Source organism: Bidens hawaiensis, unplaced genomic scaffold, assembly GCF_021521415.1.
Source record: "Bidens hawaiensis isolate Kalapana, Puna unplaced genomic scaffold, B.hawaiensis_p1.1 tig00053805_1, whole genome shotgun sequence".
NCBI lineage: Eukaryota > Viridiplantae > Streptophyta > Magnoliopsida > Asterales > Asteraceae > Bidens > Bidens hawaiensis.
In genome coordinates, this window is record NW_027499663.1 from 38,396 (window position 1) to 103,062 (window position 64,667).

At 34.2% G+C, this 64,667-nt stretch overlaps 4 protein-coding genes and 3 pseudogenes across 8 annotated transcripts; 1 reads left to right on the forward strand and 6 right to left on the reverse strand.

The window, feature by feature from the left end:
* Nucleotides 1–6,643: 6,643 nt before the first annotated feature.
* On the reverse strand, nucleotides 6,644–7,270 carry LOC143600213 (uncharacterized). The gene has a single exon (XM_077077963.1). The coding sequence runs from the start codon at nucleotides 7,268–7,270 to the stop codon at nucleotides 6,644–6,646; it is 627 nt and encodes a 208-aa protein (XP_076934078.1).
* A 4,297-nt stretch (nucleotides 7,271–11,567) lies between these two features.
* LOC143600214 (homeobox protein knotted-1-like 6 pseudogene) lies at nucleotides 11,568–13,061 on the reverse strand (annotated as a pseudogene). The gene is made up of 3 exons (XR_013147434.1): nucleotides 12,726–13,061; nucleotides 12,059–12,184; nucleotides 11,568–11,741 (listed from the first exon to the last, which is right to left on the reverse strand). The product of XR_013147434.1 is annotated as a homeobox protein knotted-1-like 6 pseudogene (transcript).
* A 7,126-nt stretch (nucleotides 13,062–20,187) lies between these two features.
* Nucleotides 20,188–23,611, reverse strand: LOC143600217 (protein trichome birefringence-like 2; annotated as a pseudogene). Its single transcript, XR_013147435.1, has 5 exons — nucleotides 22,724–23,611; nucleotides 21,687–21,879; nucleotides 21,344–21,534; nucleotides 20,874–21,032; nucleotides 20,188–20,704 (listed from the first exon to the last, which is right to left on the reverse strand). The product of XR_013147435.1 is annotated as a protein trichome birefringence-like 2 (transcript).
* Nucleotides 23,612–26,207: 2,596 nt separating this feature from the next.
* LOC143600216 (protein NSP-INTERACTING KINASE 3-like) lies at nucleotides 26,208–34,317 on the reverse strand. Of its 2 annotated transcripts, none has more exons than XM_077077966.1 (11): nucleotides 34,010–34,317; nucleotides 32,161–32,293; nucleotides 32,020–32,091; nucleotides 31,789–31,932; nucleotides 31,290–31,361; nucleotides 31,146–31,205; nucleotides 30,955–31,043; nucleotides 30,312–30,455; nucleotides 28,266–28,607; nucleotides 27,380–27,774; nucleotides 26,208–26,570 (listed from the first exon to the last, which is right to left on the reverse strand). In XM_077077966.1, exons 1-11 carry the CDS (start codon nucleotides 34,113–34,115, stop codon nucleotides 26,253–26,255), a joined length of 1,875 nt encoding a protein of 624 aa, XP_076934081.1. In that variant the 5' UTR covers nucleotides 34,116–34,317; the 3' UTR covers nucleotides 26,208–26,252. The 2 variants fall into 2 exon arrangements, with proteins under 2 accessions (XP_076934081.1, XP_076934080.1); XM_077077965.1 differs by having other exon boundaries at nucleotides 30,312–30,458.
* An 8,071-nt stretch (nucleotides 34,318–42,388) lies between these two features.
* Nucleotides 42,389–45,748, forward strand: LOC143600215 (uncharacterized; annotated as a pseudogene).
* Nucleotides 45,749–45,925: 177 nt separating this feature from the next.
* On the reverse strand, nucleotides 45,926–52,925 carry LOC143600218 (ATP-citrate synthase alpha chain protein 1). 2 transcript variants are annotated; one of them, XM_077077968.1, is made up of 13 exons: nucleotides 52,865–52,925; nucleotides 52,653–52,758; nucleotides 51,304–51,480; nucleotides 50,444–50,605; nucleotides 49,871–49,951; nucleotides 49,722–49,773; nucleotides 49,493–49,607; nucleotides 49,047–49,128; nucleotides 48,815–48,910; nucleotides 48,060–48,161; nucleotides 47,826–47,942; nucleotides 46,941–47,057; nucleotides 45,926–46,197 (listed from the first exon to the last, which is right to left on the reverse strand). In XM_077077968.1, the coding sequence occupies exons 2-13, from the start codon at nucleotides 52,749–52,751 to the stop codon at nucleotides 46,126–46,128; spliced, it is 1,272 nt and encodes a 423-aa protein (XP_076934083.1). In that variant the 5' UTR covers nucleotides 52,752–52,758; nucleotides 52,865–52,925; the 3' UTR covers nucleotides 45,926–46,125. The 2 variants fall into 2 exon arrangements, with proteins under 2 accessions (XP_076934083.1, XP_076934082.1); XM_077077967.1 differs by having other exon boundaries at nucleotides 52,653–52,777; nucleotides 52,865–52,895.
* Nucleotides 52,926–56,846: 3,921 nt separating this feature from the next.
* On the reverse strand, nucleotides 56,847–60,328 carry LOC143600212 (uncharacterized). Its single transcript, XM_077077962.1, has 8 exons — nucleotides 59,932–60,328; nucleotides 59,122–59,155; nucleotides 58,796–59,020; nucleotides 58,276–58,365; nucleotides 58,124–58,189; nucleotides 57,822–57,913; nucleotides 57,562–57,609; nucleotides 56,847–57,003 (listed from the first exon to the last, which is right to left on the reverse strand). The coding sequence occupies exons 1-8, from the start codon at nucleotides 60,255–60,257 to the stop codon at nucleotides 56,910–56,912; spliced, it is 975 nt and encodes a 324-aa protein (XP_076934077.1). The 5' UTR covers nucleotides 60,258–60,328; the 3' UTR covers nucleotides 56,847–56,909.
* Nucleotides 60,329–64,667: the final 4,339 nt, after the last annotated feature.

Consider the following 64,667-nt stretch of genomic DNA (forward strand, 5'->3'; position numbering starts at 1 on the left):
TCATGACCGAAAATATGGTCATTTTCGGAGAATAGCCCCATACTCAGTTTTTTTGGGATGACGGTGAACATACCTCTTTGGCCGTAGCAGCAAAATTTCGAACGGGCCACGAGAAAGCTATAGAGACATCAAATTGATCCGATTCTTTCGTAGGGTCATAAAATATTCGATGCAGGTCTTCAAGACCGAAAATATGATCATTTTCGATGAATAGCCCCATACTCAGTTTTTTCGGGCTGACGGTGAACATACCCCTTTGGCCGTAGCAGCAGAATTTTGAACGGCCCACAGAAAAGCTTTAGGGACATCAAATTGATCCGATTCTTTCGTAGGGTTATAAAATATTCGATGCAGGTCTTTATGACCGAAAATATGGTCATTTTCGGTGAATAGCCCCATACTTAGTTTCCTCTGGCTGACGGTGAACATACCTCTTTGGCCGTAACTGCCACGGGAAAGCTCTGGGGACGGCAAATTAATCGAACACTTTCGTAGGCTCATAAAATATTCGATGCAGGTCTCCAGGACCTAAAATATGGTCGTTTTCGTTGAATAGCTCCATACTCAGTTTTTTCGGGCTGACGGTGAACATACCCCTTTGGCCGTAGCAACAAAAATTCGAACGGGCCACGGTAAAGCTCTAGGGACATCAAATTGATCCGATTCGTTCGTAGGCTCATAAAATATTCGATGAAGGTCTTCAGGACCGAAAATATGGTCGTTTTCGGTGAATAGCCCCATACTAATTTTTTCTGGCTGACGGTGATCTTACACCTTTGGCCGTAACAGCAAAATTTTGAATGGGCCACGGGAAAGCTTTAGGGACATCAAATTGATCCGATTCTTTCGCAGGGTAATAAAATATTCGATGCAGGTCTTCAGGAACGAAAATATGGTAATTCATGGTGAATAGCCACATACTCAGTTTTTTCGGGCTGACGGTGAACATACCCTTTGGCCGTAGCACCAAAATTTCGAACGGGCCACGGCAAAGCTCTAGAGACATCAAATTGATCCGAATCTTTCGTAGGGTCATAAAATATTCGATACAGATCTTCATGACCGAAAATATGGTCATTTTCGGAGAATAGCCCCAAACTCAGTTTTTTTGGGATGACGGTGAACATACCTCTTTGGCCGTAGCAGCAAAATTTCGAACGGGCCACGAGAAAGCTATAGAGACATCAAATTGATCCGATTCTTTCGTAGGGTCATAAAATATTCGATGCAGGTCTTCAGGACCGAAAATATGATCATTTTCGATGAATAGCCCCATACTCAGTTTTTTCGGGCTGATGGTGAACATACCCCTTTGGCCGTAGCAGCAGAATTTTGAACGGCCCACAGAAAAGCTTTAGGGACATCAAATTGATCCGATTCTTTCGTAGGGTTATAAAATATTCGATGCAGGTCTTTTTGACCGAAAATATGGTCATTTTCGGTGAATAGCCCCATACTTAGTTTCCTCTGGCTGACGGTGAACATACCTCTTTGGCCGTAACTGCCACGGGAAAGCTCTGGGGACGGCAAATTAATCGAACACTTTCGTAGGCTCATAAAATATTCGATGCAGGTCTCCAGGACCTAAAATATGGTCGTTTTCGGTGAATAGCTCCATACTCAGTTTTTTCGGGCTGACGGTGAACATACCACTTTGGCCGTAGCTAGAAAAATTCGAACGGGCTACAGGAAAGCTCTAGGGACATCAAATTGATCCGATTCTTTCGTAGGGTCATAAAATATTTGATGCAGGTCTCCAGGACCGAAAATATTGTCATTTTCGGTGAATAGCCCCATACTCAGTTTTTTCGGGCTAACGGTGAACATACACCTTTGGCCGTAGCCGCAGAATTTTGAACGGGCCACGGGAAAGCTTTAGGGACATCAAATTGATCTGATTCTTTCGCAGGGTAATAAAATATTCGATGCAGGTCTTCAGGAACGAAAATATGGTAATTCATGGTGAATAGCCCCATACTCAGTTTTTTCGGGCTAACGGTGAACGTACCCCTTTGGCAGTAGCAGCAAAATTTCGAACGGGCCACGGCAAAGCTCTAGATACATTAAATTAATCTGATTCTTTCTTAGGGCCATAAAATATTCGATGCAGGTCTGCAGAACCGAAAATATGGTCCTTTTTGGTGAATAGCCCCATACTCAGTTTTTTCGGGCTGACGGTGAACATACCCCTTTGGCCGTAGAAGAAAAATATCGAACGGGCCACGGGAAAGCTCTAGAGATATCAAATCGATCTGATTCTTTCGCAGGGTCATAAAATATTCGATGCAGGTCTTCAGGAACGAAAATACGGTCCTTTTCGGTGAATAGCCTCATACTCAGTTTTTCGGGCTGACGGTGAACATACCCCTTTGGCCATAGTAGATAAATTTCGAACGGGCCACAGGAAAGCTCTAGAGACATCAAATTGATCCGATTCTTTCGCAGGGTCATAAAATATTCGATGCAGGTCTTCAGGAACGAAACTATGATCATTTTCGGTGAATAGCCCTATACTCTGTTTTTTCGGGCTGACAGTGAACATACCCCTATGGCCGTAGCATGAAAAATTCAAAAGGGCTACAGGAATGCTCTAGGGACATCAAATTGATCTGATTCTTACGTAGGGTTATAAAATAGTCGATGCAGGTCTCCAGGACCGAAAATATTGTCATTTTCGGTTAATAGCCCCATACTCAGTTTTTTCGGGCTGGCGGTGAACCTACCCTATTGGCCGTAGCAGCAGAATTTTGAACGGGCCACGGGAAAGATTTAAGGACATAAAGATGATCAGATTCTTTCGTAGGGTCATAAAATATTCGATGTAAGTATCCAGGACCGAAAATATGGTCAGATTCTGTGAATACCCACATACTCAGTTTTTTCGGGATAACGGTGAACATTCCCCTTTGGCCGTAGCAGCAAAATTTCAAACGAGCTACAGGAAAACTCTAGGTACATAAAATTGATCCGATTCTTTCGTAGGGTCATAAAATATTTGATGCAGGTCTTCAGGACCGGAAATATGGTCATTTTCGGAGAATAGCTCCATACTCAGTTTTCTCGGGCTGACGGTGAACATACCCCTTTGGCCGTAGCAGCAAAATTTTGAACGGTCTAGAGTAAAGCTTTAGGGACATAAAATTGATCCGACTCTTTCGTTGGGTCATAAAATATTCAATACAGGTCACTAGGACCGAAAATATGGTCATTTTCGGTAAATAGCTCCATACTCAGTTTTTTTGGGCTAACGGTGAACATACCCCTTTGTGCGTAGTAGCAAAATTATGAACGGGCCACGGGAAAGCTTTAGGGATATAAAAATGATCCGATTCTTTCGTATGGTCATAAAATATTCGATGTAAGGATCCACGACCGAAAATATGGTCAGATTCTGTGAATAGCCCCATACTCAGTTTTTTCGGGCTGACGGTGAACATACCCCTTTGGCCGTAGCAGCAAAATTTCGAACGGGCCGCGGCAAAGCTCTTGAGACATCAAATTGATCTGATTCTTTCGTAGGGTCATAAAATATTCGATGCAGGTCTTCAGGACCGAAAATATGGTCAATTTCGGTGAATAGCCCCACACTCAGTTTTTTCTGGCTGACGGTAAACATACCCCTTTGGCCGTAGCAGCAGAATTTTGAACGGGCCACGGGAAAGATATAAGGACATAAAGATGATCAGATTCTTTCGTAGGGTCATAAAATATCCGATGTAAGGATCCAGGACCGAAAATATGGTCAGATTCTGTGAATAGCCACATACTCAGTTTTTCGGGCTGACGGTGAACATACCCCTTTGGCCGTAGCAGCAAAATTTCGAACGGGCCACGGTAAAGCTCTAGGGACGTCAAATTGATCTGATTCTTTCGTAGGGTCATAAAATATTCGATGCAGGTCTTTAGGACCGAAAATATGGTCATTTTCGGTGAATAGCCCCATACTTAGTTTTTTCTGGCTGACGGTGAACATACCCCTTTGGCCGTAGCAGCAAAATTTTGAACGGGACACGGGAAAGCTTTTAGGGACATCAAATTGATCCGATTTTTCGTAGGCTCACAAAATATTCAATGTAGGTCTCCAGGACCTAAAATAAGGTTGTTTTCGGTGAATAGCCCCATACTCAGTTTTTTCGGGCTGACACCCTTTGGCCGTTGCAAGAAAAATTCGAAAGGGCTACAGGAAAGCTCTAGGGACATTAAATTGATCCGATTCTTTCGTAGGGTTATAAAATAGTCGATGCAGCTCTCCAGGACCAAAAATATTGTCATTTTCGGTTAATAGCCCCATACTCAGTTTCTTCGGGCTGACGGTGAATATACCCCTTTGGCCGTAGCAGCAGAATTTTGAGCGGGCCACGGGAAAGCTTTAGGGAAATCAAATTGATCCGATTCTTTCGTAGGGTCATAAAATATTTGATGGAACTCTTCAGGACCGAAAATATGGTCAGATTCGGTGAATAGCCCCTTACTTAGTTTTTTCTGGCTGACGGTGAACATACCCCTTTGGCCGTAGCAGCAAAATTTTGAAAGGGCCACGGGAAAATTTTAGGGACATCAAATTGATCCGACTCTTTTGTAGGTCATTAAATATTCGATGCATGTTTCCAGGACCGACTATATGGTCATTTTCGGTGAATAGCCCCATACTCAGTTTTTTCGGGCTGACGGGGAACATACCCCTTTGGCCATAGCAGCAAAATTTCGAACGGGCCACGGGAAAGCTCTAGGGACATCAAATTGATCCGATTCATTCGTAGGCTCATAAAATATTCGATGAAGGTCTTCAGGACAGAAAATATGGTCGTTTTCGGTGAATATCTCCATACTCAGTTTTTACGGGCTGACGGTGAACATACCCCTTTGACCATAGCAGTAAAATTTCAAACGGGCCACGGCAATGCTCTAGGGACATCAAATTGATCCAATTCTTTCGTAGGGTCATAAAATATTCGATGCAGGTCTCCAGCACCGAAAATATGGTCATTTTCGGTAAATAACCCCATACTCAGTTTTTTCTGGCTGACGGTGAACAAACCATTTTGGCCGTAGCAGCAAAATTTCGAAAGGGCCACGGGAAAGCTCTTGGGACATCAAATTGATCCGATTCTTTCGTAGGGTCTAAAAATAGTCGATGCAGGTCTTCAGGACCGAAAATATGGTCATTTTCGGTGAATAGCCCCATACTCAATTTTTTCAGGCTGACGGTGAACATACCCATTTGGCCGTAGCAGCAAAATATTGTATGGAAGTCTCCAAGACCGAATTTATGATCCGATTAAGTGGTTTGACCCATACTTAGTTTTTTCGTCGAATCGTGAACATACCCCTTGGGTAATACAGGTAAAACTTCGAACGGGCAACGGGGTTGCGACAGGGAATTTTTATTGATCTGATTATTTCGTAGGGTCATAAAGTATTGTATGGAAGTCTTCATGACCGAATTTATGATCCGATTCAGTGGTGTGACCCATACTAAGTTTTTTCGCCGGGTCGTTAACATACCCCTTGGGCAATACTCGCAAAATTTCAAACAGGCCACGGGGTTGCGCCAGGGCATTTTTATTGATCCGATTCTTTCTTAGGGTCATAAAATATTGTATAGAAGTCTCCAAGACCGAATTAATGATCCGATTCAGTGGTTCGACCCATACTCAGTTTTTCGCCGGGTCGTGAACATACCCCTTGGGCAATATTGACAAAATTTCGAACATGTCACGGGGTTGTGCCAGGGAATTTTTATTCTTCTGATTCTTTAGTAGGGTCATAAAATATTATATGGAAGTCTCTAAGACCGAATTTATGATCCGATTCAGTGGTTGTTCGACCCATACTCAGTTTTTTCGTCGGGTCGTGAACATACCTCTTGGGTAATACTGGCAATATTTCGAAAAGACCACGGGGTCGCTCCAGGGCATTTTTATTGATCTGATTCTTTTTTATGGTCGTAAAATATTGTATGGAAGTCTTCAATACCGAATTTATGATCTAATTCAGTGGTTCGACCCAACTCAGTTTTTTCGTCGGGTCGTAAACATACCCCTTGGTCAATATTGGCAAAACTTCGAACAGGCCACGGGGTTGCGTCAGGGCATTTTTATTGTATGGAACATTACCTTTACCTTTGATTTCGATCTCGGATCCATCAACAAACTTCACTTGACCCGAAACTCCTTCATCCAAGGTAGTAAAAAAACTCTTTCTTTCCTGACATATGATGACTTGCACCATTATCTAAGTACCACGTACCTTCATTCTTTTCATCGTTTTCAAACACACCAGGGATAACCCTTTCTTCATTCAAACTTACCTTCTTTATTGAACCAACTGCCATGAACAAAGAAGGATCAACATCATCTTCTTTCTTTGTCAAATTCACTTCATCATTCCCTTTGCTTGGTTCTTTACATTCATTCGAGTAGTGCCCAATCTTATCACAGTTGTAGCACGTTACATACTTCCTTCTATCTTCTCATTCTTCAGGGTTCCTTTTCCGGTATTCACCCCGTTCATCATTCTTACGTTCACTATTCCATCTTGGATTCCCTCTTCCTCGTCCGTTGTATCTTCCATGGCCTCTACCACGTCCTCGGTAGTTTTCAACTTTCTTTTCGGTTTTGGTGAACATGAGCTGACTTTGGGATTAACTTCCATTCACAATCTTGAACTTGTTTCTTTCTTCATATGCCTTTAAACGCCCAACCACATCTTCAAACGCCATTGTTTCGATGTCTGCGAGTAGTTCCATCGAAGAAACAACAGGTAAATATTTATCCGGCAAAGAGTTCAAGAACTTTCTTACCAAAACCTCTTCTTCAAGTACCGCTCCCAAGCTCTTGTACTTTGACTGTACTCCACCCAGCTTCGCCGCATAATCATCAATACTTTTTGCCTCTCCCATCTTCAATCCATCTAACTCGGTTCTTAGCATTTGAACACGAGTTTTTTGATTTCTTTCTGCACCAAGATAACGAACTCTTAACGCTTCCCAAACATCTTTCGGTTCTGAATACTTGGCCATCCGAAGCATCACGTCTTCAGGTAGGGTTTGAAAGATAACACCCAATGCCATAAACTTCTTTCTTTCTTCAATTCCTGCACCCTTTTCTTTATCAATCGCATCGTTCAAACCGTTTGCACCCAAAATAATTTTCACCATAACCGACCATGACGCGTAGTTGGTCGAAGTTAACTTCGGTGCTTGTAACACAAAACCACTTATCGATTCTTTCATAGTTCCTAAGCTTCCTACCTCTTTATCACCAGCCATGACTCGATGATATAAAACAAAACAAAACAATCAATTGTTGGTCGGGTTGACTTTGTGTATCACACAAGACAACAATATATATACTGTTCCTCTTTGTGAATAAGACAAAAAAGAACCAATTGCACTTCTTATAATATATGGTGACTGGAATGGGTAAACAAATCTCCAGCGGTGGTAGTAATTTTTTATCTCAAGAAAAGAAACACAAATAATACAATTCGTGGTGACGCACTAATGCCTTCCAACTTGACTAGAGAAAATATGAACTAATTCCTCCTTGCAAACGGTGTCAAAAATCGACCGAAAAAAAAACAACTAGACACGACAATTCGAACCAACCGAGAATTAAACGAGCCAAAGCTTTGATACCAATTGTTGGCCCAGACGGATCAAACAATCAAATCAAACGAACTTATCAAACAAACTAACACGATATATTGGGTAACAACCCTCGACTCTTTTCATATAATCAAACGAACATAATAAACGAACTTCACGACTTATCAAACGTACATGGAGATGAGACACATTGACTCTCTCTCAACTCTCACCTCATAAAACTAATAATCTAGACCCTATATATAGACCTACTTAACTTGCTCTTCAAGACATACCTTTCCTAATCCTATTACAATTCAAATAACTAAATTATAACTTAACAAAGTAAACCTTTAACTTTACTAATAATTCAAGATTAATCCTTCAATATATATATATATATAACTACACTATATGATTTACAAAGTTTTATATATGTTAACTTTTCCCTATGGTTCATATACTAAGACTTCATATTTTGATAGCATGTAAGTATCCATGTATAATATACTGTTAAAAAAATGTGAAGACTAAAGTGTGAAGCCAATCAAGGTTTTAATAGGTGTGTTTAAATCAGTGTAGCATAAATAAGCCCAAATGAGCATGATAAAATCTAAAATAAGGCCATGCGATGCACTAGCGTGAAGACCACCGCCCCATTCGCCATTCTAATTAACACGGTGAAAATGGTCCACGCCACGCAGCCATTTACCTTCACCGTTCTCCTTTAGCTGGGAAAAGTCAAAGTAATATATATATAACTTGTATTAAAATATATTAAAGGGGGGGGGGGGGAGAATGACGGGTATAACATAGGTTGAACTAGGGGTGAGCAATAACCGAATCGGTAACCGAAACCGAACCGAAAACCGACGAAACCGAACCGATATAACCGAAAACCAAATTAACCGAAATTAACCGAACCGAACCGAACTCTTCATTTTTTAATATTTTCAAGCATTTTTTCCTCTATTTCATGTATTATATATATTAATAGTTTAACACTATCATTTTCATGTATTTATATCTCCATTTCATGTTCTAATATCTCAATTTTATACATTTATATCTTCATTTCATGTAGTTATGCATTCATTTCATGTAGTTTTAAGCAAAATTTTAGCCCAAATTTGATACCGGTTATTAACCGAAATTAACCGAACCGAACCGAACCGATAACCGATCGGTTAGGTTGGGTTAATGCTAATAACCGAACCGAACAGTGCACACCCCTAGGTTGAACAGTGATGGTAAATGGCGTGAGAGTTGCCAAGGTGGCAAATGACGGAGAATGGTATATATGGCCTGATTGTAAAATAAATTACTAAAACACAGTATATGTGGAACTAAGAATCTACTGCCTGATAAACAGATAAAAAAACCATTGTGACACTAAAAGCAAATTTAGGAATGAAGAAGCTACTGCATGCATGATAAACAAATTGAAATCATGCATTTGCTTTATCGGTTTATTAATGTTTAATTTATGAACTCGAAGTTAAACGAATAAGCTCAAGCACACTCAAAACAGCTTATTGTTTATCATTTCATTAATTGTAAAGTGCCAAAAGAGTTTTGATAGCAAGCAAAAGAACACTATAAAAGTGACATCAAAGCAATATGTGCATGTGATCAAATGGATTGAATGCGAAAACTTGTGTCCAACAAGCAACTAAAGTGCAATAAAAGAAGACAAGGCACACGAGGCCAGCAAGCAATAATCTTCACATAACTGAAAGCTGTTAAATTGTACTTTGAAGATAATAATAATTATAATAATAATAATAATAATAATAATAATAATAATAATAATAATTACTAATCTGAGATTCTGAGTGTTTAAACAAGTCTTTAATTTGTGTAAATCAGAATCACTTTCCTTATTATAATGACTTCAAGCATCAAAGGCTGCTTAAAAAGTTAAACCTTGCATGATCACCACCATTAATTAAGCCACTATAGAACACAAAAGGCAAAGTTAAGTTTAAAATAGTCAATGTACTAGCTTTAATTTACTATTAGGCCATCCGTAATGGGGCGATAAATCGTCCATTTTGGGGCGATAGATCTTTGGCACGCCGCCACCCCACGCAACAAAGGGGCGAAATGTGTGTGGGGGGGGGGGGATGAATTCTGTCACCGTGCTTCCTTGTGTTTTATTATTACTTTAATTGTTTGTGTGTGGTATATATGTGTGTGTGTGTGTATTGAGCTACAATAATATCATTGCACCCTTAAAACAAAAATCCATCATATGCTGACTGGACGTCACATGATGCAAAACGTCCCAAAACGTCCCATTTTGTAGCCCTTCCACTACACATAGCCTTAGTTACCATTTAATAAGATCAATAGAATCAGTATCAACAAAGAGACAACAACTAGTGCATAAAACCTTAAAATGGTCTTCTTTTGGAATGTTTACTAAATGATTCACAAACAGGACCACATGAAACTAGAATCAACTTAGAATGAAGTACCTTGAGATTAGATTATTTGTGATTTGTACTTCTCAGGTTAGTTTTTCATTCATGAACTTTTTCTATAAATTATTCAAGTTATACTACTCTATTCACAAGGCAACTTTGTTCTTTAATATGACTAAAAAGTGTTACTTTAACCTAAACAAACACACTTAGACAATTTCCAATGCATATTTATGCCCACGTGCATTATGTTTCCAATAAAATCAATTGGAACATGTGAGGTATGTTGGCCATTGCTTATTAAAATTGATTATTTTTTTACTCTTTTTTAAACTAAAGAGTTTGGAAAAAGCAGTTTTAGAATAACCAGCTTCAAACTAAAAATTCAAAAACAGTTTTTTTCACTTGGACAAATATAAGTAAACAATTTAATAACTTCCCAATAATATATATTTATATATTAAGCCCTAGTTTTAATATATGCATGCCCTCTTGGAATACTTTTGCAGCTTTGTAATAAGCTAGGTAGATTAATCATTAATGTTTGCACATTAAATTCAAACATCACATTACATATTAGATTTTGTTCCTTGAAAACAAGAAAACAAAAACACAGACTAGCACATTGCATGTACTTGCAAACATATGAACTTCTTACTAATCAAGAACTAAGCGAACATTAGCATGCCTCTTTAGAAGGCCATATTACTTTTAGCACATCCTAGGCTTACTTATCACACTAACATACTCGAAATCCATTAAAGGTACTTATTATAATACTTACTTTCTTATCGCTACAAAAATACTTATAACAACCTTATGAAACTATTGAAAATGAAGAACTGCATAACACAACCGTCAAGACCACTTTACACATGAAGAGTCATGTTGGTCCCTTGCGAAGCTACTGGGGTCTCATGCATACCGTATATGAAATCCTTGAATGTATGATAATTAATACAATATCTGTATCACTGTTTTTAAAATGTCAACCGGAAATGGAAAGGAAAACCAAAATCCAAAAGAAAAATACATCACACATGACATACTACCACAGTACCACCAAAACTGTAAAAAGAATTTAAATGGTGTTGAAAAGTCTATGATTGTATATGCCTCTCTTGAATTTTATTTTCTTATATTTTTTGGTCATGAATTACAAATCACTATTAACATAAAGTCACATACACACGCGCACGCACGCACACATACATATATGACACATTCTCAAGGCTTCAATGTATGTGCACTACCGATATAGTAAAATCCGAAGCACATTTAAATTAGGCAAATAAAAAGTTTCAGAAAAGATATAAAAAGAACAGGTAAGACACAGATAGAAGAGTTCAAGTCGCATTCCATTCTTCATCTTTATCTATATATTTTAACTAAAAAAAATCACTTCTCGCTAAATTTTGTATACATTTTAAAAACATCTTAAGTTACATTCTATGTTTGACCTATTTTCCTCGCAAACACTTACTACATTACTTTTTCTCTTTCCTACCCACTCACATAAATATTACTCTCTAGTGTATATTTTAGAGCGGTTATCAGAATACGAAGCTGAAGCTAATTAATTGAAAAACTAAACACAACAAAAGGACGAACGTACCTTTACATAGATTGCTAAGCTGTGTTTCAATATTGTTGAGGAAAACAGTCGCCTCGTCAAAAGGCCTTGCGAGATCGGACTTATATTTCACTAACACCTGGATGTAGGTCTCCTACACAGTATAATACCGAAACTATGATATCTAGTAACCAAAACATAATTATATACCAGAACCTACCATCCCGTAGGTTCGATACTATAACTCTAAATACTATCCACATCAAGCAGCTTGTGGATTTTTAACACTTTTAGACCTACACGTCAAGAACTTAGATCTAAGACTAGTTTTATTATTGTACTTTATTTTATGCTTTTTTTTATTGTTTTCCAGTAGTCCAAGCGTCTGATTTTCTACCGCGCTGACTGCGACTATAGTATTTAAAGTTATCGTTTCGAGCCCATGGAGAAAGTGAGAGGTATTCGAGTTACCATGAACTCGTCGAGCTTGGGATCTGCTCCTAAGCAATTAGTTGAAACGTCGACGTTTCGCATACAACTGCCGTTTTCTCGACGGATTTCCTCTAGAAAACATGCTATTTCTGATGGCGCTCCCAACTGTAATAACAGAATATTAACATTCAGATTTAACAACCGTTTGTTATGGCTATTTGGTAGCCTATTAATGATTACCTAGCTAATCTCTAAAAGTTACCTCTTAACCATTTAGAAAAATATTATTCAGCTTTTACAACCGTTTGTTACCCGCTAATATAAGGTTACCTCTTGACCGCTAAAAAAAATATTATTTAGATTTAACAAATTGTTTGGTAACCTTTCAATGTTAAGAGGTAACCTTTCAATGTTAAGAGGTAATCTAAGGTTGGTTCATAGGCATGGTAAGAGGCTATGAACCGAATGAACCGAACCATTAGCATCGGTTCATAGCCTCTTACGCCATGTTAAGGGGTAACCTTAGGTGGTTAAGAAGAAGTAATCTAAGGTTACCTCTTAACCAGAGGCTACCAAACAGACGTTCAACGCATAATTATGCGTACCAAACAGTCGTTCAACGCATAATTATGCGTTGATAACCGTTGAAAAAAACACAAAAAAATTCTAACATTGAGGAGAAATGGATTATGAATAAATTAATAACCTTTTGGCAATCGATATAAGCATCAAGCAGCTTCGGATACAACGGATGAGAAGCGATTCTCGCTTTAATTATATCATTATTAAAATTATAATCATGATCATCTTCATTGACGTCATCGTTTTTATTACGTCACAGAAGACGAATCTGATCGGTTGTGGCTGCAACGGAAACAGCTTCGGTTGTTACAGAAGCAGCAGCTGACGGAAACAGATTATTATTATTGGATCCGTAAAACGACGATGTTCGGTAATATTCATCCGGGAGTGAGATAAGGTTTGTTGTTTGGCTAGAGGAAGTGTAATCGGAGATGGAGTGGAAGCCGTATATATCCTCCATGATAGATTTAAGCAAATTGTTAAGTATAGTGTGTGAGTGAATAATGAATGATGATGGTGGTTAGTGTTTGTTGTTGCGTGTAATATTATTGTAGAATTAACAACAGTTTTAGGGTTCTGATATGCTTTTGGGATTTAGTGGAGAGAGAAAGAGAGAGAGATGATTAATGTGAAAAAGTTGTGGAGGAAGAAAAGGTTTGTGTAGTAAAATCATGGAATTTTATTCCAGAGTTATTATTATTATATTGAAAAATACACTTGAAATAGAGAAATACAAGATGTTAATAAGCTATATGAGATCGGATTGATTACATACTTGAGATATTTCAAACACTGTCGAGACGAGCTTGAGCTCTCGACCTCTTGTGCGTAAGTCATCATGAATCGATCAGACGAGTCGAGCTTGGAATGGCTTGCTTACACCCCTACTAGCTATTTTATGTGTAAAAGTTTTTTCTTCTTATTTGATTTAGAAATACAATAACTCAAACACTCATCTAATTTACTTTTACATGACTTCATAGTGTCTTACACGTCATTTTATGCAACCGTGATTATCGTTTCATCATGCCATGTATTTGTATCTTTAATCTGTTAAGAGTTATAGTTAGAGTTGTGTGATTAGACCACATGGTTTAGGCTTTAAAGAGGCCGTCAAGGGGTCGTATGGGGGTGGAACACCGTGACGAAACAGTAAGGAGTTGGGCCTATATCCAGACGAAGGGCGGTATGGAGGCATGTGATGGGGCCATGGGATGTTTTCCACACACTCTCTCTATCTCTCTCATACACACACACATATCATATATTCATATATATATATATATATATATATATATATATATATATATGTGTGTGTGTGTGTGTAACAATGAAACTTTATGAATGACGCGGAAGGGGTGGGGAGGGCGGTAAAAGCCTTCACAGCGTATAGTCTTAATAATTTAGAAACCTATAAATAGATTATATTCTAAAGTGTATTAGATTAAAGATGAGCAAACACTATTATATTAGTTACGATACATTTTGTTACGACCTTATCACTTTTGGAGTAGTGGTTGGCGGGTGCAACGACATAGTGTCGCTAAATGTTTTATATGCCCACGAGATCTTGCCTATTGTGTCGGCTCGTCATTATAGGTTTGACATATCAGGCAAATTTTCTTGTAGTGTTATATTATTGTCATGCTAAGGAATACTAAGAACTATTTTTCACATTTAGAAATCATTTTCGTAAGAAAATATTAATATTAAGAATGTAAATCTTCTAAGTTAAGGGTATATTGAACAAAAGGATGGTTAGGGGGTGTTTGGGATTCTTTATTTTACCTTATTATAGGTTATATATAAGTTATAACTTTGTAACTTATGACTTATATAAGTCACAAGGAGAAAAAAAAAGTAAGGATTAATCCCAAACAGTCCCTTAATATAGATGCGCTAATGAAGATGTGCATATGATCCTTAATATCTAATGTTATCATTTGCATATTTGCTATTTCATTAATGTGGAGTTTATAATATTAATGTGGAGTTAAATGTTAATACTCGTGTAACGTCAGTTCTATGTTTTCATGATATCAACAGCCGTACGTACACGTGAATGACATGAGTGTATCATATAAGGTCTTATATATAATGAATGTAGACATAATTTATAATGAACATATGTATAGCATATTAGTTAGAAGATGAATTGTTTTATAATTTTATTTCACAAGGAATCATAAACTTAAAAGTTAAAAGCCATTATCATTTATCAGTGCGTATTCAAAGGAGATTGAAAATAATTTAAAAAAGTTATCAGATTTAATAGGAAATTAAGAGTAAGTGACTTTATGAATCTATGTTTTTCTTTAATGTAGCAATGCATATGTTCGATGAAGGAAAAACTTTTGTGGACTATACTACTATAGCCTTTTAAAAGATAAAATTTTAAAAAACCACTTCAAACATCTTAGTGCTTTTTGTTTTTTGGATATAAAGTTTTGAGTTTTTCGTTGAAGAGTGTTTGTTTAATATAGTGCGTTACTGCGTTAGGGATGGATAAAAGATTAATTGGTTTGGCGTGGATGATGATTAAATGAAGGGTTGTCGAATGCAAGCGTGTATTTTGTGCGCGTATACTGTGTAATGTATGCACAAATATTTGAATGTGTGTGCTTGAAAATATTCAAGTTATTAACAAACAAATCTTACTAATCAGATTATTGTAAAAATTATGGGATTATGTAGCTTTCTATATAATATATACTATATAGTGGACCGACACCGTGGGAGAGACTTGGACACAATTTTCTCCTAAATATCAATTCTCATTAATTGGGCTGTTAAAAAATAATTAGGCCCAAATGAGACTCCAAGAGTCCAATGACACCATATAAGCCCATCGTTTTCAAGGAGAGTAGAGGTGCACAAAAAACCCGAACCCGAAACTGGACCAGAAAAACCCGGAGCCGGTTTTCTTAAACCCGGGTTTTAATATCTGAACCCGAACCTGACCCTAGGGTACGGATAAGGCATGACTTTCAATGTTGAAACCCGAACCCGTACCCGATCTAAACCCTATAATACCCGAAACCCGGTTCTAGGTCCGAAACCCGGTTTATGTTATACCCGAAACCCGGTTCTAGTTATACCCGAAACCCGTGTTTTTTGCATACCCGGATATTAGTGTTTGTGCACTTGTGGCTGTGTGGATGCCCACATATTTATAGTCGTTCTCCAACGAATCTTTTTGAAGCATGCATATGATATAAATACTTGTTTAGAGCAACACTTTTTGATAGACCAAACAACAATTGAAAACACATAAAATATATGTTTTTTTATATAATTGTTTAGTTGTTTATATATGTTTTAATGAACTTTGAAGTTTGCATACAAAAAAATGGAGTTAGGATAAAAAAACAAGCAGACCTGTTGACAGAAGAAAGTTGTAGAAAAAATGTTTTTAATACCCGAAAATAGGGTGTTCAAAACCCAGAAAACGGGTTTTTTCAATACGCGGAAATAGGGTATTCAAACACCCGGGTATTGAAGATCTGGTTCAATACCCGACCTAGACCCGGTACATAGGTATGGTTTTTCAAACCAATACCCGAACCCGATTATTGTTAATATCCGATTTTCCAATACCCGATCATACCCTAACCCGGATTTTTCTAATGTGCACCACTAATGGAGAGTAGTAGTCTAGCAGTCTCAAATTCTCATAATTATAAAAAGAAGGTTATATTTAACAATTTATTTTTATTCATTTGTTAGTTTTATTTATTATTGTAAGTTACTTGAACCATGATTTTCACAAGCTAAACCAGGGTGAAGTTTGAACTCGATTTATGAACCGATACGAGCCACCTGTTCACAACTGAGTTGATCTCTAACGAGCCATTTTTGAGCTTTTCCGAGTTAGTTTTAAGTCTTGTTCCACCAGTTAATATTTATTTGTGAAAAGACATTCTACAATATCAAAAAAATAACTAGAAACTTTAATACATAAAAATAGCATAAGCATGATCAACATTTCAAGATCAAAATAAATTTACTACCAAATGTATAACATAATTAAACAAAGATTTAAATAAGGTTCAATATAATACAAATAGATATGTTGCCAAGCCAAATTAGTAGAATAACTGAAAAAAATATACGATAGAAAGTATTAAAAATTGGTTTAACTTAAATGAGCCGAACTGAGCCAAGCCAGGGTCAAGCTTGAACTTGGAGTTTCTACAAACTGAGCCAAGTCAACTTGTTTAAACCGATGCTCAATTTGACCTGTTTCACATGTGAAGATGAGGGATGTAGATTCAAAGAAGGTACTATTGAGATGTGGTGGAATAAAACATGGAGTAGTGGATGTTCTTTTGCTATAATAATTAGTAAAGCTAAAGAAAAGATAACAAACAGAAAAAGATGGCATAAGTGGTCTAAGTGTTTCCATTGGGTGCATTTCTAAGGTGGAGATCACTCCATTTAGTTATGTCATCTTGACATATCAAAATCTAGTATATTCTTATATTCATTATTGTAGGTGTCAACTCTTTTAAATATAAAATGTCTCAACTTTTGTGAAAATGATAAGGGTAGTTTCTTCATCAAAATCCCAAGTAATTCCATTTTAGAATCACTCATTTTTATTTTTCTTGGTATTTAATTGTCTTGTAGTTATTGAAGGATGAGTACACTACACAACCCTATACACAGAGCCGCTAGATCACATAAGCGCGTGCAACTTGTGCAAGTCAAATACAGTGACAGGGAATTAGAGACGGTTTTATGGTTGCATAACCATATTGTGTATCATTGTTTTACAATAAGTACAGTGGTTATCTGATTATCTCAATTAATTTTCTATAAGTTGATTTGTATTGAACACTCATCTGGTTATAAAATTAAAATCCTATAAAACCACACACACATGATCGATTAATTGTGAATCGAAGTTATTATTTGAAACTTTGATTTACAAATTTGTACATATAGGATTTGGATAGATTAAAAGTATAACTTTGTACAGTAGTTTTTTCATCCTAATATGACATTAGCCTAAAAATTTATGGGAAATAAAGTGTTCTTAGATGAGTTATGCTTTAGTGGAATCACACTATTACATACCTAAGAGCATTCTTATCCCACCCTCTATCTCTAAACCAAAAATTACACTAAAACTCACTACATTTTCTCTCTCTATTTCAATTAAATAATACTTTTTATATCTTTTATATTACATTTTCTCTTTCCTTCACTCACAACCACTCTCAAAATATATTAAAAAATTATAGGGGATGAATAGTAACTTTTCAAATATACAGAAAAATCACTACTTTCTCTAAAATATAAAAACTCTTCACTCACAACACCCTGAATCACTCTCTAAATTATAAAAACACCCCTCACATAAAATGAGGGGTGGGATGAGAATGCTCTAAGAGATGACAAGGCACCATTAGTTATCAAGTTTTGTCTATTGACTAAAATAGCCTTCTAATCTCATCACAACACAACCATGGCCTTACATTTGTAAACATTTAAAAATGAACATTAAATATGTCTGTTTTATCAAAGTAATCAGAGATGAATGAGTTAATAATAATGGTATCCAAAGAAAATGTATTGAAACATTAGAAGTTAAGTTGGTATGATTGACAAATTTACAATTAGTCCAACAATTGTGCCTCATTTCATGAGATAAGGTCAAGGGTAAAACAGTAATTTACAAAATAATTTAAGCTAACGTCATGAACATATACTTGGCATATCATAGACCTTTAATATTTCAAACCAAAAAAGCAAAAGCCAAGTTTGTCTTTGGATAATTGATGCAATTATTTATATAATATAAAAATAAAATGTAAGTTGTAAACAAATTGGAATTATAAAATCCAGAACAATACACAACTTCCATTGCATAAAAAATGTCATTAATGCATGATTGGTCTAAATTTGACCAAATTTAATTAGTTGTGGCAAAAAGATTGAATCACATTGAGAAAGTCTAAAATACCCTTTTCTCATTTCTTGACTCTATATAAGAGCAACAAACAAAGAGCCTAAAAACTCCCACTTGAGCTTTTCTATGCTAAAACCTTTGAGAATATGCATTGGCATGCATGGATCTTGATAAGTAGGGCAAATATGGAGGTATAGAAGATGAGTTACTCTTTGTTAGGCCATCTCTTCTCCTCTATATACCTTTCAATAAGTTTGATTTTGGCATCAACTGTTTTCGGATGATGTCAAAACAAACCGGCAAGTCACACAACGGCAAAGGATACTTCTTCGTGTCTTACATATATATGTATATGGCTATATGCAATAAAGAGTGCTATTATATCAGTACTAATGTATCGTGTCTATTTTATATGATTGGTGTTGTTTATATGAGAAAATGCAGTAAAACAACCAATATATATCAAGTTAGTGATGTAAAGTATTGTATCGTATCGTACTCTTATTTGTAAAATGTGTCTCCTTATCTTATGTCAAAGTTTTTTAAAAGATAACATAAATGCTATTGATTCAAAGATTATATTATGCAAGTCAAATTTGTGGGCTTGTACACTCATTACCTAGAGAACAAAGTTATATTTTTGAATTGCATATTGACATATGAACATACTAACATGTGGCAAGGAGAAAAAAAGAAGAAAATAGTTGACGCAACATGTTTGCATGTTCTTTTTAGTTATTTGAATGTCTTCATACAATTTATTTCACTTAAATTTACATAGGATTAAATGACTTTCTTAAACTAGTAGGTATGTAATGTAAACTCGTATGAATTAGTGTAATTCTAGATACACGTATCGCAAAGTGTTGTATACATGGCATATGCCAACAAAATATCTAGTGTTCCTACCCAAACAAATAGTTATCTCACGTCAAAGTAAGTGGTTCTATGTCAACGCCACGTCAGTTTATAAGATGACCATATTTGATAAATTTGGCTAGGTTCTTATCAAAGATGGTTGGGTTCTTTATAATCACATGTGATTAGAATTTAGTATAAATTCACATATAAACTAACATTTATTTCACATATGAATTTGCATTATAAATCCAAAGAGTTACCAAAACTATCTAAACCTTAACAACTAAATTATAAATCAATGTTTGGATTGCTATGCCTTAATATAAAAAAATTGCGGTTTTCGTCCCCGTGATTTGTCAAAATATGCGGTTTTAGTCCAATAGTTTCAAATTTGCGATTTCCGTCCATGTGGTTTCATTTTACTTGCAATTAAACCCGACCCCACTAAGTCTGGTCGTTAATTCATCAGTGTGTCATGCACGTGAGGGCAGTGTTGTCCTTTTTTTTTCCAAATACACCACAGCCCCTCACATGAGAGGGCTTACGAATAAGAATTAAGGTTTATTTGGGGAGAAAAAGGACAAAACTGCCCCTCACGTGAGGGGCATACTGATGGTTTTAACAACCAGACTTAGCGGGATTAGTGGAGTCGGGTTTAATTGCAAGTGAAATGAAACCACAAGGACGAAAATCGCAAATTTGAAACTATTAGACGAAAACTGTAAATTTGAACAAACCACATGGACGAAAACTGCAGTTTACTATATTAAAAAAATGGTAGGTTTTAATGTAGTTTTCATGTTCTTAACTTCTGATTTCCAAAGAATGCACATAACTCACTCAAAAGTCAAAATATCTATATAGCTACTTATATAAAGCAAAATAGTAAAAGTCAACTACAACTCCATAACTCACAAGTGATCAACATAATTCTTTTAACTAAACAAATGTCAAACCTTTATGCAAATCTTGATTCTTCTTTCCATTATATTTTCCAAGACCCTCTTCCCACTTTCAATAAAGATGCATATAGCAACTCATTCCATGTATCAGGCACACCTGGCAAGCACCAATGGCTGCAATCTTGGGACCGTACGCCTGCGATTTGTTCTTCAACCGATTTGTATTCCATCCTATAAATCGATGGATGCCCGTCTTTTCTATAATCTGTTAGTCTACTAATATTTAGATATATAACAGGAGTCTTCATTACTTTGAGCACGTTGTCGAAAGCCCTCATCTTTGAAGGATATTTTGTTAGGTGACTCGTGTTGAATATTGGCTCGGTTTCTTTGTGACATTTCCCCCCCGAGTTCCATTGGCCTCCTCTGTAACAAAGTCAAAGATATTAGTGAGGTTCTCAAAATTTTGTTAGAAAATATAAAAAAAAATTAAATTATGATGTTCTACGGGTTTGACCAGAAAAGTCAAAACAAAGACTACTATAAAGTTAAGAGCAAAGTGAGATGTGAAACATAAAATAAGAGTTAAACTTACTTAAAATGAGTTACCGAGTAGCCTCTGAAGATAACCTGTGTTTTATTGATGTCGAAGTTCTCATCCACCCATCGGGCCCACGTCAAAAGCGCCCTTCTGTATGCATCAAGAACCTTGAGCCTCGAGTACACATGATCACCTTCCTGGTAATAATCTTCTCTGCAAATTTACAGAAAAAACACAAATTGTAATGTTAAATGGGTAGAATCGTCTTTTAACGGGATTCTATTTTATCTCTAATGGGCCAAATGTGTGTCGCTCAAGGTGTACTTTTAGTGCATAGAATATCCTAATTCATTTTTTTTTTGAAATGTCAAATTATTATTGGAATATTATAATTTTGTGTAATCATATATGATACACTAATTGTTTATTAAAGGTTTAAACTTTTAAACAAAAAGTGTTTCGAGTCAGCCCAACACGACTAGCATAAAAAGGTACATGTTCTTAAGAAAAGATATTGTTCTCACCCTCGCGAGGTTTTCTCATGGGTCCACCAATGTCCCGTGTTGAATACCAAAACATCAGCATCATGGTACATTGAGGTTGTTTTGTCCATCAAATCTAATCTTAACGTCTCAAGTGTACCATTTTTGCCTTTGTAAGACGTTTCTCGAACAAGAAACGGAGAACTCACAAAATCAACCGTACAGTTGTAGTCCTACACAAACAGAATCATTTACACAACTTATTAGACAAATCCAAGTTAAAAAAAAATATTCAAATAACATATTACATTATATTAATTTTTTTCACAATATTATCTTTTAAATAAGTAGTAATTTGTAAAAATAACAAGTTTGGAAAGCTTGCCTCAAATCGGAAAGCGTAAAATCCTTTTTTCTTGAACTCGTGCCTTCCGGATATCTCATAAACTCTCTTTTTGTTTTTGATAGAATCTCTTAGTATGCAAACCAAAGACTCCCACATGTTGCGGTTTAACGAGTCCCCTACAAAAACCAACTTCTTCCCTCTAAGCCTCTCCAAAAAATCAGTTGCATTTAAACTGAAATTCACATTAAACACGATATGAATAAATTAAGATTATTGTTATATAATCAATTTGTCACAAGTTTAAGTAACTAGCCATTATAGAATGATATGGACCGGTTATGGGCGGGTCAAAAGAGTAATTTTTAGTATGAGTCGGGCCGGGCCAACAAGACACTTTTTGTCTTTACCTTTTCTTGAACTTTATCAATAATTTATTTTTTATAATATGATTTTTTTTTTAAAAAAACTATATGGTTACAATGATGATCTGCTTTTTGAAATAAAATGATTTTGGAGGTATTTCAACTAATATATTGCCACCTCTATACTCTAATGTGTATATAAGCATCAAAAGCAAGTATCTAAAAGAATGAATATGTCTAAAGATGTACTTAATATCCAACTAGTCCCAAAAGTTAACCTAAGCAAGATCATATACTAAATAATAAATATGCATAGTCAAACAAAGAACAGTGTGAACACTTCAATCTAATAAACAATAATAAGGAAATCTAGCAAACTTATACTCAAATGTTTGTTTAAGCTATTGACCATTCAAGATTATGCAATTGCAAAAAAAACTGATATAATAATATTATATTCAAATCAAACAATTCCTTAGTTATGTGTAGTGGATGGCTACAAAATGGGGAGGATTTTCGACACGTGGCGCCACGTCAGCAGAAGGGCTATATTCATTTCAGGGGTGTAGCGGTTTGTAGCCCAAAAATCCCCCCCCCCCCCTAAAAAAAAGGCCGAATATCGCCCGAGGGTTGGCCAAAATCCATCCAACTTATTGCTCACTACGCATGGCCTAAGTCATAACTCATAACATAATTTATAATCAATCATATTACCTGGGGATGTCACATCCAAATGGCTGCCACTTCCACTTCACATATCCCTCATCTGGCCTCTTATTAAGATGACAATCGAAATCCCGATCAATATGCGGGCACGACCCGGCCCGATAATACGGTTTTGTATCATCCCTAACCCATCTCCCATTAAAAATATCACACTCTTCATATGAACCACTACCAATTCTTAAACCGAAACCGGAATTCGCAGAAATCCCATCAAAGCTTCCATTTTTCACATCACTTGTCAAATTACTCAAATCTTTCTCACTTTCAGAATCAAAGCTTCCATTTTTCACATTATTTGTAAAATTACTCAAAAGGGTATCATCAAGATCAGATTTTTTCTCAAAATCTGAATCAAAGCTTCCATTTTTCAGATTATTTTTCATATTATTAGTGAAATTACTCAAAAGGGTATCATCAAGATTAGATTTTTTTTCAATATTTGAATCAAAGCTTCCATTTTTCACATTATTAGTCAAATTACTCAAATGGGTACCCTCCAAATCCAAATCTTTTTCAGAAAAATTACCAAAACTACCCTTAGGATTTTGAACAAAAGGGGATTTACTATTATTATTATTATTATTATTATTATTATTATTATTATTATTATTATTATTATTATTAAATCCTTGGAACACAGAGTTATTAAAATGGGATTCTTGAAAGATACATTAAAGAACACAAAACATAAAAAAATAAAAAAAGACACAAGGCCAAAACCAAATCCAGAAACTACCTTTTTTTTGAGATGTTGAAAATATGGAAACTGATCTGATATTGAAACAAGTTTCTTCAAGTTCATGGTTATAGACTTATGGATGTAATAAGTAATAACACCATTACACACAGTGGAGGTGTTTGTGTGTGTGTGAAAATAAAATAAAATGAAAAGTGAAAAAAAAAGGGTGAAAATTGTTTTGGAGATTACTAGGAAGGGTGTGTGTGAATAAGGTTGTTTTACAAGGTTTTGAAAGATTAATGTTTGGAAGATATGAAATCTAACAACATAGATTTGTGTTGTGTGATGTGTTTAGTGTGTGAAGTGGTTTTTTTGTTTGGAAGACAAGAACAAGATAGACCGGCTGCAGAGAACAGTGTGTGAAATTACGGAAATACCCTTTGGAAGTGAATGTGTACTACCGACAAAAGATGTAAAAGAAATTTAAAAGATGTAAATGATAATTAGCATGATTAGTGGTTAGTCAACTTTGGTAATAAATGAAGTCAACGAAAGAACATGATTTCTAGCAAACTAGTTGCTTTAAAGAAACTAGGAATGTTTTAAAAATCGGTATTTTATTTGTATCAAATTTAGTTTTTATTTGTATCAGATTTAGTTTGAAAATTATACAACCGGTTAAATCGAAATTTACTTGGAGTTTGAATTGGGTTGAATAATTTGTATTTTAATTCCATATATATACAACTTTAACTCAAAAAATGTCCATAAAATACATTAATAAACACCAAACATGCTGATATATTGACATGAACAATGATCGAGTCAAATATAAAGTTTGCTCTTTGAATACGAAATTAATTAATTACAAAATATGTAAAGAAACCAACCTTGGATTTGTGGGATACAAAAACTGGTTGAATGACGAATTGTTGTTTACTCGTTTCAATTTCATCCATTATGTTAAAAGTCAATTTTTGAAAAAATGGGCCGCAAAAAATATCAAAAATCTTTTGGGCTTAAACCGGTTTGTCAGTTAAAGTTGTATTTTTTAAAAACCAACGGTACGATGTTCTAACATGCCAGCCAAAAATATCGGGCTCTAAATAATGGTTGCCTGATCGAAATCCAGTATAACTGGTTCAACCGGCCGGTATGTACCGTTTTTAAAGCATTGGAAGTGTGCTTCGTCAGTTCATTTTATTACGGGATCAGTTGGCACCATATTAAAAACTTGTAAGGTTGTTTGTGTAGCTTGATAATATGATGATTGCCATATTAATAAGTTATATGGGGTGTCATATGTAAATAGATGTGTGATGTACCATTTGTATAACTAAATAAAACTTGTGGATGCAATACGTAAAGAGATGGCCACATCAACCATGTGGGGGCATTAAAGCGAGCACGCGGATGTCAAGGATGGGCGCCAAACCTCCGATCGTCGTAGCTTTAACGGAGGTGATGAGTGTGAGAGGTGGGGTTCATTTTTAATAAACTAGTATCATAATAGCAATATAATATAAGTATTATGTCCTCATCTTATCGTATAACCCGTTTTTCAGTGTTTTTGCGCAACAAGTAGATATCTCATTTACTAAAAAGCTTTATAATTAGCAATATAATACAAGTATTGACAAAATTTTGAGAATTGAACTCTTTGAGATCCATAAACAAAAGCTATATGGTAAATGACACACATGACTATATACGTAGTAAGGTTATTGTTTAGGTAAGAATAATTATACCAAGAAGAGTTGGTTGAGTTTTTATCTAGTATATAAAGGCCCGAATCGAATTAAACACGAGAATATACTTAGCACAACTCACCAATTTTATTAATCAAGAAAATAACTCAAAACTTGATCAATTCTCTCTTAACCCTTACATGAATTCTTTGGGGTTATATAGAGGCTCGATTACAATTAGAGTAAAACACAAACTCCTAATTATCTATTAAATAAAATTTCATCTCTATCTAATAAATAAAATAGATAATTATCTCTAACTGCAATAATTAAATAATTAATGAGATCGATCACCCCACCTTCCCGACCCATAACTCGGTTCGGGAATTAACTCCAACAGTATATGCATAATGCTTGAGTGATAGATAAAAAAAAGGTATGAAGTAGGTTCATGGATGCCAAGTGGAGTCATATAACGTCACACAACAACAAACGTACCTGGTAAATCCCACAAATAATAGTATTTTTGTACATAATTGTCACATAACGGAAAATACAATTATGAGCTGTATACTATACTCTAGAAAGTGAAATCTCTTAACACGTCCGCAAAGTATGCGACTGTAGCGACATGTAACTTGAACCAAAGAGCGTCAAACCACGTACAATACAGCCCCTTGGACAAAACATCCGCAAAGTTGAATCGTACGTATCATTCACCGAGCCTGTGAGCTAGTACCATGTCCCCTTCTATGTTGAAAATAGTTTATTCAAATACGAAGTCACTTAACATATATAATGAATCCGAAAACCACATGTTTAACGCAAGCTTTATCATATTGTATCGGTTAGTAGAGTACTGACAGACTGTTATAACTTAAAAACACGCTCTTGTAAGTTAAAAACACACAAATAATAAAAAGCCCAAAATCTCTTAAAAAACCCAAGCAAATTCCAATTAAAAAATAAAATAAAATAAAAATACTACAACCAATATATACTAGATTTTCTTTACTTCTTTTTACATATAAAATTACATTTAACTTATCAAATATAAACATCACCACAAATATTACTACTAACTTTTTTTTATAGAAATCACCTATCCAAACAAAGATCAAACCGAACGAGCCTAAAAACTTCGGGTCAACTATCGTGGACCCGAAAGCTCCATTGCCTCAGAAACAAGCGAAGAATCTTCTATATAATCCGCATATCTTTGTGGGAAACTTTCTAATGCACCAAATCTTGGTGTTTCGATATTATCCGAAGACTCCCATCTTTCCACTAGTCCTTCCCCTTCCAACATTCTTAATACTTCCGACATTTTGGGTCGGGTTAGCGGGTTGAATTGCGTGCACAAAAGTGCAACGTGAACCATTTCTTCTAACTCAGTCGCATCAAAATTGTTTTTTAGTGATTTGTCGACCATTAGGTTGAGCTTTCCGTCCTGATGGAGCTTCTTTACCTGTGCCATTAGACATTAAAGTTAAACGACGCTAGCTTAATATTATCACACTAAACATGTGTTTCGGATCAAACAAGGCCCGGCCTGGCCCGTTTCAGCTCATATATAAAATTTCCCAATTTGACCCATCATATATATATATATATATATAGGTATGGGATTATGTGAGAACTATTTTGAAATTGAGAACTTTAAGAACCATTTTGTACCACAAAAAACCCAAAAATAAAAAAGTAAAAAAGCCAAAGTTCTTATTTACCATCCCAGTTTCACAAAAAAAAAAGAAAGAAAGAAAAAAAACACGTCTCAGTTTAGCTAAACTATACACATATGTATAATATGTACATACATGTTTTTTTATATACATATGTACAATTTTAAGGTAAATGATAATATACATATTTGTACATTACGTAACTAGAGATTAAATGAAATTATACACATATGTATAATACGGAGTTTTTTTTTATGAAACCAGAATGAAATATAAGAATTTTGTTTTTTTTACTTTCTTGAATTTTTTTTTTTTTTTATAATTTTTTTAGAGGTTTTTTTAATGATCCAAAATGGTTCTCAAAGTTCTCAATTTTCAAATGGTTCTCTTAGGATACTCATCCTATATAATATATATATGTGTGTGTGTGTGTGTATCACTAACTATTCATTAAAAAAAACAAAAGAACAAAAAGATTGTAGCCGCGTTTTAACCCAAACCACTTTGACCCGTTACCCGACCCGACCCACCAAGTTTATTTGCAACCCACAATCACACACACACACACACTAAAAAATGACAGCAAGAAAAATACCCAATCAAGCATAACGCCTTTTTTGTTAGCAGATGTCCTTCCAAAATCCAAGGCCCGTTGACCCGTAATTAGCTCCAAAAGCAAGATCCCAAATCCAAACACATCTGTTTTTTCAGACGATTGGCCCGTTGACAAATACTCAGGAGCAATGTGGCCCACGGTCCCACGAACCGCAGTGGTCACGTGAGAATCACCGTGGTCCAACAACTTAGCCAGCCCGAAATCACCAACAACGGCCTCAAAATCTCCATCCAATAATATATTGGCTGCTTTAACGTCCCGATGAATAATTTTGGGGTCACTTTGCTCATGTAAATATAGTAATCCTCTTGCGGTTCCTAAAGCTATATTCTTCCTTCTTGACCAATCTAACACGGGCTTACCATTGATCTGATCTGATAAATCCACAATCAGTTGTTAAAAATTATAAAGTTGCTGCAAATAAATTATTATTCTTGCGAACGAGAAGTTCAACATTTTGAAACTGAGGTGGCAGTTTCGACCCGTTTACTTCTAAATGGTTCAACCAACATTATGTTTTATCTCTATCCGGTCAAAATCAATAAAAAGATTAACTAAAGATGAAACGGGTCAAACGCTTTTGACCCGACCAACCCGCTCGGCCCGTCCTGTACAAAAATTATATAATGATCTGATCGGACATTTTATTCGTCATTTTTAACCTTATAATTATATATAATCATTAATTGTCATGTAGCATCTAATATGACAACTAATAGTTATATATAATTATAAATTTTATAAAAAGTTACCAATTTTTAAACATGTAAATCAATTTTTAAAGTTGTAAAAAAAAAATCTTTATTTAATGTATTTTCACTTCAACTTATTGAAATAAATTATGTAACACATATATAATACAAACCTCTTAATTTAGAAGCAACACTCCCATTTGGCATAAACGGGTAGACTAGAATCCGCTCGTTTTCAGTTGAACAAAATCCCCAAAGGCGTAAAAGATTACGATGAACGGCCAAACTTATGGTTTCAACTTCTGTTTGAAATTGTACTTCACCTCCAAAGTTAATATCATCTTTTAACCGTTTAACCGCCACGACTGTGCCATCTGTCAGTAACCCCTTGTACACAATTCCATATCCACCTTTACCTAAAATGTTTTTCGCAGTGAAATGATCGGTAGCAGCCCGCAGTTCTTTAAATGTATATCTCCTTAAATGGCCCAAGCAAACCTCAGGATCATATTGCTCTGTTAACATAAATAAAAATAACATAAAAAACAAAGAACTAATAGAACTATCAAGTTGGTAGGTCCCGTAAAAAGTTTTTGTCAAAAAAATCAATGCTTTTTTTTTCATCATTAATCAGGTTGTCAAAAATATGAATTCAGAAATTCATCATCATCATCATCATCATCATCATCGTACTCAGTATATCCCACCAATAGCAAAGCTATAGTAGGGTCTGAGGAGGGTAAGATGTAGACAGCCTTACCTCTACCCCATAAGGATAGAGAGGCTGCTTCCGGTGAGACCCCCGGCTCGATAGTAGTTTTGCATCAAGCCTTGGACAAAAGGCACATAGCACTCAATCATCGGGACACCGGCTGATCGGTGCATGTACCCTTGTCTTTCGGCTATCAACGCCACTACATGATGCCTGATTAACCGTCCGTCACTTTTAACGTTATTTACATAAACTTAGTAACTCTTTATATTAAAAAAAGATTAATGGCAAAAGTGAAATTGCACTATTTTTGACGTTATTTTACTAATCTCGTCAAAAGTGAAATTGCAGAAATGAGAATGCTACGTTGGATGTGTGGGCACACAAGGCTAGACCGAATAAGAAACGTTGTGTTTCGCGAGAGATTAGGGGTGGCGAACATAGCAGACAAGATAAGAGAGTGGAGATTGAGATGGTTTGGACATGTAAAGAGAAGACAGACGACGAATCCTGTTAGATCCGTAGAAAACATTACTATAGAGGGGAGGAGGGGTAGAGGACGACCGAAATTGACTTGGGATGAGAGGATTAGGCATGATTTGATAGACCTAAACCTCTCCGAGGACATGGTTGAGGATAGGAATTCGTGGAGAAGTAGAATTAAAGTTAAGGATTTTTAGAGAGAATTGAATACCTTAGGGCTTAGACTTAACTTATTTAGTCCACATACCATAATGGTATTTCCCTTGCATATATTATTATTATTATTATTATTATTATTATTAGCTTTTATATAGCTGTTAAACTGTGATCTTATTATTAATATTATATAATAATATTAATATTATTATAATTAGTAGTAGTTTTTATATAACTGTTAAAATTTGATTTCCTTTATTTTGCTTTATTTTCCTTTATTTTGCTTCATACGCATGTTCTTAGAGCCGAGGGTCTCTCTGGAAGCCACCTCTTTATTCCTTTGGATAGAGGTACGGTGTGCCTACATCCCACCCTCCCCAGACCCTACTTATAGCTTTGCTGTCGGTGGGATTTTACTGGGCATGATTGATTGATTGATTGATATGTCAAAAGTGAAATTGCACTAATTTCACTAATTTTGACGTTATTTTACTAATCTTAAGTGAAATTGCACTAATTTTGACGTTATTTTACTAATCTCGTGAAAATAACGTTAAAAGTGACGGACGGTTAATCAGGCATCATGTAGTGGCGTTGATAGCTGAAAGATAAGGGTACATGCACCGATCAGCTGGTGTCCCGATGATTGAGTGCTATGTGCCTTATGTCCAAGGCTTGATGCAAAACTACTATCGAGCCGGGGGTCTCACCGGAAGCAGCCTCTCTATCCCTATGGGGTAGAGGTAAGGCTGCCTACATCTTACCCTCCTCAGACCCTACCATAGCTTTGCTATTGGTGGGATATACTGAGTACGATGATATTGATATTGATATATAAGTTTATGTAAATAAGACATTAATGACTTACCATTAACATCAAAGAAAATTTGCTGATTTTTACGGTATCGCCACCAAACGAGCAACACGACAACTACGATCAGTAGTACGGCACCAAAGCTTGTGCCAAGGGCAATCGCTAAATGACGACTTTTATTCCCAGATGAAGATTCACCTGCTAAAGCAAACATTAATATATAATTATTTTTATATATAAGTTATCACATTTGTGTTGTAAAATTACAGATAGTAATTTCTACCCTATTACATATAAATGGACCCATTCGGGTTACTCATGCCAAATCGGTCGAAACTCGAAATTCACCAAGATATTACTTTTAGCAGAAGTAAATCACTTTATTTATAACCAAGATTATCATATAAATTATATTAGCTATTGCAAGCACATTTAACCATTCAGAATTTTTAAAAATGATTAATTTTATTTCTATGCCCTAATTTAATAAAATATCGTATTTACCCTTTCAAGACGCTAAAATAATTATATTATTCCATAGTAAATAAAATAAAACAAAACCAGTTAATTATGAAATCACATTTACATAACATATTATGTGTTTTGAAAGGATGAAAATGATATTATAATTTTTTTGTAAAATAAACATGTAACAAGGATTTGAACAAGAATGTTTATAAGAAAGATAATGTGATACCGTCTGGTGAGAAAGAGAGTGGCTCGGGATAAACAGCCGAACAGTCATTTTCTGAATTATGTTCACAAAGTAACGGATTTCCTACAATTCTGATAAAATAAAAAAAATAAAAAAACTTTAGATTGAAGCATGATTTAGAGATGATTAAACCAAAGATAATTAATTACAATAAAAGTTGAAACACAACTCACTTGAATGTTCTTGCTGATATTTTAGGCAACGAACCGCTAAGATTATTATATGAAAGGTCTCTACATAAGAAAGAAGATCCAACTTTAACAACTATAAGAATATTATCAAATAAATAAATAAAAAATTAAGGCAAGTTGACATACACAAGAGTGAGGCCTCCAACTCCAGATAATGACTCAGGAACAGGTCCAGTAAGGCTATTGTTGTTAAGACGCCTGTTTTGAGCACAAATATGTTCCGTAATTAGAAATTTTGATAAACGAGCCCGAGCTCGAGCTGGCTAGCGAGCCTAAACAAGAATGTTATTTATATAGTTTTTATTTAATATATTAATATATGTTTATGTAATAAATTTTATTACGTATAAAACTATGATAAAATTTTATATATAAAAAATTGTAAGTCAAAATATATTGTGAAAAACTACTCGTGAGCCGAGCTTGAGCTTTATAATAGAATTCGAAACGAGCTGAGCTAAAAATGACCCATTTTATACATAAAGAGTTGCCGGTCGACCCATCTTGTTGCGCAATGTACTAAAAACGACCCATTTTTAACTACCGGGCCGATTATCCTGCCACCTCTATTACGTGCATTATGAATTTATGATCAAGAGTATAAAAAGATAAAATAGAAACTTACAATAAATTCAAGTTCTTTAGAGCTCCTAAAGAACTAGGAAGCTCACCACTGAACTTATTTCCTGAAAGATCAAGAGTTTGAAGGTTCCATAGCTTCCCGATCGTACCCGGAATCGGACCAGAAAACGCATTATTCTGTAATGTACTAAACATACACAACAAAAGATCAAATGTAAGCACACGAATATTAAAAAAAACAGTCAAAAAAATTGATTCTAAAAAATATGATTACATAGATTGCAAGTTGGTAAGATTTCCGATTGCAGGCGATAAAGTCCCGGATATATTTTGACCAGGCATCCCTCTGATAATAGTGAAAAAGAAACATTAAAAGATAACCACATAGACCATTCGTGTTATGTTAAACACTTACAGAGCACAAACAGATCCATCATTGGTGCAAGTAACCATCTTCCAACTACAAGGATCGACAGACGATAAATCCCAGTTGTCAAGAACATTATGTGGATCCTTCAAATCCTGCTTTATAGCCATTAGAGCCACAACTGCATCAATAAAGACATTAGATATCATAATTTTAGAAAAAAAACATTTTATAGGAAAGTATTATGTTTTAAGCATGCGCATCACTCATGCAGGGCGTTCATTATTAAAAAAAAAAAGTATGCATAGATAATATTTTAACTTTTAAACACTAAAATACAAGATATTCTCATCATCTCTGCTCAGATTTGTTCAAATAGATGGCTTACTTTGATCAAATACTCAAACCCGTTGCTAAATCAACGGTCTAATTTATTCAAAATTTCAAATACCGGTTAACACATCATGTGATGTGCGCCTTATGTGTGCCGGATGCGCGCATTTCAAAAATTATCAGCTTATAGAAATAAGTTGTTGGAGATTGCGCATGTCGATTATCAAACGGACTAACTCCAGGTGGATCCAAATTTACAAGTTTACCCTTTCGGTTCATTCTCAATAAACAGATATTCTAGGCAAACAAACAGGTCTCACATTTTTGCCTACTTTACTGAATTTGTGCTTAAAGTTGCACATATTTGACTAACATTAAATTTTAAGAGCATTTTAAGTTATAAGTTTGGCAGAACTTTTATTTATAGTTAATATATATATGGAAGTATTTAATAACAAGCAACATTTTTATGGTTATTCTGGTAGGTGCATACCCTTTACTCCGTGATAACAATTTAACAAATAAAAGATATTAACAAACAAGAGGATGTTTGGATTGCTAATTAAACAAGTTATCAACTTATTGCCTTATTAAAATATATAAGTTTATCCAAACACTTTTTTCAAGGTTGTTTTGTAAACAGAGCTTGACCCATTTACTTATTTATTTATTTATAATAAACTAACCTAAACATCCAATTATTAATAAGCATAAAAAACTAATTTTTTTTTCATGTATCACTCTTTGGTGCATCCTTAGGCATATGTTGTGGTTGAAGCCAATCAATAAATTCATCCTATCATATTGCGTCACATAGCACATAGCGCTAACTGAACCTGCTGACTAGACCTGACCAGTCACCCCTTGTCATCCCATATTCATTCCCTTCATTTCCATTCCCAGCTGTGAGCTGGCTCGCACTACCCCATTAGCGGCCTAAGGGTGCAAACAAGCCGAGCTGCTCGAGATCGGCTCGTTAAAAAACTCGATCGAGCCGAGCCCGAGCTCGATCCTAAAAGTAATATGAATGTTAAAAGAATGAGCCCGAGCTTCACTAATCGAGCTCGAGCCTATCATTTATATAATCTTTTAATAATTATTAACTAATATAATAATGTTATGAAAAAATAAATAAAAATATAACTAAACAATATATTTATGAAAAGATAAATAAAAATAACAATATATATTATTGCATACATAAAGTTGTAATAGAAAAAAAATATATAAAAATAATTGTAATTTATAAAAATAATTGATAAATAGTAAACGAACCGAGCCTGAGCCGAGCTCGAGCTTGAAAATCTACTCATGAGCCGAGCTCGACCTCGGCTCGTTTGCACCCCTAAATTTAGCACCGCCACTCGCGCCCGTTGTCAGCACTCGACAACGTTTTTATTATCTAATCCGTGTAATACACGAGTCATTAATATATATATATATATAAAGAGTTACTAGATCTACCATAGCCACTAATAAACATCCATAATTACTAAAAAAATACTTAATTACCATTAAAAATTACAAAATTAATATTAAAAAAATATAAATATATGAAACTAACCTTCATAATTAACACCAGAAGGAGAAAGAGTTGCAGAACAAACATTCATCCATATCAAAACCACTAACCAAAACACCACTCCAAACACAACAACTCTGTTCTTCATACTCCAACAAAAAAATATTATTAAATTCCAAAAATTTGTTAAATTGAATTCGCAATCATATTCGATACACTCTTGCTGTCCTTTTGAAACCCCAAAAGACAGAAATTGAATCAGAATCTTGTAAATGGTAGAATTCAAGAATGCACTCCAACTGTTCGACGAAATGCCCCAATGACAATAATAATATTTTTGCTTGAAAATTGAGATCTAAGCTATCTTTAATGCTGAATCTTGTCTGGGTAAGCTTCAATTTTGTTCAATTTTGGATTTTTTGGGTCGTTATACTATTTGGTAATATCAGCATCATTGAATCAATGCACAAGTGGGAGAGTGAGTCTTTAATGGTAATATATAATAAGAAAGATATAAAAATAATTAATTAAAAAATGGGTTTTTTTAATATTTTTTATATATATAAAAGAAATTTGTATAATTTTGGTCTTTGTGGTTTGATTATATTGACAGTTTCGTCCCTGTATTTTAATAACTGCAAATTTTGTTTAAATAATTGTGAGAGGGCCGGGTTTATTCTCCGTCGTTAATCTCGGTTACTCGGTTAGTTTAGTTGAAAAAGTGTGTGTTTGAGAGAGAGAGAGAGATGTGGCTGGGATTAGAGGTGCAAGCCAGCCTAAGCCATGCTCGTATGCTAATCAAGCCCGAGCACGAGTCTAAAATAAGCTCATTTTGATAAGCAAGCCTATTATTTGTATATTTTTTTTATTTGTTATGTATTTTTTTAAAAGTTGTTATATATAAAGTTACTAGGAAAATAATTAAATAATATGTGTGCGTGTGTGTAAGAATAATTGATATATACTGAACGAGCTGAGTTCGAACTTGAAAAACAACTTACAAGCCAAGCTAAAGCTCAAACTTTAGTAATCGAGCTTGAAACAAACTGACTTGGCTCATTTACACCATCAACTGGGATTAATATGATAACGTAAATCTGTAAACCATTAATAAATGTTTAGACTAAGTTTGTATTTTTAAAGTCTAGGAATCATAATTGTAAAATAGTTAAATTACATGGATTATTAGTGCAATATTCACCATTTATAGTATGAAATGGATCAAGTAAATAAATAATAAATAATTGTGTGTATGCTTTTGATTCAGTGATTGGACTAGATAAAGAAAGTACAAAGAGAAAGTTAAAAAGTGTGCAGTAAATTGTTGCAGATCACGTGCATTGTATGTTGTCGCCTTTAGAGCATTTCAAACCCATTCTCTACCATATATCATATAATTACACTGTATTTTCTTTCTCCTGTTTAATTAAATAATATTTTTTATACATTTATCATTATCTTTTCTCTTTCTTTCACTAACAACCACATTTAGAAAATATTATACGGTATGAACAGTAAAATCCCAAATTTAACTTTCTCATATAACATTTTATCTCTCCTCTACTCACAACCACTCATAACCATACTACATAATTTACAAAACCCTCTCACACAAATATAGAAAATAGGCTGAGAATGCTCTTATTGCCTTATTATTACATAAAAAATCTTTTCTTTTCTTAATGAGAATCCAAAAATATTTTGTATTTTGGGACGGTACCTGTATCCGTATTTGTATCTGTACCCGATTGTATTCATAATTTCATACCAAAAATTAATAAAACACGTAACAATACTCGTACCAAATTTTTCGGTACGGTATGGTACGGGTATTTCGGTACATTACCCGTTTTTATACCACTTTGCTTTTTTATTTCCAAATATTCGATAATCTTGAAACCGGTAACGGTACGAGTAACAAACAACCTTAATTAGTTTGGGTATCGGTACTTGCACATGAACGTGACGGTACCAAATTAGTACATGTATTAAACTAGTCGTCGATTTAATGATAAGATAGTATTGAAGAAACCTAATTCGGTCGCCGACTTTAAGTGATTTGTTTGTTGGTTTGAGTTTTGAATGTTATATTATTTAATTTTGAATAAACGTTTAGTACTTATTCAATAATAACATGATTGGAGAATTTATTTTATATATTAAATACGAAAAATCACAATCAAACCCTTATATACTCCAAACAGGTACAACATACCAAACGTAGGTCTTAATGAAAATTTTTATCGCTAGCGTACATGGATAAAACTTTTATTGACTGATTTATTATAAGCAGAAACCATTCTGAGCAATTAATAATCTCATAACTCATTGCAAATAACCTTATAGTTAACAAAAAAATACATATATATATATGTAATATGTATATAAAATGTTTGTGTTCCCGAAACTTATATACCCCAATCGATGATGCAGCTCGCACGAGCCACCCATGCCAACAAACAGAGAATTGAGACCCTTGTCCTGGTTTATGCATAGAACTATTTGTATATTTATTGTTGTTATAAAAATAAATGTATAAGAAAAGGAGGGTGATGTGTGAGTGTTGGTGTGACAGAGAGAATTGTCTTGTCTTGTGAACTCATATTTTTATTACTGTCATCTGTCCATTCCCTTGTATTGGGGGTTATATTCTGTTGGGTAATGTGAACAACTTGTAACCACGGGATAAATAAATACTCGTATTATTTTTCAGTTACATATATTCTTTCCTTGTCTCTTTTATAAATTGAAACATTTAAAAATTTTTTAACCATTAACGAATAAACTTAGGTTATTCAAAGTAGTGGCGGAACCATGATGAGTACACCAGATTCAGTCGATCCGGTCTTTTTTCGGTTTTATATACAACCTGTAGTGTGAAACTAACAAGCAAACCCTCTTTTTATTCGGCGAACGAATCCGGTATCATTAAAAAAAACATTTGAACCCACAAATTTAGGAATGAGCAAAACGGGTACTGGTGTACCGAAATTGGTAACATCATTAACGAATCGATACCACAGCACCAAAAACTTTGGCGCCGGAAAAACGAATCGAGCACCAAAAAATCCGAACACATAAGAAAATTTTCTAACTCCACCACTGACTCAAGGTGGTTGAACCCAGTGGTAAAAAGAGACTTCATACGCCCGAGTCCTGATAACGCTAGGTAGTTCAAGCTCACCATGTCTTATCCTAAGAAAAATGTGCCGCCCGAAGGCCCATTATGACAAAATTGATATGAACCTAATAATTAATCAAGTGATCTAAGAAAATAAATGAAATCAGATAAAAGATAGAAAGAACATAGACTAATTCATTATCATTTCATTTGTATCAAAAACAATAAGTTCATGAATCATGATTGGTTATATAGACTCGGTTAATTAAAACCCACTACTAGCAATAACCCTATGACTAGACTTCAGGGCCGGCTCAACGTTCTCGGAGGCCTTAAACTAACTAAAATGTTGAGACATTTTTCTTTTCTTTTCTTTATGCGTATAGCGTTAAAGAGTATACACGAATTATAGAATATGGATGATATGCAACGATTATTGATATGAAACAATCTTTCTTAGTGTGTGGCCCATTAATGAGTTACTAATTCTAAAAGAACTCTACTTTCCAAATCTCATAAAATAATCCTATAAAACTGGAGGCCTAAAGACATAGCCTTATTTAGCTTACCCACGAGACGGCCCTGCTAGACTCACTAAAAGTATAGAATATAACGCAGTAAACAAACTAAATAATGCAACAATACTATTCCATGGTCATCTTTGCATGCATGGTTGCTACGGATGACATGGCACATAACAAAAATTCAGTTGGAATCGGATTTGAATCTAAGACCTTACTGTCAAAATATTTACTACCCGTTTAATACAGTTGAGATAAAAACTCACTGACTATTTTTATGCTATTTTATACTATTTTTCATGCAATTATTGAAATAGATATTAGAAAAATCTTATATACATACAATATTTCGAACTTATATCAAATAAAAGTTCATACTTATAACCTTTAATGGAAGAGAATAACGTTTTTAACATGGGAAAGAAAATTATTGAAAAAGGTCACATTTAATGATTTAAAGGTGATTTTATTGGAGGATTTTTTATTTTTTTTTTTTCTTTGGTTAACTTTTAAAAAATTAAAACAAGAACTAAGCAGATGGTGACAGTTAAGAGACTACAAAAATTGTATATCTCATGACTAAGAGCATTCACAACGGGGTGGCTTGCCCGAGGTCCGAGACCAGTTGGCAAGTCGCGGACTAACATCAATCGGACGTTACCATTGTAGCTCCAAAGTCCGGTGAAAATGATGGACAGGAAGATCGATCTCTATTCAAGGGGATGGTAATCAATGGGGAGATCAATTTCAAATATTCTTTTCTTTATGTACCCAGATCTAGAATGAAAGGAGGAGAGAAAAGAGGTGTTGTGTGTTAACATTATTAATTAGGGGAATTTTTAATTTTAAAAACATTATTCATTAGGTGGTTAACAAATTAATTTTTAGGTAATTAAAATTAAGTAGTTAAATATATGATAAAAGTACTTTTACTTTAATAAAATATAAAATTGTATGTGATGATGTGTCGGTTTGTAGTGGTTTTATTGTTGTGGAAAAAAGTATGGTTTTTAAGAAAAGTTTGAAAACTGATGTGACGGTGACGTGGCGGTTTGTTAAAGTGTTATTGTTGTGGATGCTCTAAGTGTAACCCACCCCCCCCCAACCCCCGGGCGATTTTTGAGCGAAATGGGGCGGGGGACGAGAGGGATTTGTCGCCGGAAAGGAAAAAGGGTTTATTGTTATTATAATCCTGTGTGTGTGTGTTATATATATATACATATATATATATATATATATATATTACACCTCAAAAACAAATTTTCATCCCTTATTAACTGGACGCCACATGACGTAAAAGGCTCCATTTTATAGCCCCTCCGTTACACATAGCCTATTCATAAATTCAACGACAAAGTTGAAAGTTATCATATAATCCAAGAACGGATTTGGTAACATTTAATATCAAATAAAGATAAAATGTAATTATATAAGTTACTATATGTAGAGAGACGAATCTTCATGTAAGAACCAATTATATGTTAGTAACTTGGGATGAGATAGGGACCATATTGGTACCGATCGGTCCCGATCCTGAAAATTCTGGTATTGAAAATCGTGAATTCTTGGTACCGGTATCGAAATATTGGTTCGGTACCGGTACGGGACCGGTATTGAAGGTAAAAATTCAGCAAATACCGGTCCCGGTACCGTACCGGTACCGAAACTCAAAACCTTGGTACCGATTCAGAACCAACGGTACCAAATCGTACCGATTTCGGGACCGATTTTGCTCATCCCTATTAATAACTGTGATAACCGACAATTATATAATACATTTTTTATTATGTTCAAGCGTATTATACAGTTTCATTGTTTTTTCAATATTTTCTTTTATTCGAACGATCAGCTCCAACATGGATGATTTTAGATATTTTTATTGGTCACATGCCTTTTTTAAGAAAAAAAATAAAAAACAAGGGATGAGAAAAGACTGTATTTTCTTGTCGTTGTGTCAACACTGATCACAAGAGCATAACTCTTTAAACACACGGTGAGACTAAAATACAGGTGGGCTTGGGATTCGAACTGACAATCTCGTAAAGTATATCTCAAATCATATATTGTCAATATTCACCAATAAGTGAGGATCGAACTTGAATGAAGAACTAGAGATCCCAAACCTCCCACCACTAGGCCACAAGTGAGTAGGGGAGAATTAAACTCATACTTATAAATAAATGTAGTTTATAAAATCTTTAGATGAATATTTTTGAAGGATAACCATTTATATAGAAAGGAGTTTCTAGCAAGAAGCTAGAGACCAACCGAACATACAATTACCAACGAAGATTTGAAAATTGAAATTAACCTATTTGAATGTGTGTGACTTTGCCCTATTCTTAATACATACAAAATAGGGATGAGCTCGGGATGGTACCGGTGTTGATCGGTACTGATCCCGAAAATTTGAAATATTTGGTACTGGTATCGGTACCGAAATGTTCGGTTAGGTACCGGTACGGTTTCGATATTTCATGCAAAATTTGAGAAATACCGGAACCGTACCAATATCGAAAACCAAAAACTTGGTACCGATTCGGTATCGACGGTACCAAATCGGTACAAAATTCGGTACCAGTACTGAAAACGCTCATCCCTACATACAAACATGTTCAACTTAAAATTGCATCTAACAACTTCGACTTGGTTGTCGATATATCATTACACAAAGAGACCAGATGTTAGTATTATGGGGTCAACAATAAAATCGGTAATAAAACGAAAGTTAGTTTCTATTATGCGCCTGATATAAAGTCGGTTGCTAGAAATCATTGTAAAATTCGCTTTTGTTTTATGCCATTTGTGCATTTATACAATCATTAGCTTTTGAACTCTTGTATTACACAAGATTTGTTAAATGATAAAAATAAATAAAGTTCGTTATTGAAAGAAATGAACAAAATTATAATACCAACAATAGGTAATCTACAATTTCAAATTTACAAATTTAAGAAAATCTGTTTATATATAAAACATTTGCCAAAATTGTTTAGACTCATGAATAGCTCTGGTGAATGAAATAACTGATTAGATAATTAGAAAGAAAATTATAACTATTTGTCAATATTGTTTTGACCCGTAACTCATGTATAACTATATTGAATGAGATGCAAGATTAAACAATTAGAAAGGAAATTATAACCAATATATCAAAATGGTTTTGACTCATGACCCACGACCCATGAATAACTAGAATAAATAAGAAGAGAGATCGGAAAAATAAAAGGACCAGAACTGAATGTGAGGCTCCTACAATGTTCTCGTTGTTTTCTTTTTATTAATATAGTTAGATAAAATTATAAATATAAAAAGTCAAAAATAAAAACATTACATGCATTTATGAGTCCTACAAATCCGTTTTAACATTTGACTAACACAAAGTTGTAACTTATATCCGTCTTAACTTTTAGTATCCGTTTTAACAATTGAGTCAACATTTATGAGTTAAAATATTATATTATATTATATTATATTAATATGTAGGTTTGAGTTCTGTAAAAGATAATATGAATTAAGATTCAACAATAAAACAGTCATCAACTTTGGATTATCTCCTCAAAACTCATCACGTATAGAAAGTTACCCAGGTCAGATATTATCGTTGCTTAAACTCCAACAAACGTTTCAAGTTTAAGTAAGACATTGAAGCATACATCTCACAGATTGCAGTCGTGTTCTCACCATAGAACCATCATGCACTGTTGTTTAATGTCATTGCTCTTGTTTCTCTTGATATCGTCGTTTCAAACATTTTATACTCTTTTACAAATAAAGTCATTGAAAGGTAACCGTGTTGCTACAATTGGTAATGAAATATAAATTACTTTTATATTACGCATAATTTAAACTCGGTTACTGAAATTAAAACAAAGTTTAAAAATGTATTAAATTGAAGATAGAAAGAACCAGAATCGGAATGGAATTGCTTATAGCAAGTTTAGGAAAAATATTTATGTAAAAATAAATACATTTACATATATAAAAAAATATAATATTTTGGCAGTATATATATACAAATAAAGTCGTTAAAAGGTAACCATGTTGCTAACATTGGTGATAAAATATAAACCAATTTCTATTTTACGTGTGATTTAAAGTCAGTTATTAAAATTAAGTAAAAGTGTAAAATAGACATTACTAAAATCGGTTTTAGAAAATGTCCATATCTACACTTTTTCCTAACAGATTTTATTAAATGTCTATCTATACTTTTTCTTAAGTTTAGTAACCGTCTTAGAAATACTCGTAAAATAGAAATCGGTTTATATTTCACCATCAATTTTAACAACACATCTACCTTTTAACGGCTTTATTTGTTGATTATATGAAAATAGTTGACATGAAAATATTATTCATCGCATATGTATGCGTATTGTAAGTGCTACATGGAATATGACGTATCATTTAACAATTATTTCTGAATATAGATTGCTAGAATGATATAATTTTTTAAGTATGTAAATGGATTTATTTTTACATAATATTTTTCCAAAATATGATGTAAACGATTCAATTTCGTTTCTAGTTCTTTCTATCATTGATTTTGGAAAATGTATGTTCTTACCCTTTTCTTAATTTTCATAATTGACTTTAAATTACTGGTAAAATAGAAATCAATTTAATTATATTTCGTCATCAATTATAGCAACAAAGTTACCTTTTAGCGCTTTATTTGTAAAAGAGTATAAAATGTTTAAAACCGTGAGATCAAGAGAAATAAGAGCAATGACAACAATTGATAGTGGTGCACCATGATTCTATGGTGAGAACACGGCTATGATCCATGAGATGTTTGTTTCATTGTCTGACTTAGATTGTGAGCGTTTGTCCGACTATGGTTGGACTTTCGTGTTTAAAGATGACTCTTGGATGGGTAATCTCGTCAGTGTCAATGAACGTCGTAATAGGTTTCTTAAATCGGTAGGTTTGAGTTCTAATTGGCTTGTGAAGGACGAAGAAATCAATCAAGTAAAAGATAACTTTCTTGACGTTATGGATGAAACAAACCCATCTGTTAAACACGATCATGACGCGTGTATAATCAGACAGCCATCGTTGTCTCGTTGGTCCAATCTAGCAACTGAATTAGCGTCATCTGTATCGGTAAAGGTTAGTAAAAGAAATTCCAATAAGAAAAGTGTAAATTTTGGCACTTGTCAAAAGGGTATTACATACGCTCATGAAATCCTCGTACACACACATAAAAAGAAATCCAAAGAGTTATCATTAATTTATGCCACACAAGAGTTTTTAGCGCATAATGGGACCATTTCGGTCCTTAAATTTAGTCACGATGGTAGACACTTAGCAAGCGCGGGTAGTGACAATATTGTGCGTGTGTGGGCGATTTCTGAATACGAGACAAATCATCGCTCTGAATTAGCCCCGATTAAAATAGATAAAATAAAGCAAGGGAAAATGAAGAAATCATCTCGTGTTATCATGCCACCAAGAGTGTTTAGAATACTAGAGAAACCCGTTCATGAGTTTCATGATCATGGTGGTGAAATCTTATCCCTTTCGTGATAAAAAAAGGGGTTAGTAAAACAACTTTTTTATAGTATGTTTTTAAATCTAAAAAATTAGATATTAATAATCCCAACTAAATGTTATTGGCTGATATTCCTGATAATAATCCTAGCAAAGTTTATTCTCGTTGGTGATCCCAGACTTTTAAAAATTGGCTCCCAGTGCCCCTCCGTTAAAAAAACTTAACAGCGCTAAGTTTTTTTTCGAATTTCAAACATATTTTTAGGGATTTTGGTCGGATTGATGATACGAGTCAGTTGATGTAGAACTTAGCTCGAAACGATGCTAAAAAAAGCTTAATTATTGTTAACAGGATGTTCAAACACCCGATTTGAAGCACTAATCAAGCCGTTTTGAGCTAATTTTTTTTATCAATCGACTTGTATCATACTTCCAATCAAAAGCCCTAAATAATCAGTTTGAAACTCGAAAAAAACTTCACGTGGTTAGGTTTTTTTAACATGGGACCACTGAGAGCCATTTTTTTTAATTTGTGACTACTAGTGAGAATAAACTATTATTAACATCCAATTTACCTTTAAATCTTGAATATGTATTTTGGACTTGATGATGTAGTATCTATTGTCATCTTCGGTTGATAAAACGGTTCGATTGTGGCAAATTGGACACGGTGAATGCCTCAAAGTTTTCACTCATAACAATTTCGGTAAGTTGTTCACTATATATGACATTGAGTCGGGTTTGAGACAAGTTTTCTTAAGTGTCGGTTGGAACCTAATGTAAGGACATAATTCAATGCTTTTAGGCCCCGCCCTAACACACGGGTCACAAAACTAGTTCTTTCTTATTTTTAAAGATTGAGTTCACTGATTAGTTTGATTATGTTTACAGTTACTTGCATAGATTTTAATCCTGTGGATGAAAATCATTTCATTAGCGGATCGATTGATGGGAAAGTGCGAATTTGGGAAGTAAACGGTTGTAAGGTTACCAATTGGACCGAGAACCCTGAAATCGTGACCGCCGTGTGTTATTTTCCAAATGGGAAGGTTGGTTTATGTTTGCTTAATTAATTCTTACTAATAATAAACCTAAATTTCTTAAAACATTAACTAATGAAGATATGGTTTTATTATATTAGGGGTGCATTGTTGGAACATTAGATACAAATTGCAGTTTTTACGATATCTTAGGTACAATACTTATTATTTTAGGATAGCTTTAGAGTTTTGAGTTGATTTGATTCGCTTATTGAATGTTTTAGATAAACTATTGCAAATCGATACCCGTGTAAGTGTACTGTGTAGAAAGAAATGGCCGAGACAAATAACAGGATTCTAGTTCTGTCCAACCGATACAAGGAAATTTATAGTTTCATCGGCGGATTCAAAAGTTAGGGTTCTTTGTGGAGTTAATGTTGTCGGCAAATTTAAAGGTATAGTGTACCTTTGAGACCATTTTTATCTCTTCCTCTATTTCCTCTATCTTAGGTTCAAAATTACACTTTAAAAAAACACTATATTTTTTTTTTGTTTTTAGTTAAATTATAATATTTTATATAATTATCATTAAATATTTTCTCACAATCACTTTTAATAAATATTAAAAATATTACAGGGTGTTACATGAACTTTTCAAATATATATAAAAATCATAAAATTTTCTTTTTAATTCACTCACAACACCCTTGAACACTAAAAATCATCGTATTTTTTTTCTCTCATGTTCAATTAAATAATATGTTTTATACCTTTATCGTTACCTTTACTCTCTAATATACTCACAACCACTCTAAACAAATATTAAAAAGTTTAAAGGGTGCTACAGAAACTTTTCAAATATACAGAAAAGTCACAACATTTTCGTTATCATTCACTCACAACATCCTAAACCACTCCATGTATCATGAAAACCCCACTGACATACTATTAGACGTGCACAAAATCGGGTATTATTTAAACCCGGAACCGGGTAGGAACCGGTTCCGGGTATGGTCAACAAAAATCAAACCGGTTCGGGTAACAACCGGTTCCGGTTATAGTCGGGTATTTGACCGGGTTTTGACCAGCTCTTCCAGGTTTTTTCGGGTTTTGACCGGGTATTTCCGTTCCGGTTCCACCGGTTATGGGTCGGTTCCGGTTCCGGGTATGGTTTCGGGGAGAAATCCTATACCTGGTCCTACCCGCGGGTCGGGTACGGGTAGGAACCAGTTCCGGGTCGGGTACATCGGGTCAGGTCCGGACCCGGCTTTTTTGTGCACCTCTACATGCTATGGTGGATGAATTGAGAATGCTCTTACACAGGTAAGAAGAGTTCTGGAAGCCAGATGTTTGCATCCTTCACAGCGGACGGAAAACACATGTGTCTGCCGGAGTCGGAGACGACTCGAACATATACATTTGGAACCATGTTAGCTCTGATAAACCGTACACAAGAGCCAAAAGTAACTTATCAAGCGAAAATTTCTTCTCTGAAAATGTGACGGTCGCCATCCCTTGGTGTGACATTAAAAGCATATCAACGGTGTTGCCATCCCTTGCGTTTGATGTGCCACACACGTGGGGTTTGGCGATTGTTACTGCAGGTAAGGATGGTCGAATTAGGACATATCTCAACTACGGGTTACCGACAGGGGCGGATTTTTGAAGGGCCTAATGATATAGTCCAGGTTACCTCTCAGACCTCGGTTTTGTTGGTATTAAGATATCTGTGTGTCCCAAATTAAAGGCTTGTAACAGCCACTTCCTTATGTCTCTGTCTCCATGCATGCAACACATTTTCCTTGGTTATTCATTTAATGATTTATAACAGTTCTAATAAAATCATAATGTTGAAGAATTATGAGTCTTCTACACATATACTCATGTCTTTAGAACCAACCGAGCCACAGTTTTTCGCTTTTTCCTTAATTTTCTAAGAATTTTCAAAAGAACAGACATGGACACAAACACAAACAAGACACAACACTTCCATTTAAATGCAACAAACCATAAGAACTGAGAAATACAAAAGTCGGGTGGCGTTTAAGCAGTGGCGGTGATGTACTCGATTGCTTGTTTGCATATTCCGGTCATTGTTGCCTCAGGACCATACACCTACAAAAAGATTTATAAGCAAAGATACAATTTAGGCTTATTAAAACTGTATATTTATTTAGGCTTAGGATCCTCCCACACCACCTATGATCCTCACACACCATTTTTTTTCCCTATACGGCTCATATAGGGCTATACGGTCGTATAGCACCTAAATCGTGTCAGTTTGTGTCTGATGTTGTCGGTCATCGTTTATAGTGACTCGTATAGCCATACGGGTCGTATAGGCCTCTACGGCCATATAGACATTTTTTTTTTGAAAATTTTTTTGATATATCATTTGACTTGCATCATATTTTTTTAGCAATTTTAAAAATTCTCCTTTTCGACCATTTCATGTTCTATAAAGCACAACGGAAAATCTGTCTATACGGGCCGTATAGCACTATATGGCTCGTATAGGCTTGTATAGTCGTTTTCCGGCAGTGATTAACAGTGGTCAAAAGGTAGTCTGAATGTTTTTGCAAATGTTTTCTATACGGTTGTATAGCCTTATTCGACCGTATAGGTTTTATGGTTTTAAGGGAGCAATACAAGCCATTTAATGCCTATACGGCTCGTATAGGCTGTAAAAAGTTGTTTTTTATACCCATGTCAGTCATCCGTACCCTATACGACCGTATAGGCCTATACGAGCTGTATAGACATGTGGGGGTGGTGTATGAGCAATTTCAAAAGGACAGATTTACCCTTGGTTTTGAAAATGTTAATGTTGAGAAACTAAATGATGAAAAGTTATTTACCTCAATTGGGATGCCAATTTGCTCCCCGAGTTCACGCATCTTCGCAAGTCCTTTTTGGTAATTTGGACCGCCTCTCCTTACGTAGATGTGCATGTTAGCAGCTTTCAACTTAGCCTCCTATAACAAATGTCAAAATCCAATTTCACCATTTTGAAATCTAAATTTTTGTCTAAAATGGATTCAATTAAGGTTGTTTGTAAGCTGTTGAAACCGACCGAACCACACAAACCAATGCAAGTCTGCCGGTTTAAGATGTATATGGTTCCGTTTTAACAGTTCGAGCTACTTTTAGAAATGCATCATTATGTATAAGTATTATATATATAGGGTGGAGATACTGTACAATAATGCCTTAACGTACGATAGGTACGCGAGACGCTTAAAGGGAAAAAACAAAGGCAAAACCTTAAAACGCTCAAAAAACGCTCAACCAAAAACCTAAAACACTCAGCCAAAACCTAAAACGCTCAAAAACGGTTTTCGTGAAAAAAAAGTAAAAAATTGATCAATTAACGATCCAAACTGTTTTTTTCGGTGAACCAATGATTAATTGGATATGTATTGACGATTCCGAGATGTTGGGATGTGATTTCATGGATCGATTTCATGAAAAAAGGGGATTCGCGTACCTATTGTACAATAAGCTATTATTGTAGTGGATCTTTTCTTTATATATATAAACCATCATCATTTTAAGAGGAAAAAAATACAAAACTACGATTTGAAAAAAAAAATACTGGTTCAAAAGCCAATCATCAAACCACCAAAATTGGCCAGTCCAACCAACGCAGTCAGTTTGGTTTCTTATCTATCGAAACCGTAGTTAGCGGTTCAGACCAGAATATTAGTAAAAGCCGCTAAATTAAATGCAAATGAATAAAGTACCTTCTCTTTCATGGCACGAATGATGCCATTGAATGTGGCTGCAACATCAGTGAAGTTAGCAATTCCACCTCCTACTACAAGAGCTCGCCTTTGACCGTCTGGATCAGCAGTCGCACACTGTACATACCAAACCGTCATCTTAAGTTTCGACTTTTGAATATAACATATGAATATTGACGATTCTACACTTGTTTTCAAATTTCAACAACATTAAGAGAGAGTGATTTAGCTTACGTCAATGACAACTCGAGCGTACTGCAAAACCTCCTCTTCATTTGGTGCACCACTGTATTCGGCATAGTTTCCAAGCTCGGATGCATAACCAAGATCTCCAACCTGGTTTACACGATGATTTCAAATGTAAAGAGAGAAATGGAAAATAATTACTTGTCAAAGCAGATATAACTTTGGTCGGCTTCGAAAAACTTGTTAATGTTTTTATATTAAAATAGTGCCAGATAAGTTATATGTTTTAATAGTAATCTAGCTTGTTGAATAAAAGAGTTCGGATGTTTTATGTTAAAAATAGAATAAACTGCAGGCCACTGTATCAAAGGAGTGGTTCAACATGTGGCACACCATTTTTAGCTATTCTCCAAAAAAAAAAAACATTGCTCAGATTTGTCATTTTAGTGTATATGTATATGCAATTTCACAACCGACGTGACATTTAATTTATTTTACATGTGAATTTTTTTTCTTAATTTCACACATACAGTTTTTGGCATATGTAGCAGCATCTGATGTGGAACAGCCATAGCATCCACCAGTGCCACATCAGCAAAATAAGTTAACTCGAGGTTGGCTGCTAAATTTGGGGAAAATACACTTTGAGACTTTCAACCTATTTGACATGTTTCCTGTTATACTAATATTTCTTTTTTAATTTACTCCTTAAAAGTAAAAGTACAGGGGTTAAAATGGCCGCTATATTAAGAGAAATTCAACATTGATTTGCATGAATCAAATTAAAATGAGTGGAAACATACAGTGTCAGCATATATGACACTAGCACCTCCACCAGCAACCATGGTCCAAATTCGTCCCTTTGGATTAAGAACTGTAAACTTCAAAGATGCACTAGTCTGCAACATTTCAATATAAACGAAAAATTTAATCATGTAAATGTTACTGTAAGAGTATTAACAGGCAAAAAAAAAAGTAAAAGCAGGATGCTTGAGAGTCAGTTTATAAAGTTCAAAAATGGCTAATAATGTGTACCTTTTCATCTAGTCCATGAATAAAGCTTTCAGTAGCACTCATAACTCTTCCAAAGGGCAATGGGAACTCAAGGTTGCCCCACCTGGAAAATTAAAAGAAATGTAAGATAACACGTGAATATGTCATATTCTATAGTAATAATAATAAAAAGCAATCGCATAAAGTTTTCTGAAATTTAGCCACCAACTTCCTATTAAGTGCGAAACAGAAACCAACTTATAGTTTATTACTGAAATAAGATTACACGCCAACAGTTTTGCAAAATGAGCAAAAGAATAACCTTATACAGATCAAGCAAATCATTCGTTCATGTGGTTAATAATAAAATGCTAGTTGGTTTCTACTTTCTATTTTGTGCTTAATTTAAAGTTGGTTGCTAAGAAAAATGTAAAATTTGTATCTGTTTTCGCCATTTGTCCATTTAAAACGGTTAAAAATAAACATACTTTTTAAAGTTCTTGAAGGCAGCAGTGTCATCAAGCTCTCCTCTCATGTCAAGAGGATAAGGCTTTCCATCAACCAAGGTAAAAGGATTCATTTCTAAGAAAGTGAAGTCAAGATCTGAAACACACAATATGAAAAGATCAAATATTTTTACTTACAGTTATAATATGTGTTGCTTAGGTAAGTAATAAGAGTAGAGAATTTTTTAATAAAGTGTAATTTACGGTTTACCTATGAATAAAGCATATATAGATTTGATGAACTCCTCAATTACAGGTTTAATCTACATCATTGAAGAAATAAGCGTCATATATCCATAATATTGTGCTTTAGCTTGCTATATAATAACATGATGTTGCATAAATGAGGAATAAGCTCACCTCCAATGGAAGGGTAGCAACAAGTGGAGCGCATATCTCTTGATTCAAAGACACCCCAGTTGGCAAAAAGATGGTCTTCACCTGGAAATTAAGGAAAATGTGAAGTTATGAGAAAAATATAGAGTAAAAAACTGAAATATTGCATAAAATTATGAGCACAAAACATTGGGTTGACCCACTCTTTTATGTTCACCTGTTAAGTCTTTCATAAAAAGCTAATGTGTTAATTATGATTAGAAAAATAATGATATCACAGTAGTAAATTAAATCTTTGAATGATACAATATAGCAGGTAGTATGTATTAAAAAATAGAATATGGGTTAGCTTTCAACCCATTTCACTAGGGATGAGCAAATTCGGTACCGGTACCGATTGGTACCGAATTTGCGATTTTCGGGATCGGGATTTTCGGTACCAGTACGGTACCGATCTCATCCCTACATTTCACTCACTCATTTATGAACTTAAGAGACTTATAGATCAAACAAACTACAAGATCCACTCACTCATAAATAAATGTGTAGCTTTCATTATACTTTTTGCACAAGACTAAAATAAGAAAAGTCGTGTACCTTTTCCCAATTCTCTTCGATGTCAATTCCTCCACACTCTGAAAAGCTAATGCTACATCCTAATCGCTCAGAAACAATGTTAATGTAAAACTCCTCATTGTGTGGAACAAATGGTTCAACAATGAATGTGGTTATGGGTCCTTTGCATCCTCCCATCTCAACCTGTTAAGTCAATACAACTCTTCACAAAGCATACAAAAAATTCCAACATGTATAAGAAGTAAATTACAGCTCAACGCTAGAGATGGCAAGATGAGAAAAATTGACAAAATGTCAAAAAGGTTGGGAAGTTTCATTTTTTAAAATTGGTCGTTGGATTGACTGTAAATAGCTATTTACTAATTTTTTTACAGAAATTCTTATGTGCAAAGATGATTATAAAAACTATGTTAATACAATAATAATTCAAGTCTTTAAAACACAAAGATCTAGGAGGTTGTAAGATTTAAAAATAGACTTCGGGTGACTTTCAAACAGTTTGGCACATTCACTTTTAGCTATTTTTTTTTAATTGAATTATATGAGATAAAACACAAACCAATTAGACCCATTAAGAGGTACATGGATCGAAATTGTCACCTCTACTCAACACACAGAGAATAAAGTAAGAGCACACGTGTAAACAAGATAATTGCAAAAGGGGGTTGTCCCGCTAGCATTACACTTGCATATAAAACATATAGGTTTTGTTTTCGGTTGGGAAAAATCAACATTGACTATAAAACTTAAACCTAGTACTTTCTAGATTTAAAAATGATATATATGCACACGTGTGTCTGTACTAAACACATAAGAAAGTACTATATTTAACTAGGTCTAAACTATGCTCTTTTTTATCAAGTTTCCAATTAAACATTTACCTCTTTACCAAGCCGTGCCTTCACAAATTCAGAAACTTGGGCCAAATCAAGATTTAGAGCAACAAGCCCACTTTTCCCACGCTTACCGAACAGCATATCAGGTTTCACAACCAACTTTGATGAAGAAAGCCAAGGTTCCACGTTTACCAGCTCATTCAAGTCTGTAGATTCAGTAATCTGGTGTATAAAAAAGAGATGCATTAGTCAATAATCTCACCTCAAAATCATGTTTGAGTTATCCCATTAGTCATGCTAATAAATAGACAATTCACAGTCAGCTATAATCAACAGTTTGAAACATAAATAGTAATACTATATGAATTATTGCTACAAAAATGAACACTTGACCATATGTTTGAGGTACATAAACTGTATTTAAACAATAGTTGGCCAAAAAAACCGTGTTGTACATATTAACCTATTTACATAAAAACAGAAGTGTGATCTTACTGCATCAGGGCTTTTCTAAGTGCCTTTTCAAAGTGTTTATGGTGATTGGAAAAACTATATTCGGTTGCCTGATTAAAGGTAACAAACCAAATAATCAGAACATCAGACTCATAATATGTTTTTGCGACTTTAAACATGCGCCTAGGGGTGCAAACAAGCAGAGGTTTGGATTTGTGTTTAAAAGTTATTCTGTAATTAGGGGTGTAAACAAGCCGATCTGGTTGCGAGATCGGATCGATGGAAAGCTCGAAACAAGCCGAGCTTTTCCAAGCAAAGCTCGTATAGATCAAGCCTTTTGCATTATCAATTTTTATCTCTTTTGGACGTCCATGGATTAATTTCACACTGCACAGCCAAGCTTATACTAAGATTTCTTCTCAAAATATATAAAAATTATAAAAACATATGTACATTTGATATTAATAAACAATTAAAATTAATAAACAATCCGAGCCGAAGCTTTTAAAAAAAGAGCTCGAAATGACCCGAGCTCAAGCTCGAGCCTAGTCAAGCTCGAGCCTAGTTGAGCTCGGGCTCCGCTCGGCTCATTTGCACCGAAACAAATCACAATCAGAATAACATAATCAGCAATTGGATTCAATAACAGGAAGCAGCTCTACACTTATCTCAATCACACAAACACACATCTGATCCGATTAAACAACACGTGCTTATCTCAATAACCTAAAACTACAGATCCGATCAAACTAACACTTGTAGCTGATTCAATGCTCATTAGTTTCGAATCCGATTCGATATCCAGTTAATACACATCACAGATTCAAAATTAAATCAATCACTATAACAAACAATAACAATTAGGGCACAAACACTAACACTAACACTAACACCAACAATAACAATTTATATAATAAATCGTATAATAATAATAATAATACCTGTGCGGATTTAATCGCTAATTCGTAACCAGCAATCCGTTTAAAATGCTCCTTAACCAACCGCTTTGAATCATACTCTCGGATCTTCTTACGCGCCATTATCGATCTGTGAAAACACTACAGATCTCAGCTCAAATCAAGTAGTAACAGATCAGATCGTTAATCGTTAATATTCTTATTATTATTTAATTGATGAGAATTTGGGAGCTTACAGTTGTGAGGTTAGTTGGAGGTTGTTGGAGATTAGATGCAGAGTCGAGCAGATATTAGTATATCATTTCAGTGAGAATGGATGTTGTGGATTTATAGTTGAAAACTATTATTATTGTTATTTTTATTTTTGTGATTTTAATTTTCGAATCCCGGGCTCATTCAAATTTTAGTCTCACGGTATGTTACGTGAAAAATGTTTTTGTGGTGATGGCAAGTGGTAGCCGTGGTATGATTTCTTAGACAACGCCCAAGCCAAACTCTGAATCCAGCATTAGCCTGGTTAAAACAACACAGTCTGGCCGGAGTAGGGTAATATGGCTCTTCAAATTGTAGAGTGCAGTGGCCTAACATGTTCGAGTTTGATTCATTTTGAGCTTTTTCAAGCTTCATCTCGGTCCAGGCTTGATTCGTTTTATTATATACTAATTATTTTACTCATATTTATACCTGACTTGTAATATATTTCTTAATTAGAATTTTAATACATAACATATAACATATAGTACATGTTATTTACTTATTTTTATTATATATATATAATAGGTAACCGGTTTGCAGGTCAGCTATAGATTGACAAGTGATACCCAAGTTAGACTCGTTTAATAAAATGTATTATGCACACTACTATATTGTATTGTATTTTGAATTGAATGTCATTGCTTATTATACAACATATTTCATCCTTGGTATTGTATGACATCATGACGTATCATGTGTCTTCAATTGCCGCACATAACTAAAGTTTAATCTAAATAAAGTTGAAGAAAATAATAAACATAAAATCAATTAAACTAAACATGGAAACTTGCATGTATAATTCTTAAAATTTACAATTTTGTCGTTCGTATTCATATAAATCACAATACCTCTTTAATTCACGAATTTTCATAATTGTTTTCGAATACAAAATATGACCCACAAATCGTGAATTACTTCACGCGTGTTTTTTATTTCCACAATTTATCATAACGTCTCTTCCAAGTACATATACCTGGCCATTATCACGTAGGCAAACAAAATGCTAAAAAGTAAATGGCGGATCAGATTTTAAACATTCGAAATAATAATGATGCAAAATAAATTGATTTATAATATACCAATTTCTAAACTTTTGTGTAATTTTTTCTCTTCTTTTGGTCTTTCATAGTTTCATATGTTGTTGGTCCAAAAATTGGAATATTGTGGGTTGCAAGGAGTTGGGTAACAATCTTAATTAATACATTTACTTCCAAATTTCCACAAAGGGCATCTCTTTATTTGCCAACATAACAATATTATATTAATAACAATTGTTAAATATTATTTAAGTAACAACAAGGCTTAATATCGGCTCAAGTGAAAGGATCTTGATTAGTTTTCAAGTATCATTATTATTTTATTTATATATAATTTTTGGAGTTTAGTCTTACAATATAAGTTATAACATTGATATGATGTTGGTGGTGCCCTTGCTTGTCCCTTCCGCTTAGTTGGTGCCCTGTTTTATATTAAATGTCCATAATACAAAAATAATATTTATAATATTTTTTTTTGAACGGCTACACACGCATGCGTACCCATTTGCTACGCTCATACAAGGTTTTGAACCATGGTCTTCACTCCCAAATCTAAAAGCCTTTACCATCGATCACAACTTTTTCTTAATTTTATAAAACATACCTACGGAAAAAGAACAATATCTAAGGTTGACAAATAAATTTAATAGCAAAAGTTTAAAAAAATAATAATTAACTCAAATAATATATTTTCATGTAATACTATCATTAATGTAAGGTTGTTTATGAGCCGAGCTCGGGCTAACTCAAGCTCGAAAATATACGAGTCAATTCAAATTCAAGCTTGAAATATATGCGAGTCAACTCAAACTCGAAAATACATATGTCAAGTCATGGATGTAAACATAACAACTTAAGTATTTTTATTTTTAAATATTTATTTATTTTTGAATTCGCTTATTCAACACCGGACTGTAACTTTCCCTCACAGCCCCTATTTTTTAATTCTATTTTTATATTTAAAACTTGGTCCAATAACCATGGATACTTAAACTAATAAATTATTCAACTTTGCATCATTAGCCGGTATATTATCAGATTCTGCATCTTAAAAAATTGACTGGATTGACATCTGACGTAATATATTTATAAACTTCTATAAGCAAGAATAAATCTACTCATCTTCTTTTTATTTGTGAAGTATTTGTTAAGAAAGTAAAAAAATCAAACTAAAGCTTGATGCGATTTGATGGTATAAGTTCGTACATAATAACGAATGTGATGACTGATGATATATGCCTGTACAAGAGATATATGTCAAAGAGGCAAAACTAAAAAGTTAAATAGCAAAACTAGTAAAACCAACCAGTCCTGTCCAATCAATCCATCTAACTTGCAAAACTAAAATGTTAAACAGCAAAACTAGTAAAACCAACCGGTCAAACCAATCTATCAGTTAAATATGTGACGTCTGAAAACCATAGTTGACGGTTCAACTCGAGAATTTCATCAAAGCCTACCGAACCAGCCCATGTTATGGTAACTATAGATAGCTGAAGTTGTGTGTTTTAAGGTTGAATATGTAGCGTAGTAAAAAGATCTATGGAGGCCAATTCTGTCTTTTTTACTCTTCTTTACATTCAAATCATAAGATTTGGATTTTGGAATGAACTTCCTCATACCATTCATTATACCATTCACTCTACCAACCATTCACAAGGCTGGTGGATTTTTAATTCATTTAAAATCATTATGCAATGGAAGTGATTGCATCAATCAACAATTAAATAGAAAATGTAGAAAACAACAACAATATAAAAAAAAGATGCTATAAATTTCTTGAAATTTCCAGCTGTTCGATTCAACCGATACATTTTGAAACGGCCAATTTCAGCCCGAATGAGACCTGTTAAAACGTTGAGGTGCAACCGAGCCAAGCCTGCTCGATATCAGTTTGAGAAAAAGCTCGAAACGAGACAAGCCTTGTATGAGAAGATTGATTAGGCTCGTCGAGCCTTAACAAGCCTAGTGTGTTTTTTAGTTTTAACTATTTAAGATTCTATGTATTAGTTTCAGACTGCACAGCCAAGCTTGAGCCGAGCTCTGCCTCGTTTAAGATACTGAACACGGGCTAGAGTCGAGCTTAGCCTCATTAAGGTTTTTTCTCATAACATATACAAAAATAATTAAGAACTAATTAATAAATACCAAACTAGTCGGGCCTAGCTTGACAAAACAACTCCCTCGCGAGCCGAGCCCGAGCTTTAGAGAAAGAGTTTAAAACGAGCCAAGCTCGAGCTCTCGTAAGTCAAAACAAGCTGAGCCCGAGCTTTAGAGAAAGAGTTTGAAACGAGCCAAGCTCGAGCTCTCGTGAGTCAAAACAAGCCGAGCTCGAGCCTAGTCGTGCGTGGGCTCAGCTTGTTTACGCCCCTAAAACCATATGAACGGGTTACGGGCCGAAATCCAATCTAGTGCCTCAAACATTAGCTTTTATGGACTTGATTTGTTCTTCACAAGTTAACACTTCACACTTACTAGTATCTTCTATTCTAAGGCTGCTCTCAAAAAATATATTATATACAAAATAAAAAATTGATTAATAAATAATAAACAAGCCTGGGCTTGAAACAACAAATCACAAGCCGAGCTCGGGCTCAGCTCGTTTACACCCGATTAAAACTGTATTAACAGGCCAAAAAGCCCAATCTAGTGTGTCAAACATTGGTTTTTATGGACTCGAACTTCACCAGTTAACACTTAACACTTAAAAGTTAAAACACTACTTGTCTCCTACGTTGCACGCATGATAGACACGCAAATTTATCATAATGATAAGCCCATTCTTGACAGTCTGCACCGGACCCGCCAAAACTTAATATAAAGGAAATTTAATGATCAACATAAACAAAACAGAACTAACTGCAAATGCAACCAAAATGCTTTAACGTTTGTAATTTACAATTTAATTCCTTTGAATAAACACGTTCATATTATTGTACATATAATCGGTGTGGTCTACAACATGTAAGCTAAGAGACATATAGTTACCTCAATCTCGTGTTGAGATAAGTAGCTGCTTACACTTAACAATGAGTGCAAAGATGCCGAATGCAGGGAGGAGAATTAATCCTACTCCCAAATACCTGAAACATGTCACTCATTCATTGAATAATGTTTGAATAATAATAATAATAATAATAATATACTTCTACATAATTATTGAGAAAAATATGCCGAATGCATCTGATATAAACTATGACTTCAATCTTCATACATTTTTAATTAATAGAAATGCGGTTTTCGTCCTTGTGGTTTGATCAAATTTGCGGTTTTAGTCCAACAATTTTGTTGTCACTTGCAATTAAACCCGACCCCACTAGTCTCGTTAACTCGGTAGCATTTTAATTAAAAGAATTGTGGATTTCGTCCTTGTGGTTTGATCAAATTTGCGGTTTTAGTCCAATAGTTTTGTTTCACTTGCAATTAAACCCAACCCCACTAGTCCCGTTAACTCGGTAACATGTCTGATTTTTCAAAAACTGCTAAGGTGACATCTTATTTGTCATATGTGATGTCTAACAATTAATGATACGTATGCCACATGCCATCTAATGTGACACGCAATCTAATGTTATAATTATTTTTAGATATAAAATTTTAAGAATGGCCATTTCTTCAAGTTTTTCAGGGTAAAAAAATACCAGATGGGAGCATATGGAGATGACAAGTCAAGGAAGGTATATGGCCACCTGCAATATCGAGAATCGTGTCAATGTTAATTACTAGTTATATAATTATCATATCTGGAAGATATTCAAGTGTAATATTATTCAATAAATACAAAGACCACATGTAACTGTATTAGACACAATCAATATACGATACAACAATAATTGGTTGTATCAGTGACAACAAAACTAAGAACATAATATAACGATAATAATTATATGTGATGGCTTACCACATTGATACACAAGCATGGAGGATCCACTGGAAGATGACAAATATACATGTGTATAGTACAAAGTATGCTAAACGAAAGAACGGAAACCTCTGGAAAAGAAAAAAGAAAAAAAAATCAGTCATACGTCATAATAGTAAGATAGTAAAACGAAATTTGCAATTAAAAACATATAAATATACACCAGATATGACTTGTAATATATACATAATTAAGACCTAATGGCACACACTAACGGTTAAGGATGTTGCATGAAAAGTCAAAACCGATTGAAAAATGTCAATAGAAAGATTATAACTTACTAAACGATTCAGAATCACATCGATGAGGAGGAAAACAATGTTGAGTGAGTGTAAGCTAACATTTAACTGTAACAAACAAGAATAATCTCAAAATTATATAGAATGAAACAGATAATCAATCTAATAAAACAGATAAACATCAAGACACTTACATAACTTAATTCGTATGTTGCAGGAGTAAGAAACGGATATATTATGAACCAATAGACACTGTCGGTGAGCCCCACAGCACCTGCACATATCTGTGTATTAAGAGAGTTCACAAGTGAAAAGAAATTTTAGTGAACGCTGCAACTTGAACATAAAAGAATGCGTTATTTACAAGTGTTAATTCATAAAAAGGTAGTTAGCATTGCTCCAGATTCTAATTTGGATAGACTTTGTTTTTCCCCGAAAAAATAAACATTACTTGCAAAAATTTGACCAAGTTGACATTTTTAATGGCATGGTGTTGACTTGTCAGTAACTTTGAGCGAGTTTGACTCCTTACGGCATGGTGGTAAGTGATAACTTGTCAGTAACTTGACCAAGTTGACCTTTTGACATGATAAAGTAACCGGGCTGTGTTATACAAACCAGCCTACGAATTGCCACCGTACTTCGAAATTTTATGAATCAGATTTGACCAAAGTTAGTTACTTTTTATAAAACTTGTCCAGTTTAGAAACATGCCTGGAAGATTATTTGACATAAATAACCCCAAATGCCAGCTGTCTTGTGAACATGAATTTCTCCAATGTTACTAGGTTTCATGTGCATATGTTGAGAAACCAAACTCTCTTCGGATAAAAGAGCAGCTGATGTGGCTTGTTCTGCATCTATATCCACACGATTGTTATCATGACCGTCTTTTTTCCAATATTGGCAACACCCATAAATGGAGAGTGAAGATGCAAGCTACAAAGAGTAGATATATATAAATATGTGAATATTACAGATTTATAACAAAGCAATTCAGTAATATATGACTAACAACATAACGTTGCATATTTGCATACCCCAAAATAGACAGTGACCAAAATAAATGTCCACCTGTTCATCATTAAAACAAGATGTCAATGAAATTAACATGTTTTCATGGTTACCTATGCCCACACTTTCATGGTTTTTAGCACAGTTCTAAAAGGTTCAGTTAAGTCAAGTTGTAACCAATTAAGCTTGTTGTAATCTATGCAGTTAATGCGGAAAAATATCGGATATCGGTTATCACGGTGGGATATTGGTAATTTTAATATCATGCATAATTTATATATATAGCAATTTAACACCAACAATTCAGTATACTCTCCTAACATTCACAAATTAACCTTTTGCAACTTACAAAACACTAACTGTAGCAATTAAGACTTAAAACACTAACTATATATATAGCACTTTAACACTAACAATTCAGTGTACTCTCCTAACATTCACAAATCAACCTTTTGCAACTTACAAAACACTAACTGTAGCAATTAAGACTTAAAACACTAACATTAAACACCAAAAAATGACAATGAAGACTTAAAAAATGATATCGAGAAAATTGGTGATGCGTCAATCAATATCGCCGATATTATCGGTACCGACATTTTGACCGATATTATGTTGGACGCCCAACAACCGCTATAGCACCAATATCGACTGCACAGGTTGTAATAGGAGAATGTAAAAACTGTATCCAAAGTCCAAACATTAATAATAACGTATCATAGATGGTTTTTGAGACAAAGGTTCAAACGCAACAATAAACATGAAACGAAGACTTCACACCGAAGGTTTTGCTTGAATAATTAATAACTCGTATTAAACTAAAAAGAACAACTTACTGAGTGTAGAAGAAAAGCACCCAAGCTCCACTAACTGCCAGATTAATGGACAGAATTGCTAATAACACAACAAAAGCAACTAATCTGTAAGCAAGCAGCCATGCAGGATGCACTGATTTCAAAGAGGTCATCCAAGTTTCATCATCATACAAAATCCCAACAGGTTCAAAGTCCGGCGCCTCATCTTCTTGCCTGCTTTTCTTTTTGTTGACCACTTCACATTTTGCTATTAAAATTGCAGATGCTGTAACAGCAATTAGGACCCATAATGCGCAAAGGAAGAACCGCCAATTTAACCAGTAACTCAGGACGGTTGTATCATCCATTAGTGGTCACTACAACTTCAGGCTTCTGTTCAAAAAGCATTGTGATTATATGTTATTACAAGTTATTGATCAAATACCATGCAGTTTGTTTGACGTAGTTATATTATTCCATGAAACTTAACCCCTGGGTTACATATTTTCATGAAATGATCAGATTAACATATTAGCCAATAATAATTTAATAAGCCTACCATATTACAAGTTAGGAATGAAACATTCGTACAACTTATTCCACGTTCATATTAACATTGAAACACATCCCACTTACTGTAATTTTAATGTATGATATGACTAACACAGCATTCCAAGAATCACATGACAATTTTACAGCCTGACAGGTAGAGTTATATATTTTTTACTTCTTTTTGGACGCCAAAAGACAAAATTAGGCATGTAAACGAACCGGATCTTCATGAACTGTTAGGATGGAAGTTCATTTATTAAATAAGCGAACGAACATGAATAAAGCTTTGTGTTCAGTTATTAAACGAACGAACATGAAAACAAGTTTTGTCCGTTCATTCATGTCCGTTTATTTATGCGAGTTCATGTTCATTCGTTTAAATTTTAATTAGTAGTTATATTGATATAAATATTAACATAAAAGGGGTTTATATGTTTTGTGACTTTGTCAATTATGCTCATTCGTGCTCGTTTATGTTTGTTCAACTATGTTCGTTTAAGTTTGTTTACGTTCGTTTAGGTTTTAAACGAACCAACATAAACAAAAAAATTTGTTCGATTATATCTTTGTCTTGTTTGTTTAGGCCTAGTCAAATTAAACATCCATGGTTGAGAGAGCAGTATCACAAACACCAAAATCAGTAGATCTCAACTAATTAATACCAGCAAACAAAGCAGCACGTATACAAATCATAAGCACTAATACGTCAACAACATTGCTGTATAACTGCGTAATTATGTGCGATAACAGAGAATAACACAACCAAGGTCAAATTGCAGTTCAACAAAATGAAACTAAAAACTATCTTCAATTTCTAACAAAATACATCATTAACATACTAAGCAATTACACATATACAGCCATACATGAGCTATTGAGCATAAATCCATCAATCTACAACTAAAACAACAGTAACCTTGAAAATAGGTCAACTTAAGTTAATCAAAACATCGATTATCAAAAATAACTGGTGAATTGAATGCTCAATTAACAATATATCATCAAATGGTAAGCAACTACACATATAAAACTATACATGAACAATTGATCATAAATCTATCAGTCTACATCTGAAACACGCAGTAACTGCGAAATTAGGTAAAATTAAGTGAATAAGCACATCAATTATTGAAGATAACAGGTGAATCAAATGCTTGATTAATAATATATCAATAACATAGTAAGCGATTAGCCGATTACACGTATACAACCATATACATGAGTAATTTCGCCTAAATTTATCAATCTACAGCTAAACCTATAAGAACTGCCAAATTAGGTCAAATTAAAACAATCAGAGCATCGATTACTGTAGATAACATGTGAATTTAATGCTACAACTGAGCATGAATCTATTGATCTACGGCTAAAACAGAAAACTACAAAACTGAGTCAACTTAAGTAGACCTGAACATCAATTACTGAAGATAAACCGGTGAATTGAACGCTCGATTAAGAATATATAACCATAACATGAACAATTGAGCTTAAATCTACCAGTCAACGGCTAAAACACACAGTAACTGCGAAATTAGGTCAACTTAAGTGATTCAACACGTCTATTATTGAAGATAAACCGGTGAATTGAACGCTCGATTAAGAACATATAACCATAACATGAACAATTAAGCTTAAATCTATCAATCAACCGTTAAAACACACAGTAACTGCGAAATTAGGTCAACTTAAGTGAATCAACACATCAAGTATTGAAGATAAACTGATGAATTGAACGCTCAGTTAGTTAGTTAGTTAGTTACCTGTGTTAGTTAGCTCACGAATATATTGATTGAACCTCCATTGTTGCTGTTATTGTGAGATCAGTTATAAGCAACAATGAGAATTGAACGGTTACTTGCAAAAGACGATTTTGTTATTGCAAGCAGTTGATACTGAATTTCAGTTGAGACCCTTCCAGAAACAAATATAAAAGTTTAGTACCTTATAAATCTAAATAAGACCACAAGAAGCCCGAGTTATAAGATTTTACAACGGCGTGAGTAATAACTGAACTGAAAACTGATGAAATGGGGTAGAAATTAACATAAATGAATTTAATTGGAAACCGGTAATCTGTTTATTTGTAGACTTGTTTAACCGATATTAACCCAACCGAATCTGTTTTTATATATTTTTGGCTTAAAAGTTTAAATTTCATTGTATATATTAATATATCTATATTTATATTTATATCTATATTATATATAATACATGAGACAAGGGTAAATTAAGAAGACACTTGATTTTAAAAATTTTATAAATGCTAATGTATAAAGTACATGAGTAAAAAAGGGTAAGTTGTCTTTTAAAACACAATGCATACAACTTACAAGTTATATTTTTAACCATATTATGTTTTTAATTTGTATATGGCTTCGTGTCATGTATCTATGCAATTATACATCCAATTAATGTGTTTATGAGTCTTTATGTTTAGATAATTTGTAGAAAAAAAAGTTTTCATTCTTTGTGTTTGACTTTCATTTATGTCTTTTGGGCTCTATTTGTCAGTGTTTTAAAAACCGGTTCAAACGGCCGGTTAAATCGGATTTCACACCCTAGGCCGGTATTTTGAGTCCGGTATTTATGACCGGTTTGCTAGAACATCGTACCGGCGGTTTTTGTCTAAAATACCGGTTTTTACCGGCAAACCGGTTTTAAGCCCAATAAATTTTTGATATTTGCTGCCCATATTTTTAAAAAATACTTTTAGCCCAACAATTAACATTCAAACTTGTAAACTTTATGACTATTTTTTTTAAATTGATTGCTTTTGCATTATTTTTCTAATATGGATTAACTTTTTTATTATTTTTTTTATAAGAATTATTGGGTTATTTTTGGACTGAAGTTACATTTATAGGAATTTATAAGGTAAACTATTCAACCGGTTGAACTTTCCGGTATAACCCGGTTCAACCGGTTGTACCATTTTTTAGCTCAATTCGGTACAAGTAAAATACCGGTTTTTAAAACATTGCTATTTGTGTCTTTTAATTTCTATTTGTGCATTTGGACTTCCATATGTGTGTTTTTTACTTTAATTTATGCCTTTTGGGCTCTGTTTATGCATTTTTGACTACATTTGTGCCTTTTAGTTTTTATTTCTTCATTTGGTTTTCATTTGTGCGTTTTATATCCCATTTATGCGTTTTAGACTTTATTTGTGCCTTTTTTTTTACTTTCATTTGTGCCTTTTTGGCTATATTTGTGTATTTTAGCTTATATTTCTTCGTTTGGTTTTCAATTATGCGTTTTAGGCTCTATTTGTGCCTTTTTGGGCTCTGTTTGTGCCTTTTGCCTTCCATTTGTGCCTTTTGACTTCCATCGTGCCGTTTGACGTTCATTTATGAGTTTTGGCTTCCATTTATGCCTTTTAGGCTCTATTTGTTCCTTTTGACTTCTATTTGTGTCTTTTAGCTTCCATTTCTTCGTTTAGCTTTTATTTATGCATTCTAACTTTCATTTGGGTGTTTTAGGCTATGTATGTGCAATTTTATTTCTATTTGTGTCATTTAGCTTCCATTTGTGTGTTTTGACTTCCATACATGTCTTTTGGGTTTTCTTTGTGTTTTAGCTTTCATTTGTGCGTTTTGACTTCTATATGTGCATTTTTGTCTCTATTTGTGCATTTTGGGCTCTATTTGTACATATTAGCTTATATTTCTTTGTATGGTTTTCATTTGTGCATTTTGGCTTTCATTTGACCTTTGAGGATCTATTTGTGCCTTTTGGGATATGTTTGTGTATTTTAGCTTCCGTTTATGCGTCTTAACTTCCATTGTTGACTTTTGGACTATACATGTGCCTATATGTTTTATAACAAGCTGTTAAGTTGGATTGTTTTGTAACAATAGTTATCCATGATGAAGTATTTTAATTCCGTAATAATGAATAATGATGACATTTACATGGAACCTTTTTTATCTCAAAGGACCTGTGATGAAGTATTTTAATCACATAATAATTAACAATGATGACAATATTTATCTATAATGGAGCATTTTAATTCCATAATAATGAAAAACGACGATGCTAACATGAAAATTTCCGCATCCCCAAAAGAGTAATTTCGTAAATGGATAAAGCTTAACTATTTTTCATATTCGAATACATGGTATTTTAGTATTTTATATAACTGGTTTACTATCTATTTTAGTATTTTGTATAATACATTGTATACCTTTGGAACATAATTTGTATCACGTAATGAGAGAGAGACCTTT

Excerpts from the sequence above, each read along its gene's own strand:
- LOC143600212 (XM_077077962.1), bottom strand. The coding sequence starts at position 60,257 with ATGGATGATACAACCGTCCTGAGTTACTGGTTAAATTGGCGGTTCTTC. Across the intron at positions 59,156-59,931 it reads GTGCTTTTCTTCTACACTCA|GTGGACATTTATTTTGGTCA; the intron begins GTAAGTTGTTCT and ends AATGATGAACAG. Across the intron at positions 59,021-59,121 it reads TGGTCACTGTCTATTTTGGG|CTTGCATCTTCACTCTCCAT; the intron begins GTATGCAAATAT and ends TACTCTTTGTAG.
- LOC143600213 (XM_077077963.1), bottom strand. The coding sequence starts at position 7,270 with ATGGCTGGTGATAAAGAGGTAGGAAGCTTAGGAACTATGAAAGAATCG.
- LOC143600218 (XM_077077968.1), bottom strand. The coding sequence starts at position 52,751 with ATGGCGCGTAAGAAGATCCGAGAGTATGATTCAAAGCGGTTGGTTAAG. Across the intron at positions 49,774-49,870 it reads TTGCTACCCTTCCATTGGAG|ATTAAACCTGTAATTGAGGA; the intron begins GTGAGCTTATTC and ends TCAATGATGTAG. Across the intron at positions 46,198-46,940 it reads AAATTGGCATCCCAATTGAG|GTGTATGGTCCTGAGGCAAC; the intron begins GTAAATAACTTT and ends ATCTTTTTGTAG.
- LOC143600216 (XM_077077965.1), bottom strand. The coding sequence starts at position 34,115 with ATGAAGAACAGAGTTGTTGTGTTTGGAGTGGTGTTTTGGTTAGTGGTT. Across the intron at positions 32,294-34,009 it reads TTCTGGTGTTAATTATGAAG|TTGTGGCTCTAATGGCTATA; the intron begins GTTAGTTTCATA and ends TTATTGATGCAG. Across the intron at positions 28,608-30,311 it reads AATTTTCTTTGATGTTAATG|AGCAATATGATCCTGAGGTT; the intron begins GTAAGTCATTAA and ends TTATGTTAACAG.